This window comes from Vanessa cardui, chromosome 12, assembly GCF_905220365.1.
Source record: "Vanessa cardui chromosome 12, ilVanCard2.1, whole genome shotgun sequence".
In the NCBI taxonomy this organism is placed as follows: domain Eukaryota; kingdom Metazoa; phylum Arthropoda; class Insecta; order Lepidoptera; family Nymphalidae; genus Vanessa; species Vanessa cardui.
This window is the reverse complement of record NC_061134.1, coordinates 11230829-11302917: the sequence shown is the minus strand read 5'-3', so window position 1 is coordinate 11302917 and position 72089 is coordinate 11230829. Positions and strand designations below refer to the sequence as shown.

General features: G+C 32.2%; 1 protein-coding gene across 1 annotated transcript; it reads right to left on the bottom strand.

Annotated features, from left to right (window-relative positions):
* Positions 1–16746: 16746 nt before the first annotated feature.
* Positions 16747–55029, bottom strand: LOC124534322 (probable cytochrome P450 49a1). Its single transcript, XM_047110093.1, has 10 exons — positions 54778–55029; positions 41895–42076; positions 34857–34990; positions 25848–25942; positions 25203–25313; positions 23768–23920; positions 21155–21364; positions 18698–18845; positions 17834–18073; positions 16747–17446 (listed from the first exon to the last, which is right to left on the bottom strand). Exons 1-10 carry the CDS (start codon positions 54807–54809, stop codon positions 17129–17131), a joined length of 1623 nt encoding a protein of 540 aa, XP_046966049.1. The 5' UTR covers positions 54810–55029; the 3' UTR covers positions 16747–17128.
* Positions 55030–72089: the final 17060 nt, after the last annotated feature.

Below are 72089 nucleotides of genomic sequence, written 5' to 3'. Positions count from 1 at the left end.
CCTTCTTCTCGAATCAGTCTATCTATTAAAATAAAGCGCATCAAATACCGTTACGTTATTTTAAAGATCTAAGCATACATAGTGACAGACAGCGGTAAGGAACTTTGTATTATACTTTGTAATAAAGACGAATGTATCATATCTTTTTCCGTTGTTAGCGTATTCGACAATCATAGTTTATTAATAAAAATAAGCTCTCGTTGATCCCAATGACCTAGACAGCAGCATGCGTTATTTATAATGTATTATAATGATACAGAAATGATGTTGTTATCTGCCTATACATTTGAAAAATTAAAGCAAAGCCTTTGCAGTACTTAGTACTTAGCCATTTCACTTTAGCCAATACAGAAAAAAAATATGCCGACATTTTAAATTCTCGCATTTCTATCTTTCGTTCAGAGTATTTTCCAGTAAATGATTTCGTTTATTTTGCTATACTTGTAGAGTATGATGTTGTAAGTGATAGAAGTTGATTGAATCTAAGCTAACGCCAGCTTACGCTTAGATGGCTTATTCTCGTCGCAATCACAATAAAATTCCTTAAGTACCACTCTTTATGCAATCGTAAAAAGAAATGTAATTGAAACTTAAGAACCTAAGCTATGTAACGAAAATAGTGATAGAAATAAATTTCACTCTGGCCTTTTACTCGAAAAAAGAAAAAATGAATTCCACTTTGTTTATTTGGTTTCCATGGCAACTGATTTAACCACGTGATGATAAATTGACATTGAAAGTGTAAGAAATTTTAATCACATCTTCATCACTAATAATAATGGGTCACCCAATTTTGGGAACTAAGATGTTTTGTTCTTTGTGCCATACCTAAATATAAGAATACTAAATACTCTTTGGTTGTTTGTACATACAGGGTTATTGGTAACTCGACGTACATCCGCTAGGAGGTGATAGGGGTGACTATTTGCAAATAATTTTAACCACCATATGCATGATAACCGAGTTACCAATAACCCTGTATAATTATGATAAATGGGTGCTACCTATCCAGTCGGGTTTAAACAGTCTTACCTAGAGGTAAGTATTTTAGTTTAATTTATTATTTTACAATATCAATATTAATATACATTTTTATTTGTTTCGTATCCTTGAAAGAGATTAACGAGTACAAATAGTTTATTTTTATATTATTAAATGGACAAACTTGAAATATATTTTACTAGTTGTCGCCCCCGATTCGCTCGCTTTTAAGGGGGTTGGATATTAGGCAAAAAAAAGTAGCCTATGTCCTTCCTTGGAGTCCAAGTTTACTTCTTAGCAAATTTCGTTAAATTCTATTCATTGATTTGGCAGTTAAACAGCGACAGACAGATAGAGTTACTTACACATTTATAATATTATTAAATCTTGAAAGACCTTTTACGAGACATCTAGCTAGTTGATGACACACTAAGTGGATTCTAAATCATTCCTATTTGTATTCTGAAGCCGCAAATAAGTGCCATTAATCCTATTAGGTTCCATTTAATGGACTAATGTGTCCCTTTGTTGGGTACGTTCGTGGAACAAAATGCGACATCAAATATCCTCAATGGCAGATTCATTATTCCAGTAACTCATAAATCACTTTTCACTATACGATTTATTGATGCGGTGATACGATTTCTTTTATTACTGTTGTATTGAATATATGCTTCATTATTTACGATAAAATGGAGATTTATCATGTTTTTCTGATAATTTTCAATAATTTACGGTTTTATAAAATACACTATTTGATGAAAAAAACCCGGTGAGTTTCTTTCGCCGGTGAATAAAGTCATCAGGTAAATAGTCTGTAAATTTCCCATAGCTTGCCTAAGGCTTCTCATATTGATGATTAGGTTATGAGCATATTCCACTGCTTCAATGTAGGTTGGTTGATCAGATGTGGCAGAGTTTCGTTAAAATTAGACACATGCAGGTTTCCTCACGTTTTCTTTTATCGCTAACTCGAGATGAACTATAAACGTATAAAGCACATGAAAATTCACTCGTGCTTGCCTGGGTTTAAATTCGCAATCATCGGTTAAGATGTACGCGGTCTAACCACTGAGCCATCTCGGCTCTCTCGCGTTTGATTTGACTGTCTTAATTAAGTGAATGATTAAGTGCAATGCTTTCATATTGAATAAGGGAATTCGAGTTTGAGCTTAGATTTAAAACTACTTTTTACATCTAAACTCAAATTAGAATTCCTTCCTTAGGTTTCAAGCTTAATAAGTATATACTCATGTTTATAATATTAATGTAGATAGCATAATATTCTGAAAGCTTTCAATATATATTTAACGAGGTATAATATCATAATAATTTACATAACATGACACTCAGTTCAACCACAATTCTGTTTATGCAAATTGAATTAGTGTCATAGAAAGTTCTAATACTTAGCTTTTGATATCAAGTTATCCTGTAGCTTATTCCAATGCCACTACGAATAAATAATTAATTTTCCTCTTGAATTTCCGTTTTACAGTTGGTATTGAATAATTTATGTACATTAATATATGACGTTTTTATTATTGATTTTTCGAAGTAAAATGTAAGCGGGTATATGTAGTTAATTGGTATAGTGTTGAATAATAAATATTGATGTGTTTGTAATAAATAAAGTATCAAGAATTCTAGTGCGTAGTTGAACTATAAACATTGCCTATGTAAATGAAGTATAGTGTTGTACTAAGTGTACGAATAACATTTGTTTAGCTTAGAATTGACATTTAACATATGTACTTCCAAAGTAATTTTCTAGTGAGTCTTCCGCGAAATTTCGCCTTCATTTAAAATGTTGTTTAGGCTTTCGTACCTTTTATCCTTTCTCTAAAATAAATTATTTTTGACGACCTCCGTGGTCGAGTAGTGTCTACACCGGTTTTCATGGGTACGCCACAGCGAGGTCCCGGTTTCGATTCCCGGTCGAGTCGATGCAGAAAATTCATTAGTTTTCTATGTTTCCTTTGGTTTGGGTGTTTGTGGTACCACGTTACTTCTGATTTTCCATAGCACAAGTGCTTAAGCTACTTACATTGGCATCAGAGCAATGTATGTGATGATGTCCAATATTTATATATATTTATTTGTTAATTTGTAAAAATTGAGAAAATTTCACTCAAGAATCCTCTTTAATTTTCTGCACACATTATACGCTTGGAGCTATTCAAAATGAAATCATATATTTTTGTATGCAGCTATCGTCCCATAATTACTGGAAAAATAATCTTACGCTATTGATATTGTATAAGATTCTTGTATAAGACGAAAAGGGTTGTGTATAAATCTAGTAGTTTTATCATACTTTATATGTGCTTTATTCACTTATTATAAACTAGCTATACCCGCCCGCTTTGCTGGGCATTAGTCGTAGAAAAATATTTTTTTAATTTTTAATTTTGTAATAAGTTACTGATAGAATGTACAAATAATCAAGAAACATGCGAGCTCTAATCAAATACTTAAAAATTATTTCATTTAATATTCGTCAATGATGTTCTCGATAGGCTGCAGATTGGTCATAACACCCATAAACTTATTTATCAAGATCATATCTTCTTTTTTTGAATCCGGAAACAGATCTGAGAATGTTTTTGTTGGTGTAATCTCGATGTAAAGTTGGTACGATGAAAATTTTAATTAAATTTCTATAGTCTAGAAAAGTTTGTATCACACCAAAAACGTCCCCTATTACCCGGTTCTATCAAACATCGATTATATAATATTTAAAACCTTGTCATCTGTATGTATCTCGTAAATAAATGTACCCTTTGGCTCGAAGTTTTGTTTGGATGCATCGAATGTAATTTAATCGTTCGTTCTCGACCATAGCGTACATGTAAACAATAAATTGTTAAAACAGTTGACGATACTTCAGAATATGGTTAGATTAATTATCTCTAATTATACGATACGCATAAAAATCTAACCCTTCGATGTCACAGAGCCAGTCGTGATATTATTTTGATACAGTCCGAGATGATATCCATCTTCTGCTCGCATAATCATAATTGGATAATCGTAATAATTGTCATACGATTGATATTTTTCAGCGACACCTTGATTGTTTTTGTGTCGCTTAGTGATAACAATACCTCGTTATGTAATTTCTGTACCGACAATTACAGCTGTGACTTCAGGAGCTATGGAAGCTTTAATACGTCTTTTATGCTCTGCGTTCTATCTGCATTGATAATTACTTTGAATCATTTGTTTTTTCACTTTCTAGAGCAGTTTTAGGCATAATCCTAAATTTAGCGATTATTTCTCGATTAGTTGTACATACATCGAAGATCAATTTTTTTATACGTTGTCCGTGAAATAAATGTCCAGAGATTGGGGATTTTATTTAGATACTGGAAGAAGTGAACCAATCATATGATACACTTTAAACGTAGACGCGAAATTATTGTATTGTACAATATTTGTTGCTCCAAAAGATGTCATTTAAAAGCATGAATTGTAATTTCTAATATACTGAAGGAAATATTTAGACTCCTTAATAGTTCCCGTCACGTAGGTGAGAGGAGGTTCTGGTGATTCAACCAGTTGTGGTAAATACATTTTACCAGTGGAGTAGCATATACCAGCAGTTTATTTAGCGTGACAATATGGGCATACTATATTCATTGAACCAATGATCACATCGGGATTCATCTTGTTATCATAACCTATATAGTAATTGAAGGCTGATTTATTAAGATTGGTTCTAGTTCTTGACTTAGTCTATTTTATTCGTTCATCATCCAGTCATTGGGCTTGTCAGGTTTATCAGTATCTCTCGATAAAGATGCTTGTTCGAAGATCTGGAACTTGATCATTTCGTTGACTAACCGTTTTGGCAGCTCTTAAAGTAGAAATTCGGATTCTATTTGTTTCTAAACGTATTTCTTGTTAGTGTGTGGTTTCCGTAGCTCTTTTGGATGACGTTACGCATATATTGTTGATATTCCGATCTTCTATTTCTTCAATGGCATGGTGGTTTCAATTTATATAAATAAGTTGTTTTTTTTTTTTTGTTATGTGTCTTACGTTTACATTTTATACTAAAGATTCATTGTTATTGGAGTTATGAGTATACTTACCAATTATGATTATTGTTTACTTTCTTATAATCAGAACAGCTAATCACTTCTTCCCATATATGTCATTTATAATAATTATCTCATTTTAAAATGACAATTATTATTGATGTGATTATTTTATATTTATTGGCATATGACGGAAATTAAGTTAGTTGTTATGCTTTTTGAATAGATTTTCATTTCTTATTTCATATTTTATAATTATCGGTTGATCGGAATATAAGTGCATCGTGATTCGTGATACACGTAAGGGCCATCTGTTGGTTATTTTTAATGATACGGATGAAATAATTACTTTCTCCATAAAACAATAGATAAACATACCAATTTTCATAATGATCGATCAAATAGTTTCTGAGTTTATCGATGACACACATACAAAAACATCCTTTTGGCTATCTATATATACTTTTGTATGTATAGATCGCCTATGATTTGCGCAAGTACATGTTTTTCCTGTATGCCAATTTTTATAAAGATACAGACACACAAAAATTTCAAAAATGGTAAAAATTAAGTCAGTCAAAGAACACAGACGAATGACATGACGAATTACAACAAAAATAAGTGTACAGACAGACTCTAGAGATTTATATAATAGTATAGATTTAGTACTGACGTGCGATAGCTTTATTATTAGCGTATTTTATGTATAACTTTGGTGTTTCTATACCGATTTCTATGATTTTTTTTATGGAATAGTTAATACATATATTAATAAATTTAATAAATTTGTTATTTGGGATAATAAATTTGTTAATAAATTTGTTATTTGGGATGATTGAGAGTGTTATAATCGTAGGAATAGACAAATATAATCAGAAAGCTTCGAACTACTACGCTATTGGGAGTGACACGTGTTATTGTGAGTCAACCATAAAAGATAGACATAGGCTGTCATGGGATATTTTTTGTATAATTTTAAGGAGAACATTTTCGTACTACATTATTTCTGTGTAGCTTTAACCATTAAGACTAAACACGCGACGGAAGCTCAAAATATGGGGTAACTTCTCTCGTTTTTCAGACATTTCCCTTCACTGCTCTGCTCCTATGAAATTTAACGTGATAAAAAGTATACTATAACCAGCTCAGGAGTATGAAATATAATTGTACCAAGTTTCGTTAAAATCCGTCGAGTAGTTTTTGTTTCTATAACGGTTATATGGACAGACAGACAGACAGACAAAAATATTACTGATTGCATTTTTGCTATCAGTATCGACCCCTGATCGCCCCCTAATAGTTATTTTGTAAAAATATTTCATGTACAGAATTGACATCTCTACAGATTTATTATAAGTATAGATATGGTTATCGTTTGATTGTCATTTACATATATTTTAACAAATATGTATAACTTTATTTTCTAATTGTAATAGAGATAATCTTTATTAACATAAGAATTAACAACATTAAATGCTTAAATATATATATACAAATATGAACTAAAACTAGTTACTGTATAAATCTTGACCGCGTGGAATGGTGGCAAGAATGCTAGCAGCATTTCCCCGTTGAATCGCAATTCCGATCCTCTGAGCAAAAAACGAACCAGCCCTCCTGTCACCAGTGGAGGCAATGAGGCGAGGTGTTATACTTTTGATGAAGCTTTTTGCACCACTACTCCAAGGGCCAAGCGTTTCGACAGCAAATGGAACAAAAAAGTAATTAGATATAATACACGAATATTTAGTTATTTTTTTGGCTTCAGCTTTTTCCGCAGCGGCACCGGCTCTTAACATTGTTTCTCGGATATGAGATGAGGCCAACGTGTCAACACATGTAGCGTCCCACACAAGGGCCCGACCTCGTTCCCAGGGAACCAATGTTAATCCATCAGGTCTCTTACCATCATCACGACTAATTCCACGAGGCTCAGTAAGAGCAGGAACGTCGATGGTGGCAAGAGCCCTTTTTATTATGTCATTAAGAGAACCGTGGCGGAAAAGCCTACCTGAACTTCTTGGGCAAGAGAGACCATGTAAACCGAAAGAGTCTACCTCCTTTCCACATGGGCATCTGTGTTCAGAACACAGAGGTGTTCCCAGTCGGAGACCAATCGATATGCGAAAACATTCATTATCTAAAAGTGTCCCAAGATTTTTAGAGGGTAATGAATTCAACCAGTGACTAGACTCTTTATTAGGGCACTTTACCTTCCAGGTCTCTATCGCCTCAGTAACATTCATGATTTTTACAGATTTTGATTTTAAAATTTCTGAACAAAGGATATAAAATATAATATTAAAATATATAATATAAACTTTATATGTTCTTTACACACAAAACGCAACTGTTAAATTGCAAATCGTTGATACAACAGAGTCACATGACTGCGCTTTTTCTAAGATAATAATTTTTACAAAATTATACATATATTTTTAATCGTGTAGACAAAATATGAAAAATTGCCTATGGAAATCATCATTACAATTAAAATAAATTAATATAATACAAATCTTATATTAATTTATTTTAATTAATTATTTATAAATATAAATCTTTAAATTTACGCAATAGATTTTGATGCGGTCTTTTTTAACAGATAGAGTGATTCGAGAGGATAATTTTGGTATATTATACACGGACACTATAGTAAGAAACGCTGATAATTTTAGAAGTTTCTTATTTAATGTCGTAACTAAACAAATTCTCAAGTATATTTAGTATCAGCATTGAAACCGTGCGAAGCCGGGGCAGGTCGCTATTTGATAATAAATTAATAAAATACAACATAATAAATAGAATAATATAATTATAAAAATTATTCGCATATAAACTATTTATATATATAGTTTCCTTTGTTGAGAATCAAGGTTGGATGTCCTGTGCACGTGACTAGCATAGGTTTCCATACGAATAACGCTATTTGAATAAAAGGTAAATTTACAAGGAATTATCATGTATATTATGTTTATAGGGAATCATAGAAATAGTTTTAAATATTTGTTTTATTTTTAGTAGTCTGTAGTCTTGGTAGGGCTTATTTAACTACATTTCATTCAACACTGAACTTAAAAACAAAAATAGTTTTAGTATACTGGATGTCTGTTTATATAACACTTTAATTAATTATTGAAGTTAATATTTGTAAAGACGAGTTTTATCTTTGTTTGTTGATAGATTTGATTATTAAAAATCGATACAAATAAAAGATTGTACTCAAATATATTTCAAATCTATAACTATTTTATGGAAATAGACTTGTAAAAAAGGGGACTTATATGCAGTGGCGTAAATAGGGTGGTGCCACCGGTGCCCAGGCACAGGGCGTAGACTCGGGGGTGCAAGAATAGACAGAATGGGCAGGACTATTGTTTTTTCGTTTTGCTCTTGTTAAGATTCCGCTGAGCCCTTAGTACTCGATTCCAATACAAACATACTTACATGCTATTATCATTAAAAACATACATCGCGCTCATTTTTTTTGGCAGCGCACGAGCGTATTTGTGTTTAGTGTTTGTCGTTAATGGGCAACGCATTTGCAGTAGTGAACCTGCGTTTAAGTTTTAGTGAGTGAGACAGTAAAATAGGCAAAGGGTCTGCTTAAATAGGGCGCAGTTGTAGAAAATCGCACAGGACGCAGAGAAGGCTATTTACGGCACTGCTTATATGTACATAAATTATACTAATTATAATAGTCTTACTCCCTTTTTCTGAATTACGCTATACCTTGTGCAAATAAATTAATTTAGCCTCGTTACAACAAACAACAACAACAACAGCCTGTAAATTCCCACTACTGGGAAAAGGCCTCCTCTCCCTTTGAGGAGAAGGTTTGGAACATATTCCACCACGTTGTTCCAATGCGGGTTGGTGGAATACACATGTGGCAGAATTTCTATGAAATTTGTCACATGCAGCTTTCCTCATGATGTTTTCCTTTAACAAAATTAAGCACATTAATCAACCCAGGCAAGCACGGTTTGAACCCGCAGTCATCGGTTAAGATGCACGTGATAGATTATTATACTAATAGCAATTGAATCATGTTTGTAAAAAGTATAATACTCGTTTATTACAAGTGTTGTGTACTGATCAATCATTGAGGGTAGGTGAAAAATAAAAATTATCTCAAGTAAGTGCGGTGTCAACCGAGATATAAAAGTATGGTGACTGGTCTCTGGGGCAGTTTTTGTTCGGCCGCCGAAGCGACTAGTTCAAAAGTTAAGTATTTCAATTATTATTTTATATAAGCTGTTAATAGCGTAGTCACATATAATTACAGTTTGTATTAGATTATTTAATTGTATATAATTCTACTTAAAGTGAGCTTGTATATTCATAGTTACAGATAGTTAGCTATAAGACCATTCAATGTAAGATATGATAAGTAATATACATATATGATGTAAGATAGATCATAAGATTGTTGTATTTGCAGGTACAAATAATGGAATTTAAGTTATATGAATAAATCTTTATATTTATATGTGTTGCATTATTTTATTTTCAGAAGTGGGATACGACTCAATCACTAATATAATTATTTTATTTTTTTTGCAGTTTCAAGTCAACGTGGCTTCGTTATTCCGTCATGGATCCTGCTGTTATAGAAGGCTTACTCAAAGCTATCAGAGATGCAGTTGCAACAAATCACCGCGAAGATGACGTGGTGCTGCCACCCTTCGATCCTGCTAAAAATGACAACGGAGCAGAGAGTTGGTGCCATAGCATTGACATCGTCGCAAAGGATCTTGGATGGAGTAGTGCTACTGCAGTGGTTAAGGCAGGTAAGGCCCTCAAGGGCTCTGCATTACTATGGTACGAATCGTGGGACCCGGAGGAGGGAAGAAGTTGGGATAACTTTAAAATGACTATAAGTGACTTGTATCCAGAAAAACGTAATTTATCCGAGAAACTTCATAAAGCTGTACTTTTTACCTCAGATTTATCTGATTCATATTGTGAATACGCTAGAGAAAAGATTAGGCTTTACAAAAACACCAAAGTAGCATTTACTGAGCAACAGTTAGTCCAGCTTGTATGCGGAGGTATTGTAGATGATAATATTAGAATGGCGTCTTTCAACAGTCGTGTCGAAAGTACCGCTGAATTAATTTCATTATTTACAACTTATGTTAAAATACCCAAGAAACGATTGGCAGACGAAATTATTGATATACACGATATACCCACAAATAGTAAGCGTACAAAATTTGAAGACACTAGAGAACGTCGTTGTTATAGTTGTGATAAATTAGGTCATGTTAGAAGTCAGTGCTTTAGAAACAGAATTACTAAGCCGGAATTCAGAAATTATAACAACTTCAATAGCATGAGATATTTTCCTAACAAAGTGCAATGTTCCTTTTGCAAGAGATTAGGCCATGATGAATCCATTTGTTTTTATAAGAAAAAGAGTATCGAACATAATAAATCAGAAAGCCAAGATAAAACAAGTAACGTGAATTGCTTAAGTACAAATCTGAAACTTACGGAAATAAGTATAAGAGATTACAAAATTATGGCACTTATAGATACCGGTGCCAGTTGTAGCGTAATTAAAGAGTCAATTGCTAAACAATTAGGCTGTAATGTCTCTCCTTGTTCAGTAAATTTAGACGGACTCGGTAACGGGAAGTTACATGTCTTTGGTATTATGGCAGTGCCAGTTAAATTTAATGAGGTCTGTATAGAAATAGAGTTTTACATAGCAAGAGATAAGGACTTTACCTATGATTGTTTGATTGGTAGAAATGCTATTAACTACCCGGATATAGCTATAGTTATAGACTCAGATGGCTGTAAGCTTATTCGAACGTACACACATGACAAAATTAATGTCGTTACCCGATTGACTGATATCCATACAGAGCTAATTCATTTAAGGGAATTGACAAGTCATTTAACACCTTCTTTGCAACTGTCGATCAAAAACCTCTTTGTTAAATATTCTTCTATATTGCCCACTACAGAAAATCTTGGTACTGTAAATACTGGCGAATTATGCCTTAAATTAAAGAAAGATGAGGTAATTAATTATCGCCCATACCGTTTGGCTCCTGTCGAGCGAGAAAAGGTTAAGGAAATAATTAATGACCTTTTAAAACAGAAAGTGATCCGAGAAAGTGACTCCTCGTATGCTAGTCCCGTATTGCTCGTTAAAAAGAAAGATGGTAGTGACCGATTATGTATTGATTATAGAGCCTTAAATAAAATTATAGAAAAAGAACGTTACCCTCTCCCCCTCATCGATGATCAAATTGATAAGTTAAGAAAAGCTTGCTATTTCATCTCCATTGACATGAAAAACGGTTTTCATCAGATACCGGTATCTCAAAGTTCCATAAAATACACAGCTTTCATTACACCCGATGGGCATTATGAATTTCTAAAAATGCCCTTTGGAATATGTAATGGCCCATCTGTCTTTCAAAAAGCTATTACAAAGGCTGTAAAACATCTAGATTTTTTGTTAGTTTACATAGATGATTTGTTAATTCCTTTCCAAACAATGTCTACGGGTCTAAAATATCTCGAACAAACTTTTGATGCTCTGAGTTCGGCCGGCTTTACCGTAAACTTAAAGAAATGTAAATTTTTTGTTGATAATATAGAATATCTTGGTAGAAACATTTCGAAAGATGGCGTTAGGCCAAGTGACAATAAAGTTTCAGCACTTATTAACTCTCCTTTACCAACTAATGTTAAAGAAGTACGTCAATTTATGGGGTTGGCAAGTTATTTTAGAAAGTTTATACCTGAGTTTGCCTCACGCACTGCTCCCATTAGTAAACTCACAAAAAGTAACCAACAATGGGTATGGGGTCAGGAACAGAATAATGCTCGTAACTATGTTATTCAACATCTGGTATCTAAACCACTATTAATTATATTCGACCCTGTCCTTAAAACAGAACTGCACACCGATGCTAGTTCCATTGGTTACGGTGCTGTCCTGATGCAGAGAGTTAAAAACCAAAACAAAGTTGTTGCTTACTATAGCAAACGCACTACACCCGCGGAATCTAGGTATTGTTCTTACGACTTAGAAACATTGGCGATTTTTAACGCCTTAAAGCACTTTCGCGTTTATCTATTAGGAATTGAATTTACCATAGTCACAGACTGTAATGCCATCAAACCGACTATGAATAAAAAGGATTTATCACCCCGTGTAGCTAGATGGTGGACCTTTATGCAAGATTTTCAGTTTGACATTGTTTATAAAAAAGGAAAGTTTGTAGGTCATGTAGATTATCTTAGTCGAAACCCTGTCGTCAATATTGTTCCGTCATCCCCAGTAATAATTAGTATTCTTAATGACCCTGATAGACCGCCGTCATGGTTAGAATTAGCTCAACAAAATGATAATGAAACCCAATCCCTGATTAATAAGGTTCACACAGGCGAAGTTGATGTCAATCAATATGTAATTATTAACAACTTACTACACTATAAAAGCAAACCAGACTCAGTCCCAAAACTTTTTGTACCAAAAGGATACAGATTAAGTTTATTACGGCTATATCATGATGACAACTGTCATGTGGGCTATGATAAAACTATGAGTAAAATCCGTGAAAACTTTTGGTTTCCTGGCATTGCTGCGTTTACAAAAAAATATATTCAACATTGCTTAAAGTGCGTACAGCATAAAGGTCATTCAGGGCCTAAACAGGGCTTGTTACATCCGCTTATAAAATCAATACCGTTTCATACTTTGCATCTTGACTGCACCGGACCATTTAAACAATCACCTGAGGGATATAAACATGTTTTATTAATTGTGGATGGATTCACAAAATTTTGCATCTTAAAACCGCTCAAAACTCTCAATTGTCAAGAACTTTTATTTCTGTTACGTGAAACCATAACATTATTTGGTTCCCCGTCTGTTGTGGTCACAGATAGAGGCACCAATTTCAGTTCTATAAAAATCCAGTCATTATTCCGCGAAATGAATATTGAGCACCATATGATATCAACAGGAACACCACGTAGTAACGGGCAGGTAGAACGATATGTGGCCACTGTAATTAACATGTTGAGTAGTACTATCAATGACTTAACAGAATGGCCGAGTGTCATATGGAAGGTACAACAATCACTAAACACTACTGTTCAGAAATCCACCGGATTTTCCCCCATTCGATTGTTAATTGGTAGAGAAGGTAATATACCTCCGATACAGGCTCGACTGACTGATGTTGTTGATGAGTCTACACAAACACCTATTAACGTACATGCTGATCGTGACCTAGCCCGACAAAGATTGAATAATATAGCTGATAAATTTAAAGAACGGTTTGATTCCACCCGCCGAACTAACATGTCTTTTAAAGTTGGGGACATTGTATATGTTAATCAAGATCATAGAAGACACGATAAGTTAAGTGTCAAATTTAAAGGTCCGTACGAAATAACGAATGTCTTGGAAAATGATAGATATTATTTAAAAGGACGAAATAATCTGAGAAATATTACTGTAGCTAAAGAAAAACTTAGAATTTGGCCTGGTGAATGGGTGGAACAAAACGCTGCTTTTGAACAATCTTAAATGTTATAAATAATATTAAATTTTTCCTCCATTTCGGAACAATATCATCATTAATTAGTTTGTTTTATTGTTTATAATTTAGAAATTTATATTAATTTACTTTTTAGGTATAGATTTAGTTAACCTTGTGTTGTAAGAGACTATGGCAATTAATTCATTTGTTATTTATTTTGATTCTCATGATTGATGGTTTACAACATATTATATTTTTTTTTGAATGATTCAAATGACTATTTTATTGTATATATATTATTATTGATAATAATACATATTATTAGTGTTTGTGTATATATATATATGAAAAAAAAAAGAAAAAAAAAAAAAATGAAAACCGGTGGTCGGTCGCTGCCCTGATACCTGTCTGAGAGTCACTGGCAGCGGGTGATAGGACTTGTATAAGAAGGGAGTGGCTATTAGAGTTAAAAAAAAAAGGAAATAAAAAAAAAAAAAAACCGCTGGTCGGTCGCTGCCCTGATACCTGTCTGAGAGTCACTGGCAGCGGGTGATAGGACTTGTATAAGAAGGGAGTGGCTATTAGTGCAGAAAAAAAAAAAAAAAATATATATTGTATGAGTTATATAATTATCTGTGTATGTCTCTATGTATATATATGTATATTATGTATATATCCAAGTATATGCTGTATGTAGAGCAGGTACTTCGAGAGCGAAGTACTGGTCAGTCTGGCCGTGATAGATTATTATACTAATAGCAATTGAATCATGTTTGTAAAAAGTATAATACTCGTTTATTACAAGTGTTGTGTACTGATCAATCATTGAGGGTAGGTGAAAAATAAAAATTATCTCAAGTAAGTGCGGTGTCAACCGAGATATAAAAGTATGGTGACTGGTCTCTGGGGCAGTTTTTGTTCGGCCGCCGAAGCGACTAGTTCAAAAGTTAAGTATTTCAATTATTATTTTATATAAGCTGTTAATAGCGTAGTCACATATAATTACAGTTTGTATTAGATTATTTAATTGTATATAATTCTACTTAAAGTGAGCTTGTATATTCATAGTTACAGATAGTTAGCTATAAGACCATTCAATGTAAGATATGATAAGTAATATACATATATGATGTAAGATAGATCATAAGATTGTTGTATTTGCAGGTACAAATAATGGAATTTAAGTTATATGAATAAATCTTTATATTTATATGTGTTGCATTATTTTATTTCACGCGTTCTAACCACTGGGCCATCTCGACTCGACATTGGTGCTGAAATAATTATCGCTTTTTATACATTGCCAATGTGCCACTACTTTCTGCCAAGATGTTATGTATCTTGTGTGTAACTTCATTTTGCACCTTACAGATGAAACAAAACACAGCGCTGTTTCATACCCAGAGTATCGCTATTGGCCGGTAGAATATTGGATGTATGGATGACCCAGGCGGCAGTGGCGGATTTACAAATCTGCCGCTAGTAGGCTAGTAAGATATTCAATTTCTGCCGCCCCTACTTTTTTTGCAACATTTATGATTTGTGTTTTATCGTCCTCATTACATCGGTTTTTTCTCGTTATTAGTATGAATATAAACTAGGTGATATTTCTGTCAGTTAATAGATTATTTTTCGAATCTGCTATGTAGTGACGAGTATACATTTTACGGACGTAATGTGTATACATATAATTATAAGTGTTTTTTTTATTTTTGTAGGATAATAACAAATTTGGGCTAAATTTGCCGCCCCTCTAAATCTGCCGCCCTAGGCTCCAGCCTACTTAGGCTATTGGTAAATCTGCCACAGCCAGGCGGAATAAATGAACTATATAACTTTAACCTACGACACTAAGAAGCATGTATCTGGAATATGAAGCATGTATCTGGAATATACTAAACACAAGTTTAATATGAATAGAACCGCAGAATACAGTTAGTTTATAGCATTTGCGAGAGGAAACTCATAAGGAAGTGTTATAACGAGCGTTGCAGATCGTTTTCAGTACATTAACGTTTATTTGTCCTCGACCCCGAGCGTCGCGTCGGAGATGATAGACTGTCTCTGTAATATCAAGACATAATGACTGTGAATAACATTTTTAAGAACATTTTTGTAGTACAATTTTAAAAGTAACCTAACCTTTTTATATTATTATTGTAAAAGTTTATTATGTTTTACTTCTTTTTTTATCAACCTGATGGTAAGTGGTCACCATCGTCATATATTGCCGCTGAAATATTAACCCTTACATCGCCAAAACGTCACCTTGGAAACTAAGATGTTATGTGCCATTGTGTCTATTACACTGGCTCATTCAACCTTCAAGCAAGAACACAATAATACTAAGTATTGCTCTTTGATGGTAGAATATCCGATAAATGGATGGTACCTACAGAGACAAGCTTTTACAAAGCTCAACCAACGAATCTTTATAATATCGTTGAATGGTTAATAAAACAAAGCCATTAGAAAATTTTCTCTGAAGGTTGCATATGTTGGTTTATTTTTTTTTATTTATTTAACAACATGCACAGGCTAGAAGATGCCCGTGCCTTTTTTACATTTTATTTTAAACATTTTGGCGTTTTATATTTTATACTAAACATCAGCAGATCTTCGCTGGATTTCATTCTTGTCACATATGTAAGCTTAACTGTGCTATAACCTAATTTTATTAATGGTAAATAACACGTCATGCATAACAGCATGTTGAATATAAAATTCGAAATGTTGAGTGAAAATAAAAATAAAATATAGATATTTAATGTTTTATTATTTACAAATTATTTCAAACGTACAATGGAATGATTTTTTTAAACTGGCAATACATTTTTTACATTTCCTTACATTCCAATAATATTTATAAATAATCAAATATTTAACTTTATAATATTCAAAATACAAATTAAACAAATGAAAGTTTATTGAGACTCAATCCCAAGTTTATTTAAAAAATAATTTGAAATTATTTTACTTATAAAATAAAATAAAATCTCGTGACCTATTGCTTTCAAATTGATTTAATACATAGAATACTTTTTATTTATTGTTTAATACATTTTATATGGAAAATACTGCATTAAATAGATTGTATGGAATATGTTTAATAGCTAATATGATATTTGAATTAAGATACTTCACAGTTTAATCCCATTTCTTGCCCAATTCCTATTTTTAACAAAAATGGTAAAAAAATATATTTTTAACTTATATACTAAATGATTATATTTAATTTTTCCTTATTTAATATTAATATAATATATTCATCAATTATAATCATAGGACAAAACAAACAAACGCACATTATCTGGTATATATCACATAAATCACTCAATACTATCACTAGATCTAAATCTACATTTATATTATATTTATAAAGTCATGCCAGTGATGGCATAATTAACAAAATAGGCCCAATGAGCTGTATAATAAGTGTAAAACGATTAGACAATGATACCAATTAAAAGTATAAGAGTTTATGTTATAGCTGTTATTTGGAACGAAATACACTTCACTCGTATACAAATAATGTTGCCAAAGCAAATCAATTACGCCAGTCACTGGGTCGAACTAATAAAACTATATAGACTAAGCTGAATTTTGCAATACAAAGTAATAAGGCGGTTGAATTTTGTTAACTCCCATAGTTACTATATTTGGATTCGGTCCGTGCCATTCCAGCCTGTATTTGTCTAGAATCCTAGCTGCCAATGTAGAAAGCATTTTGTTGACAATGCCAGTAGCTGGACAGGTTTGCCCGAATGGCATCGAGGCGGCCGGATGAGCTCTGGCCGCCTTTAAAGGCTCCCATCCCTGGCTGCACCAGCGGTCAGGGATGAAAGATTTGGCACGACCCCATTCTTTTTCTAATTTACTGGATACTCCATGTGCGAGGACTATGTCGACCTGGAGATGAGAGAAAATACTATTACATATATTTAATGATTAATTAATTAATGATTACTACATTTAATGAACTATAAAATTTAATGAATCAATTCAAAACTTTGACAATGAAAATTACATCGAACACAGATTTTGATTCAATTTTGCTTCTTTGTCTTAGACGAAAATTTTAATGACTTTCTTGAAATTGTAAGTAAATGGCGGCCAAACCTAAAGGCTAAGTTCATAAAGACAGTATACTGCACTAATGAACATAGACGATTTCAGTAAGAGAGGGATAAGCGTAACCCACTCAACTTCCAGACGCCTGACTGCTGAAAGGCGCTTCAGAAAACCCCAATAACTTCTTACTGACAAAAATATGTGTTACAATATTTCTCAACTCACCCCAGCAGGAACTTCATATCCGCCGACTAGGAGTTCCTCACTGCTCCTCCTAACAACTCCACCCGTGGCTGGATACAGCCTCATCGCTTCTTTTGCACAGGAGGATATGTATGGTAGCTCTTGTATATCCAGGCCCTCATCCTTGGACGCCTTAGCCCAAACCACTTCATCATGAGCTCGTTGTTGGCGCGCCGCGTGCAGAGAGAGCTGGTAGAACATGCTGACAGCTGTCTGAGCGAGCTGGGAATATAATTATGATGAAGATTACTTTGGGGAATAGGTAATTTTAATATTCAGTAGTTTATATTGAAAGTTATTAGCTATTTTCAAGGTTGCTTAGCACCAAATTTTATTAAATTCGGTTCAGTTGTTTGACCGTGAAAGAGCAACACTGGCAGAGTTATATTCACATTAATAATATTTGTATTGACTATCTGTGACCGCAATTTTGTGCCGGTTTGAATTAAAGAACAATAATAAATTGTAGCCTAAATTTGTCCTTATCACAAAATTTTTGCCAGTGACAATTATGTCAAAATCGATTCAGCTGTTCCTGAGATGAGACGTAACTCACAGAAAGACAGATAGACAAAAATTTAGAAGATGTTATTTTATTTAATATACAATGTAAAATTCTAAAATAACATATGCATTTAGTAAATAGCGGTTATTTTAGTATTACAAATATACAATCTAATTTTATTTTATGTTACTCTTTATATATAGAAAAGAAAAGTTAAATGGTCACTACCGCCCATATATATTGCTAGGTAATATTATAATACTAAGAAAAAAAAAAAAAAATTACTAAAATTGTAAATTTCAACAACATTTCTAAGCTGTATATCTAATATAATAACGTACGGGATCAACTCCAGCTAGAAATACGTCAGCTGCGAGAGGCAGAATCCGCCTCTCCAGGGGCCTCAGCTTATTTAGTAGTTCTTGTTCTGGCCTTAGCTGTTCATTGTTCAGTTCGTGTAATGCTTTGAGTAGGAAGTCATCTGTTAAACTGAAAATACACAACTTATATGTAGTATATATATACGCCAAGAACACTAACAAATTATTATTATTAATGTTACCGATTTCCTTAACAAATACCGTATCAAGAATTGTTTCAGGAAAATTGCGCATCCGTTTTATGCCGATAGGACATAATTAAATACATAGTATAAAACAAAGTCCCTTACCGCCGTCTGTCCTTATGTATGTATGTATGTTTAGATCTTTAAAATTACGGAACGGATTTTGATACGTTTTTTTAATATATAGAGTAATTCAATTCTTTATGATCGATAGCACACCTTGGGAATGAAACGATCGCCTCCTGGCTATTTCATCTCATATTAAATTGTTTAAATAATATATGAGACAAATAAAAAAAAAAAACCCGCTGAGTTTCTTTCGCCGGTTCTTCTCAGGTCAGGGTATTTTCTTATCCGAACCGGTGGTAGTGTTTCAATTGACCATCAACAAGAAAGTGTAATGCTTCTATATTGAATAAAGTTATTTGAGCTTGGAAGGTTTCTTATATAATACATGGACAATATAGTAAAGAAACAATGATAGTTTTTAGAAGTTTCTAGTGTGATGTATTAAATAAACAAATTCTGTATTATATTTAGCTAGTAAATAATGTAATCGATTTATTAAGTAGCGTAGATTAAAAATCATTAATCTTTTTACGGTCACGATTAACATGTTAATTAAACGTGTATTATTAACTATCATTTAATGTAATAGTTATGTACTGTCAATGTTAATTAGACTTACGATATCTCAACAAGTGAGCTTTGAAACAGCCTAAAAGCCTAAGTATTATTTAGCGCATACAATCAAGAACAAAAGTTCTTCAACGTGTTTGCCATTGGTTGAGGACGATTTTAGACTATAATCGATTTCGGCTACAGCGAATCATTTTACATATTTATTAATAAATCGATTTTTGATCCAAGTGATTGTGACGATAGCTGCATGTAAAAAATCGGTTGTAGAAGTTGAAGAGCTTCAGCCGTATATGTGCGATTAAAGGTAATTCTTGATAGCATTTTAGTAAATTGCTACGATTTAAGAATTAATTTTTGAGAGCGGAAATAAACTGCTGGCCGATTAGAGAGCGGTACTATGGCTATATAAGAAAAAAATAAATTAATACATTCGAACTGAACTAAGGTATACTATTTGATATTGAATGAGTGACTTGCACTTTGTCATAGGCTTCGAACCTCCTAAAAAATCATTTGAATAAACGCGATGTTTCGGGAGCCCCATTAAATCAAAATCAAAGTCAAGATAAACTTTATTAGTAGTTGAGTAGGCTTTTACAAGCACTTTTGAATCGTCATATTACAATTTAGTGAAGCTCCCACCGGTTCTGAAAGTAGATTCTATCAAGAAGAACCAGCAAGAAAGTCAGTAGTTACTCTTTTTCAACATTTCAAATTAAAAAAAAATAGTAAAGGTGATTAGTGTGGATATACAATAGTGCTGTTTGTTAGTGTTTTCCTAAATACAGGTGCACTCTCGTATTGAAGGGATGGAACGGATTTATCCGAAGAGAGTAAAGAGCAGTACCCATGTCTCTATCTCTGTCTGTCTCTACGTGCCGTAGAACAAGAACGTAATCCAATAACTTTGTAATGCAATAAATATAAGAATAGAAAAATAAATGTAGACATTTTATTATCATTGTGGTTAACGTGCTTATAAGTGGTACTAATAAATGTTAAGTAAATAAATGCCTTTATCGATTACTCGATAAACAGTAATAACTCGATTCGATTACCGCAAACAATTACATAACGATTGTTGTGTTCTTTTAATTTAAAACAATGATCGCGCATTTAATATTATCAGCAATAATTCGCGGGTAATTTTGTTATGTAAGATAAATGCAATAAACTAGAAATTAAAATTGGTAGTATGGCTTTGTGGATGTTTATACTAAATATAGTAGAGAATGTCTAAATTATCAGTATTTCTTTACTATATTATATACTAAAAACCTTCCTATCGAATGATTCTACCTATTAAAAGAAACCGTATCAAAATCCGTAGCGTAATTTTAAAGATCTAAGCGTACATAGGCACAGACTGGGATAAGCGAATTATACTATGTAATGATTTATTATCTTATAATATTGAATAATATGCCTAATTTATTATAACGATTTAAATTTATGAATTGACAAGTTAATATCTGCGGAACTTAAATCTAGAAACGAATATAAGAAGGACTTATTGACTTTGTTGAGTCAGAAATTCGGCTTTACACACATATATACGTACAGGAAAATTATATAAATAAAGATAACTCACCTAAAATGTTTGTCGATCGCTTTCAAGGCGTCGTTAAAAGATTTCGACTCGGGTTTCAGAGTATTTTCACTTCGCACCAAGTAGCTCTCATTTGCAATTTCAAGGGAGCATCTAACGAACTGTTCGGCTGGTGTGAGCTCTGTGAGACATCGCTTGGAGAGCGAACAGAGGTCTTGAATGTGGTCATCCATTGAAGTTTTTTCTGGTGTCCTAAATTAAAACATATTCAAAATTAAATAATCGAACTCACGTATCTGTCTGGACAAGAGTCCCAAAATATTTTTATAAATAGTTTCAGATAGTATATATGTAAATGAAGCTCTTTTACTCTTCATTTAATTTAATAAATAATTACACTTGCTCATTACTTACTATAATTATTATCTATGGTGGCAGCACTTTTTACTCTGTATTTATTATATAATTTAATCTGTAGAAAAAGGCTCTCTGGTTTATTGTACATTATAGTTAGAAGTTAAGATTTTTGAAAAGGAATAGGTAACGATTGTAAAATTGAAATTGAAGCAATAGCTTTTAATGTTGTTTCTTTTTTACAGGTTAGTAGATAATATAATGTTAATTTGTACTAGGTATATAAGTAGTCGTAAATAGTATTTGCAAATATAATATTCATTGTATCAAACTTTAAAAAAATAAATATCTTTTTTTACAGAGCAACAACTAAGTTTTTGTTTCAATAAACAACATATTACATATATGTAATCTAATCATAAGAAAAGATCTTGATATGCGAGAATAAGATCTTTTTCTTTTAAATGTAATTTTTCTTAACGTTTTTCCACAGACATAGGTAGGTGTCATTTACGTAGATTTTTTATAACAACAACAGCCTGTAAATTCCCACTGCTGAGCTAAAGGCCTCCTCTCCCTTTGAGGAGAAGGTTTTGGAACATATTCCACCACGCTATTCCAATGTGGGCTTGTGGAATGCACATGTGGCAAATTTTTTATGAAATTTGTCACATGCAGGTTTCCTCACGATGTTTTCCTTCACCGCTGAGCACGAGATGAATTATAAAGACAAATTAAGCACATGAAACAGCGGTGCTTGCCTGGGTTTGAACCCGCAATCATCGGTTAAGATGCACGCATTCTAACCACTGGGCCATCTCGACTCATAAATTTTTTACTTTATTATAAATATTTACTCTGAATTTATTCTGTTGAAACGTAAACAGTACAATGTACTAATGACAATATTGAATATGATAATGAAAAATGTACATCGGCAACTTATTCAGCAAAGTACTTAATACTACAACTTTGAAACGTTTAATTTTCCTTGTTGACATTGTGAGACTTACTCATTATTAACAGGTCCCTAGGTGCTAGACAGCAAATATTAAAGTGCCTGTTACAACATTATAATAAATTAAACATTGAACGTTACTAAAATGTTATATATCACGTTACGAAATAATCCATTTTCGTCTTTATAGAATTAAGTGGTTTTTCTTCTAGATCGAAACGTGTGAGTGAATTTTCAAACTGGCCCAGGGGTTAGTGGGCTTAGCTGATGATTCCAGGTTCAAACCCAGGCAAGCACCACTGAATTTTCGTGAGTTTTTAATTGTATTAAGTAGTGATGTCGTGCTGGGCGATGAAGAAAAAGATCGCGAGGATTTTTATTGAAATGAGACATTCTCAATTCAAATTCAATTAGGAGAGTGGTGGAATATGTTCCTGACCTTTTCCTGAAAGGGAGAGGCGGAGCCTTAGTGAAGCCGTGGGATATTAACAGGCTGTACATGTAAGCGAATTCTACCGTCAAACATTTCCCGTTACGATATAAGGGACATTGAATGAACTATATTATGACAACAATGTAATTAATCCGACAAGGTAGTAAATTTGATTCGATTGGGAAGTGACCATAACAGCTATACGTGCTTACTGAGACACAGGATCTAGTAAAATAGGTTTGGGATTCCTGAAAGCTATTGGGAAACTCTGGGCGGAAAATAATATAACAAGTGAGCTAAATAATACACTAACGAGGCAGTCAGCTATCAATACAAATATATTCACGACGGGATTTCACTTGAATAGTACGGTAATCGATTTCACAGCACACCCTTAGGAATTCTAAGAGAATGTTTTATTTCTCGCAAAGATTTGGTATTGAATGATGAAAGATTCGTTGCAACTCATAAATTTTATACTATTAGATTTGAAATTAGTTCTATCAACATAAGAATGTTTTGGAAATATTAGTTATTTTTTGTTATTGACAAATCTTTAAACGTTATGAGCAGATTATGTAACCATACATTATATTGAATAGAAATGATAATATAATCTGTGATACGGCCAACATTAAATTCGATTTAGGAATATGTCTATCATTATAGACAATCTTTATTGAGCGAACACAACTACACTAAATTCAGAAAAAGAGAGAAAATCTTCCATTTGCAGCCGAATTTAAACCTTACGTAATTTGTAGTGCAATTGGATTTGGACAGATTAAAGTCTAGAAAAGCCCATAAGTTACTTTCAAACTGACTACATAACAATTCATCGCAGACAGATCACACTTGGGTGAAGAAAGGGGGGGGGACAGGTTGTAAAATACTAATATATATTGCTTACCTATTGTACTCGGTAGGAATATGAACTGCACCGTCTAAGCAGCCCAAACGAATGCCAAACATCATGACTCCAATGGTTTCGATTGCCCAGCGGTATATCTCTGTTCCAAACTCTTCATTAAGAGCATTTTCAGCATGCCTAAGTTCGCCGAGCCTGAAACAAATATAACGTGTTACTAATGACATATTAAATAATTAATATATTATATAATAAATCATTAATTAAAAGGGGTTTATATTTATTTATAAGAAGGTTTTTGTAGATACGGTTAAATGATATTGCCAATAAAGACTTTTTTATGCTTAGTTTATTCTAGGGTTGTTGAGGAAGTGATTATGAGAAAGAGGAGGAGGAAGAGGATTTTTAGAACGCAAATTTAGAGGATGCGGATGAGGATGAGGATATTTTTCGAATAAGAGGATGCGTATGAGGAAGCGGCAGAGAGGGCGGATTAGGAAGATAGGAAAATATAAATACTAGCGGACCCAACCGAAAAGCCGTTGTCCTGTCTGTACATAACATACATACATACATACACTAAAAAAAGTGCAGTCTTTATATCTTTATTAATTACTTAAATCAAATATTTTATTAATCAAAATAAAGGAATTGAATACTAATAAATAATCAAAATTAATTATAGGGAGGTTTTTTTTGTAAAAAATAATTTGGACGCTGTTTCCCCTGACAACCGGTTTCTTAGCTCATTATATACTCGTACTAATCCAACACTGCTAAAACGTCGTTCGCTGGGCATACTTGATGGAGGAGAAGATAGGTGTTGCCCTAAAGCTCCCTAATATTCGGATCATTTTTCCACCATAAAAGACTGTGTTCATGCATATTAATTAGTTTTTTTAATGTTGTTATTTAATAGTAGCTTTAGTAACACGCACCTCTCCTCTATTGGTAAACGTGGAAGCGGTGGCTATGGGGCAGAATGTTTCTACTACAGCTCGAGATTCCTCATAAATTGCTCTTAAATTTTGAGGAAGCGATAGCGGAAGAGGATTTTTAATTTTTATTTATGAGGAAGCGGTATCGGTTGAGGAACCCAAAATATTGCGGAACTTTTGCATTATGAGGAAGCGGAAGAGGAATCCTCAGCAACCCTAGTTTATTCTATATTGATAATTTTTATATGATTTTGTCTATGATATTCAAGAGCTATAGTTATACAAGTGCTTATGATAAATATTTATGATAGTTTTAGTATTCGAAACGATTTCAATTAGTTCATATCGTTTAAATTTGCAATTAAGATTATCCAGTAGTAGATTGAAGTAAGAGATTTAGGAATATGTTCTATTCTCCTTACAAGTACCGAAATAAATCATCTTTTGTTTGTTTCAGAGTATTGCAGGTGGTATTTGATAAATAGTTCGGGATTATAGGTTTGGTTTTTATTATTATTAAATATGATTTTGTATCTCACCTCCTTGTTACATCAGTAGCTATATCATCAAAGGTTCTATCGTAGTTTCTGAGAAGTGCACCATCTTTCAGCAACGTCCTCATACCTGCCCAAATAGCCTTTGTTTCGTCACTGCAATGAAAATCTTAATTAAAATATATGTGTTTATTTGAACGAAGTTCTTTTACGCGGTTTAGAACTGACGCGGTTAGACTGAGCTGGCAGAAATCGTCTCTCTCTCTCTCTCTCTCTCTCTCCCTCTCTCTCTCCCTCTCTATCTATCTCTTACTCTGCAACAACAATGACTCTTGATTTTAAAACGATTTCATTTTAATTTTATAAAGATCTTATGATGAGTCTTGAAGATGACAACAGAATCTAAATTACTATTATAAATGTGATAGTAACTATCTGTCTCGCTCTTTCACGACCAAACCGATGAATCGAATTAGATGAAATTTGGTATGAAGCAAATTTGAACTCCAAGGAATTATATAGGCTACTTTTTTGCCTAACACATGACAATCAGCACCCTATGAGGCGAGCGAAAACGCAGACGAGTACTATACCTACCCAATAAATACAAGTCAACTGCTCTTGCTGTTATGTTACATGTTGCTATATGTTTTTAAAGTAAGTAGAGGTTTAATATAATCGAGAACTTACCTCTGCCTTGGACACTCTGTCCCCGCACTCTTTCTTTGTTCGCTTAAAGGTGATCGTACCCATTGAGGAGGCTCCGTCGAATTGCTTTCGTACACCTTTGGACAAAAAGAATCATAATAATATGGTAAAACTTTTCCCTCTTATGTTTAAAAATTTATGGTATAGTAGTTAATATGCCGCAGTATCTATTATAATTATTATTAAAACTATACATATACATGCCAAGTAAGTAACAATATTATGGATAAAATATGAATATTAGTCACAAATAGATATGTTTATATTTATAAAGTAATAAATACTTAAAACGTACAATACATGTCAATTGTAAACATAAAAATAATAATTGTATAAAAAAAAACTATGACGTCATATTTTAGATATCACGTCAAAGTTAGTGCGATATATAGTTTTATAGTTTTGGGCGAACAATGGAACATAAATCACGGAGATAACTTGAATGTAACAAGCGATTAGCACGTTGCAGTCACTGTGTATTCTAACTTTGAGTTACAATGCAACTTATAACGAGTGTACAACTTAAAGCTATTGTTATGAATTCAACACAATATGTACTGTTTTAGAGGCATTGAATTGTAATATAAATAGTGTAGTACGACACAACTTAGATGTAGCATCGACAAATTCAATAAAACCGATTACTGCCGATGTATACAACCAATAGAAATAGCTCCCTATCGCGCCAATCGACGCTATTCGTCGGTATAGATTCTCGCATCAGTTCAACCCGAGAAAGCAAGTGCATGTAAATCGAGCAAATTGACGAATATATTAGATCATACGATATTACAACTAATTACGTTTGCGTAAAGATTATATTCACATAAGAAATAAATATTGATAATTTGGTATAACGTACTTAATTCGAATGTGTTCGGTTTTACGAATTTTGCCGATGCTACATCTAAGTTGTGTCATTCTATAGAAGTCTCTAAATGAACTGTACTTATTCTCTCCTTTTGAGTATCGTGAACACTCATTTAGAACGAAGATGCTTTCGATCTCTATATCTATTCATATTCAATATGTATTTAATTAACTTGACAAAGGAAAACCCGCTGAGTTTCTTTGGTCGCCTCTTCTTATGGTGTACCTTTTCCGAACCGGTGGTAGTGTTTAATTTGACCATCAATAAGTAAATGCTTCTACATTGAATAAAGGAAAAAAATTAAGTTTGAGTTTTAGTTGAGTTTGATAATAATATTTGGAATTAAATAATAGATACTATGAAATCGAATTATTATAAAAGTCCCATTAGGAAAAAAAACAATAATAATAAAATACCTAAAAAAACTGATATGAAAGAAAGAGACCCAGAAAAAGAGAGGGAAAGTTCTCCCGGAGGGGGTATAGCGCTTTTTCCTTACTTGGCTAATTCTGCCAGTTTACTATAAGCTGCATTAATGAACTTCATTCTTATAAGTAAATGTACTCTGATAAGAGTAACTGAAATGTCTAAGCAGAAGCATTTTGATTATATAAATGGGCCGTTTAAGGCTTGGAGAGACTGTATAGAGCTTAGCTGTAGTGATTACAGTCATAAATACACAGGATCAGCGTCGTAGCTGGGGTCTTGATCTCTGATAGTATTTGTAAATGAAAAAGTATATATCTTCATTCTATAGTTAGGCTTAGTGCAAGGCTGTCTGGGTAGGTATCACCCATTATTCGCTGCCTATATATCTACCGCTAACCAGCAATGTTGTGTATTGCTGTGGTAGGTACAAGAGACAGCATCTTAGTTACACATGTGGCAGAATTTTATTGAAATAAGACACATGTACCATTTTAAATTAAGAACACTAAATTTTTTTTTTATAAAAACAAATTTCAATAGCCTGCATTTTATAACTGTTTTAATAGATTCAAATAGGATAAAATGGACGAGTCATTTCTTAGTGTCGTGATCTGTTACTTATTAAACAAATAAGTTGATAAGTGTACTGTACGATAATATTATCTTTATAGAGTTTAATCATCCGCATTTATATACAAACATGACCTCTCCTTACGTCAGTACATAATACATATTTTTTTATTAGTTTTTAAATAAAAAATATATAAATCGAAATTAAAATAAACTTAGTAGAAAAGTTAATGTTACAATTTTTTTTAAATGTTTTTTGTAGTAAACGGGCATTACGCTCATGGACATCTGCAATACCGGGGTTTTAGATGCGTTTCCGGTATTTAAGGAATAAGTAGGCTTTTCTCTCTTGAACGTTTCCAAGACATATCGGTTTGGATAAATAACGGCGAAATTTGGTTATGCGAGGCAGAAAAAATAATAAATAGTGTTCTGTTGGGGATTTTCGGGTCGTGTTTTAATAATTAATTTAATACATTCGTAGTTTATTCTTATTATTATTAATAATGTTATGAATACTCTTTCTGCTTTTATATATACTCCTATAGTAAAATAAAAAATAATACTTTATAAATTATAAAAACACGACAGCCTTAAATTAGTTAAGGAACTTCTTAAATTTATAGCCAAAGTAAGGATGATGTAAAATTCTAACGCTCAGATCGATATTATTGGTAATTAATAATATACACACTAAAACAAAGAAATATTTGGGATTACGTTATTATAAAATGAAATCATAATTATTTTTATTATAATTATAACCTTTAAATTAAAATTTGACATGTTTGAAATATTTATACTCAAATTAATTTCCTTGTTTATTTTGGTTGTTTCATTTAATAAGTGTTTTGTTTCTATATAATAAAAAACAAAATTATATTTAACTTTATGTACGTAATTTGAATAACCCAGTCAAATTAATCAACACAAGTTTTCCTATTAACATAATCCTGATTAGTACGCTTTCTAATATGGAGATGTTCTAGATATGTAATTCAATAAAGCTTATTTACATTTAAAAGCAAATACGATTACGTAAAATTATATCTTAGTTATCATATATATTATTACAAAGATCTCAGATACGGCGAGGTCGTTGCAACTAAAGGTTAATTATTATCCCACACAAGCCACGTTGGATAAACACTATTATACTATTAATATACTAGATGAAAACCCGGCTTCACTCGAGTAAAATAAATAAAACTAAACAAATATCGCTTGCCATTTATTAATTATTAATTGTGGATATGTTTCGATTGATTTGGCAAAAGAAATTATTATTTGGAACACACTTTCTGAACGCACCCGTAAACGACAAACATGGCCGCCCGTTGAACTTCATTATTAATTAAGATAATAGTTGAAACCCGGCTTCACTCGAGTAAAATAAATAAAACTAAACAAATATCGCTTATCATTTATTCATTATTTATTGTGGATAAGTTTCGATTGAGTTTACCAAAAGAAATTATTATTTGGAACACTCTTTCTGAACGCACCCGTAAACGACAAACATGGCCAACCGTTGCACTTCATTTCATTGAATTTTATGGATTTAATATCGAAATATCTTCATTGTACAGATTACGCAGTCATTATTTTTTAATTTTCAATTTTGGATAGGTTTCGATTGGTTCTACCGTAGATATGCACGAAATTATTAATATAGATAGATTTGTAACGGAAGATATTTAAATAATATATAGAAATAACAGAAAATAATGCATGTGTTTGGCTTTGTGTTTGGCTTGGAGTAAAGAAGATGAAGAATGATTCGTAAGAGGATAACAGCAGTGCGATACTGTGAGAATTCACCTCGTATGTTACTCGTGAAATATGGCCAATCGATTTACAGTGACACGCCATACATATGTATTCTATAGATCCTATAGATTGTAATCGTTATAATCTATATTACATAAAACTTTTTGATATTTCATGATCCTATTCTGCGTTTCTCATTACAGAATAGCCTAAAAGTAGCATTAAGTTTTGAAAGGTTTGATATTGAGAGAAACTATAATTATATAAATCATTTCTAAAATCATCAATTAGAATTTACTAACGGAACCGACAATATTTTGCCCCTTGTGGTTTTAATACCAATAATTAATTAATAAGTGGCTCGGATAGTGTCGCCTGTAATAACATCAATAAAAAAAAAATGTCTCCAGAGTCCTAAGTTCTAAATACATAAATATTTTATTTAAGCTTTGTTCGGTCTATCTTCTTAATACAAAACAAAATATATAATATACAAATTTATATTATGGACGCGTGTATACGTTCATCATCAAAATCAAAATGTACAGTCGGGGTAAGAAAAGGTTCATCACCTTAAGATCTATTTTCGTGTGCTCAATATGAGCGATAGTCTGCTTTACCGATTGAGAATGACATATTGCGTCGTAATGATTTGATGTTTCGTTTTAAAAGGTACTAAGAGCTTAAGAGTTGATAAAGGAATTAATTTGAAAACTGAAGAAGGTTTTCTTACTATACTGTACCTTTTTCAAGAAAGATGTATTTTTTTGAAAATTACCTCTAATTCTTATATGTTTAGTTTCAAGATTGAAATTGTTTTTGATTGTAATTTATATTTAATAGGCACAGTAGTCTTTATTGTTATAACACGATGAATTATGTCGTAAGTTTATGCATGTTTAGAATTACATACTTTATACATAACGACGCCTTTTAAAATAAATAGTCTTTTACAAGAACTTTATCAATCGTCATTCTATAAAACTATAATAAGTAAAGCTACCGCCGGTTTGAACTGTAGATTCTTCCGAGAACAACCGGCAAGAAACTCATCTAATCACTCTAATGAATACAGCTATATAGTATTTATAATGAAGACTTACGTAAACGAGCGAAATTAAAATTCAAGACGTCTGAAAGTGAGAATCTAATTACTAGATTCACTTTCGAAGACAATTAAAATTAAACCCGTTCTGGGTATTGTTGTGAAATGTTTGTGAATCTGCCTTGCATATAAACGCCGCATGTGAAAATAACGAATCTTTTAATTTAAACTAGTAGTCGCACGCGGCTGCGCTCGCGTTTCGGTTGTCATGTGTTAGGTAAAAACGTAGTCTATGTCCAAAACAAACAAATGGAGTTCAAAACGGCGACAGACAGACAAACAGAGTTACTTTCACAATTATAATATTAATATAGTTATTATATATGTAATAAGATAGACCGAACAAAGCTACTATAGTATGTGTCGACTTTCATAGACAAGTACACACAAAGTACTATGTGTGTCTAATGTCTATTCACAACGTTAATTGGTGGTGGTCGGTGACGAATGAGTGTTGTAAGGAATAGTTCATATTTGTGCTATAGGTATACGTTGCAACTATAACTTACGATTATATGCGTCGTTTCGTATTAAAGATCTTGTGACAACACGAATTTTTTACCGATTTTTACTAAAAGTATGAATTTATACTTCTATGAAAAAGCCCTATAATATTAGAAGAGTATATATGCAATCTGTGCTGTGTGCCAAATTTAAACACAAACTGTAATTGGTAGCTGTGCAATGAAAAAATGGAAGTTAAAAATCGCTCATAAGTTACGAGCCTTATGCGTTTGAGGTGTCGATAATATCATGACGTAATTTGTTTCCTAACAATTTCAAAACATAATTTACATATTCAAGCAAAAATAAACATGATTATTGATATAATTAATCAGAATATTTGGTGTCGCTATTTTCGTCGCAAATTAACCTTTAAGATACGCGAAACGAGATATTTGCTTATCGAGTATGTTTCGTGTTTATCGAATTTGTTCTGTTTACGTTTGCGATCACAGCTGCTGTACAGAATTGTCATTGTTTACTGTTTTATTTCATTATTTTATATATCTAGATAGATAGTCTCGGTGCAAGTGACAGCTATACTGGACGTTTTATATGTTTTTGTCAGTTTATAGACATGTAAATAATATTCTTTTTAAATATACCTAAGCGCTGAGATGGCCTAGTGGTTAGAACGCGTGCATCTTAACCGATGATTTCGGGTTCAAATTCAGGCAAGCACCACTATATATATGTGCTTAATTGTGTTTATAATTCATCTCGTCCTCGGTGGTGAAGGAAAACATCATGAGGAAACCTGCATGTGTCTAATTTCATCGAAATTCTGCCACATGTGCATTCTACCAACCCGCACTGGAACAGCGTGTATATAATATGTTCCAAACCCTCTCTTTAATGGAAGAGGAGGCTTTATACCAGCAGTGGGAAATTTACGGGCTGTTACTTTAAATAAAACAATAATTTTACACTTAAAACAATAATAAGGTTATATTACTTGGTTAACAACAGAAGTCCTTTCAAACTTTCGCGTTAACAACTATTAATAGGTTTAAGTAGCATACTCTCTTTTTCGTTTATTGACATAGCTGTCTAGTTTGTTTAAGCTATATTTGTATAATCTATAAGTGTCGCGGTCCGCCGTGCGCCAAATATGACCTCGATTTTGCGAAATTTAAATATTGTTATTCAGAATAGCTTTCTAATATGGGATTTTTATTACGTATTTTTCGTACTTATTTACTTTCTATTTAGATACTACCTGGTGAGCGTACTGGCTGGTTTTAAGCCACAGATCCACAAAGTTGCAGATCAGGACAATAACATATTATTTGGTTTTTAAAAACTTACGTCTAATGAGACTGATTGATCTATATCAACTATACAGTTATTATTCAATTTATTTTAAAGAATAGTAGCAACGGCCCAACCCCTCCTTTTAAGCTTATCATTTGTGTTTGTATTAGGGTCGACAATAGCCCAAACGGTCAAAGATTGATTCTGCGACTTTTTAAATCATTAGATGGCCTGTATACCATTGCGGCATTGGCGCTCCAAAATAGGAATTTATTGGAAGAAATTATAATTTTGATAAAACAACAGCCTGTAAATTTCCCACTACTGGGCTAAGGCCTCCTCTCCCTTTCAGGAGAAGGTTCGGAATATATTCCATCACGCTGTTCCAATGCGGGTTTTTGGAATACACATGTGGCACAATTTCTATGAAAGGTTTCCTCACGATGTTTTTCTTCACCGCCGAGCACACGAGGCGTTCAAGTTTGTCTAGATGAGTACAAAAAGCTATTCCTTGTAATATTTTATGAGTTTGCGGTTTGAAGAGGAAGTGAGCCGCTATATACACGATCAATGAGCTGTCAACCTTGTCAACTAAGATACAATGTCCCTTGTGCATGTAATTATAGCGGCTCACTCACCTGAAGATGACAACTATATAAATGATTGCGGTTTGGCGGTTGAATGATTGATAAATACGCCCTACACAATCTGCACAATGCTCACAAATATTTTAAAGGTATTTTTTATATAAGTTTGTTATTATATAAATTTTGTTACGCTTGGATTTTTTATTCACACACTTTCTAGTTACGTTCCTTTCTTAAAAGTAGTAACGTGTTTGTATCTCGCGATTGTCTGTATTTATATGTTATACATATAATAAATAATGTTATTTAAATTGTATTAAATTTATACGAGCATCAATTATTTATCTATTGCTTTACTTTCGTTCGTTGAATTGAGGTTTAAATTTATTAAAGATGAAGTAGGTAGGTATTGTAATTATGTAACTATTAAGAGAAAAAATATTTAACTAGACTAGATACCAAAATTTCAACTCAATCAGTTGCATAGATTGGGCCTAAAATTGAGTTTCAAGATGTCTGTCATGTGGACGAAAACTTGTAGAAATGCATATGAATTCGTTCTTATACCTGTAACGAACGAACATTAAAATATTAAATAAAGTAATAATGAACTTTATTCTCATCGGAAAAACGTCTTATATTAAAGTTCGTATAATGTTGATCCGGGAAATAATTTATAACGGCGATCGTGGGGTTCTCGCGAACGGTTCATTATCTGAACGGTCGCAAATAAATGCGCATGCGCACGCAAAGTCTACACTTATGAAAGGAAACTGTGGTTTTTATAGATTTTTAATCTTATGTCAATTTCTTTATGAAACAATATCATATGATAAAGAATATCACCAGGCAGATATCCATCCATATTTATTTAATGTCTTTAACAAGCAGCCCGAGACGGCTTTGACATAAGATTTTTATTTATATTTTACCTATAATGTAGGGAATTTCTTACACCTTGCGTTACGTTACTTTAGTTTTAGTAATCCCTAATTTTTTCTTACAATAAATATAGCTTATGTTACTCAGAGAAAATATAACTTTCCAATGGTGGAAGTTTTTGAAAACGGCATAAGTAGTTGAGTTTATTCATTATAAACACACACACAAGAAAACGAATTTTTCCTCTTTATAATAGTAGTGTAAATATATGTGTTGATAATATATGTATATGCGTGTAATGTATGTATTTACTAATTGATATTACTATGTTTGCTTCAGTTAAGAGGTTATCAATCTCCAAAAGATATTTAAGTTTGCGAGATTTAATTATCACTAACGCCGATTGCAGTCACATTTCTCTAAGAGTGAAAGTGTTGATACTCATTTAATAATGGACTTTACATTAACGCTATTAGAGTCTAAAATATATTGCACTCTTTTTGAATTGAAGTGATTTATGATCTCGCGATTTGTTGTTAATCTGGAATTGATTACATCTTTACGTTTTATTTGTATCTAACAGCCGATATAATATTCGTATTTGTTCGATACATTTATTTTTTAATTAAAGGTGTATTAAAACATTGCTAATTATAAATCTGTAATGTTCTAGTTTAAAGCATGTATACATTATATATATTTTACTTTACTTTACTTGATAGAATCATTGAGAGCGGTTAATTAGGTTTTAAATATATAATTGGAGATATATGTATGTCGCAGATAATGAAATACTTTGATTGTAATCACTTAGTTTTGAGATATGTTTCTGGATGGCTAGTGAGGTCAATCGTATCGTCCATATTTATCATTTTAGAAAAATAAAGACTTTCAGCTGTCAAGAAGAATAGGATGGAACGTGTTGCAGTCTATGAAATAGCGTATAAATCGATTCTGTTATGATCCCGAATCAAACAGCGTTTTTGACTCGTCGTCATATAATATATATTTGTTCTCACCTCTTGCATTAACTCCGGGTCGAATACGTAAAGCACAGGACGAGACCTCGAGCCCTTGGCAAGGCGTACTAGATCGCCATAACGTTCCCGGAGTCCTTCCAACAAACCGAGGCCCACCGTGTGGTGAAAGCAACCTGGAATGAAATATTATTTACAATAACTGTCAAAAGAATGAATTTGAAGTAATTTATTATCTTTTATGTTGTTTTTCTATCTTTTTCTTGTTTTTTTTTTAGGGAATCTTTATAGGCAGCCTATATGTCGGCCCCATCGTTACACGCTAAATTCAATTCCAAAAATAAAGACTGTAAATCAGTTAGAATTACTAACAAATTCATAAATTTTAACTGCTGAAATACTCAAAGGTTTAATAAGAGTAGAATTAAAGGTTCCAATATTTAAAAAAAAATTAGATTATATTTTACTGCTTATCTAAAATATTGTTGGTTTTATTTTAAGATGTTTTGATGTAGGATTGTAGTGTTAAGTTTTTTGTTATAAAAGTAAAACGTAAATGTAAATGTCTATAGTATATCACACTGCACAAGAACTTGTGTCCGAAAGTGCTGTGAATATGCCGATTGTGAATCAAAAATCTATACTTAAATATAAAATTCTATTCAGTTCATAGTCGTACCAGGAAAGCATAAGCTCAGCCAAGTTCTATCCCGAGATTTTATGTAAAATTACACACAATTTTCAAAAAATACGCGAGAATATCTTCAGTATAAAATCCCGGCTACATAGAGAAGTGGTAAACTTAAACTATTTGAAATTGCATTTTCAAGTGTTATGTATATATTTTTGGATATATATATATATATACGAAAAAAATTGAGAATTAAAGTAAAAGTACAGTAACAGCCTGTAAATTTTCCACTGCTGAGATAAGGCCTCCTCTTTCATTAAGGAGAGGGTTTGGAACATATTCCACCACGCTGTTCCAATGCGGGTTGGTGGAATGCACACGTGGCAGAATTTCGATGAAATTTGACACATGCAGGTTTCCTCACGATGTTTTCCTTCACCACCGAGTACGAGATGAATTATAAACACAAATTGAGCACATATATATAGCGGTGCTTGCCTGGGTTTGAAACCGCAATCATCGGTTAAGATTCACGCGTTCTAACCACTGAGCCATTTCAGCTCTTAGCACTATTAAAGAGAATTAAAGTAGCCAAATATACTGACATTTCACTATTAGTAATAAGATGGTTTAACATTATATACTCTCAGACGGTTCGACCATCGGGTCTCAGACCATATGAGATCCAAATCCCTGCACGCGCTCAATGGTAAAATGAAATGGCCCGCGTTTCCCTGCTTCCTGTTACACACAAGGGACGGGTCCCTTTTCACGAATTCATTTCCACAGATTGCAGGAAAACGAGAGAAAACACAGGAAATTGAAGAAGACGTTACACATACTTTATAATAATTATTTGGGTCGAAAAAAGTTCTTTATCATATAAATATACATATATGTACAGTAGTAGTGCCCGCAACATCGTTGTCGCCTAATTTACTCCTTATTTCGGCAGCTACATGCCAGTGAAAGTCACGTCGAAATCGGTCCAGTCGTTCCAGAGATTAGCCAGAACAAACAGTCGGACAAAATTGAAAAAAATGTTATTTTGGTGTATGTGCCATGTATACATTCATATGCATTTACTAAAAATCGATTATTTTAATATTAAAATCAGACAAGGCATTTTATTTGATGTATGATTATCATTTGAAACGTAAATACGTAAATTTGATATACATTTGTTATTTCAAATATAAAAAGGACTGGAGTTCTCTCCACTCGTTGAAATCAAAAGTCTTTATAAAGCGAATTGTCTTTCATACTCTAAAATAACAACGAATTATCGTATGTATGCAGAATATAATTACTTGCGACGTTGCAACTGGCAGAATAATTTCATCATTATTATTATAGATCTATATTAACTTACATATATGTAAAATATTTGAATAAAGAATATCTGAGAAGTAGTTTTCTATTATTGAAGTTTATAAGTTCAATGCATTTATTTTAAATTATCTGTGTATTTTAAGTATTCGCTGTAAATTTTATTAAGTATATTAAAATAAAAAATAGGACCCAGAGGAGCAGAGTATCAAATATAATCTGCAGAGGTTCAAGCTAGCAAATGGATGAGACGGTAAATTTGTCGAATCCTATTCTAAAGCCATTGAACCTATAACATAGTGGGTCTCTCACGAAACTTTGTGTTTAATCAAATCATTTTTTAAATTTCGAATCTTATGACAGGGTTTGTTTTGTTTTTTATTCATATTAAAACTGCAAGGCACACATCTACATTTGACACAAAAATAATAAAACCTTTTTTTAAATTATTTTTTAATATTAAATAGTATCCATTAGTTCAGTTAGAATTGGAGTTTGTTGAAAACAATTTACCTTAATTTTGTTTTAATTTTATTTCTGGAGCTCTTCAAAATGAGACCATAACCAATTTATTTATATACAGCTATGATCCCATAATTACTGGGATAAAACCGGCTAACGCTATTAATATGTATATGATATGATCTGTTAGTGATAATCACGATCATAATGCTAATACTAACAGTCATATCAAACCATAATCTCATCACATAGTTCTGAAGACAAATAGGAATGGAGATAGGTTGAATTTATCGCACCGTTTCAAATCTACGTGATCCGACTTCAGATGCAAGCATAGCTAATAATGTCTTACTCATACAAAACCTTTATTTAAAACACGCTTTGTTGTCTATTTATAGATAAGTGTGTTTTTATTTATGTTATGATTTATTGCGACTGGTTTCGGACGCATGGATTATTAATACAGACTGAGTAATATCGCATGAAATTTTAATGATGATGTCGAGCTGAGTTTTGTGCAAGCACAGATGCATTCTCTTACTCTGATAACCAGATGGGACAGCAATCTTATTACAGTAAGAGTTCAGGTGTCGTACCACAACTTTGCTTAACGAGGCACGGATGTGTTCTTTCCTAAACTGTGGGTTGTTCCCAGCTCTTGCAATTTTCCTATAATTTTTTACAGGCCGAATACGGTGTTTAAACCCAGAAATTCGAGGATTTCGAATTTTAAATTAGTTTTTACACTACAGACGCAGGCAGATTATGAAACTCAAATATGTGTAGTTAGTTTAACATTTTTTTTTATATTTATTACAAAAATTACCTCTACATATATGATTGATGAAAAAGTGTAACTACTGTCCACTGTCCAGTCTTCTCGTTATTATCAGTAGTATATGGATTCCAAAATAGTGGATCAATGTAAATGTATCTCATAAAAAATACGCTTATAAAGTATTCCTAAGAGCCATTTGAATGAAGTGTATTTTTGATTCAATGCGCGTATGCAACATATTCGTTTGATCGACAATAAGCGCTCTCATCCGCTGTAGCTCGATTGAATAATCAGCAACATACGTGATACTGCACCCACCTTCGCTAATAATACGGAATGAATACATTGATGTCAAATCAAATGTCCAAATCGTTATATTATTTTACTACGGGTGCAATGCTGATACTAAATATACTACAGATTTTTTCTTGTTTTTTTACTGTATTGTCCACGTGTTACGTATAAAAATCTTCCTCTGGAATCACCCTATCTATTAAAAAAACTGCATCAAAATCCGTTGCGTAATTTGAGAGATCTAAGCATACATAGGGACTGATAGCGGTAAGCGACTTTGTTTTATACTATGTAATTATATAGATAAAACCATAACAAATGACCTACTCCTCCTCATTCTTTGTGGAGAAGATTTGGAGCTTATTCCAACACTATGTTCCAAAGCAGGCTTATGGATTAACACGTAGAATTTCATTGTAATTAAGCACATGCAGGTTACCACACGATGTTTATCTTCATCATCAACATAAAAAATCTGATATACCTAAACTATAAATCAAGTTAAAGATGGAAATCTAGTGGTACTTATCTGGGCTTGAACCAGCAATCTTAGTTACAGATTCACGCGTTTTAACCCGTCAGCCATCTCGGCTTAATACGTAATCCACTTCTAGTTTAGATTCTAGAACATAACTAAGTGCACTTATCGCCTCGATTCAAGATGTCGCAGTGGTTGTAACACGTGATTATTAACCGAAGTTTAAACCTCCGCAAGATGAGTTTAGTTTCGGTTAATTGATTTCGTACTCAGCATTATGTTAACGCAATATAGTGTACACTATGAATATGAATATTATATAAAATTTAAAAATCGAATTCGAAATAGATAATAAATTTTTGAGTCTATAACAATAGGATTATTGTTCTATTCTAAGGAACAACATAATAAATATTACAAATAAAAAAAAATATCGAACGTTATTACATTTCTAAATCAATACGAAATTGATTAATATAAATCAAATAAATTAATACTGTACCGTAATAAACATAAATATATTTGTAATAAACAATGAAATCAGTAGATGAATGAATCCTGCGTCGTATTAATCAGAGTATATTAAATTATCCTTTGAATTAAAATATCAGGGAGAGGATTGACAATTAAAATATTATATCTTTGTTTTTATATAACAATATGCGTGGTTATATATGTATAGTAATAATGTATGTTTAGTAATTCATACGAAGATTATTATTCGTCCGTTGTAATGTTTTATGAAAGATATTTATTAATGTATGAGTATATTGTCTTTGTGTGTTAATTCTTATAATTCTAGGTTATTTTAAGTAAACCTGAAAAACCACGTAAATATATAGATTTGGCATTTAAATCTTCTAATTTTTTTTTAATAATCATTAGAAATACGTCAATTAAAAAGGTCTTATTACTATAATAAATTATGGTATATTTAATATATATTTTAGCTTAACTATTACGTAGTTTAAATTGAAAATTTTACGAAACATGTATAAATCATTGCACTGCATTTATAGATTACAATTAGATAAAACAAAATCCATTTAAAACGAATCAGTAAAAGTGTCGATTGGAAAATTTGAAGCAATCATGGACTAGAAGTTTTAGGTTTTTAGATAACAATCGGTCATTAATTCGAGGCTTCGTTGAGTCTAGATAATGGAAGTCTATGGTAACCGGTTTAAAACTTGAAGTACCAACTGATCATTGGTGCAACTTTCTCTAAATTCACGTTGGCGAGTTATTTTTGGACGGCGAGAGTATACATCTAGACTAGCATTAATGAATGCAATTGTGTCTGCGGAGGTTTGCGCAAAAAGTTTGCGGCTTAAAGGAGTTTTTATATGTCTTTTGTAGTAATCGTTTTCAAACTGTAATGTTGACGTTGCGAATTGTCTAATCAAATGCTAAAATTAAAGTTATTCGAAACGTTTCAGTAGACTTTAGACACCAAAAATTGATGCAATGTTTTTTCTTATAAAATGTAAGAATGGACGATAAATATTACTCAACTAAAATCGATATCATAGTAGTGCAATAGTGGAATCTTGTTGCGAGTTGCTCAATTATTTTAGTCGAGTTTTAACTCGGAATCTAGTATGTCTAGAAGTGTGTTCCTTAATTATTGGCTTCTATAAAAGGATTGGTGCATGATTAACTAACAAATTAAATGAATTTAAACTAACTTAAAATATTTCAGAAATTACTTAGAAACTTAGAAAAACTGATTCAATTCAAACGTTTTAAAATGCAGAGAGAAATAAAGATGTCAATTTTAAATAATGGTATAAAAAGCATACATTAATTTTATAGAAAACAAAATATTACTTCATAAATTAATATCACATAATGTTAACAATCTGTAAATTTTTAGAATAAAGCTTGGAATATATTCCAACACGCTGTTCCAATGCGGCTTGGTGGAATACATATGTAGCAGATTTTCTTTAAAATTAGACACATGCAGGTTTCCTCGCGATGTTTTCTTCACGATAGAGCGTGAGATGAATTATAAACACAAATTAAGTACATGAATATTCAATAGTGATTGCCTGGGTTTGAACCTGCAGTCGTCTTTAAAGATGTACGCGTTCTAGCCTCACTTTTGTTTTTATATTATTAGCCAAGCTGTTTTTGTAATGTGTTCAAGGCGTAAGATGATTTAATAATATATTAAGATAGTTGGTGGTAGGGCTTTGTGTATGTCCCGCCTGGGTAGGTACCATCCACTCATTAGATATTCTACTGCTAAACGACAGTACGCAGTATTGTTGTGTCTGGTTTAAAGGGTGAGTGAGCCAGTGTAACTACAGGCACAAGGGACATAGCATCTTAGTTTCCAAGGTTGGTGGCGCATTGAAGATGCAAGGAATAGTTAATATTTCTTACAGCGTCATTGTCTATGGGTGATGGTGACCACTTACCATCAGCTGGTCCATATGCTCGTCCACAAACCTATTCCATAAAAAAGATGCTTACCGATTAAAAAACAAAAAATTACACTGGCTCACTCACCCTTTAAACCAGACACAACAATACTGCGTACTGTCGTTTAGCAGTAGAATATCTAATGAGTGGATGGTACCTACCCAGGCGGGACATACACAAAGCCCTACCACCAACTATCTTAATATATTATTAAATCATCTTACGCCTTGAACACATTACAAAAACAGCTTGGCTAATAATATAAAAACAAAAGTGAGGCTAGAACGCGTACATCTTTAAAGACGACTGCAGGTTCAAACCCAGGCAATCACTATTGAATATTCATGTACTTAATTTGTGTTTATAATTCATCTCACGCTCTATCGTGAAGAAAACATCGCGAGGAAACCTGCATGTGTCTAATTTTAAAGAAAATCTGCTACATATGTATTCCACCAAGCCGCATTGGAACAGCGTGTTGGAATATATTCCAAGCTTTATTCTAAAAATTTACAGATTGTTAACATTATGTGATATTAATTTATGAAGTAATATTTTGTTTTCTATAAAATTAATGTATGCTTCACTTAATTGTAAAATGACGATTCAAAAGTGCTTATAAAAGCCTACTTGAATAAAGTTTATTTTGATTTTGATTTTGATTTTGATTATGCTTACCGATTCTTGGTAAAACGTGAGCATGGTGACGCATGATTGGCAGAGCAAGGGGTCCGGGTATCTCGCTGAATTTCTTGTAAGTGGTCGAAAGAGCCGGGGCGGCTACATTACGACGCTGAGGTGAGGTTGAGGTTCTTGGAGCCGACGTCGTTGAGATTTGGCGCCGGGATGGGCGGGAAATACTGTGTATGAAATATACTTTAAAGTTAATTCAATTTTAAAAGAAAAACAAAATACATTTACAGTTTTAGGGGATTATTAAGTATAAGATATAAAGTAGCCTGGGACGTTCATTGTGAAATGACGTTCATGAAATTCGGTTGATTGCTACATCACCAGTATAATGTTAGTACATATCCGTGCTATAAAAGATTATGATGTTGGTGTAAGTTGAAAAAAAATGTTTTCTGCTTGTCCCTCCAGGAGGAGGATTTTCCATTTTTAAAAATCATTTACCGATTGATGTATATGTTTATTTATTTATTTAAGATTCACCAGTGGTAAATACATCAACACGTACAAAGGTATACAATTTTAATACAACTTAAAACTAAATGCATTACCTATTAAGGTGAATACCACTTGCAAAGATATAGTTGGAGATGACAAACTTACAAATAATTAATTGTTAGTAAATCAAGGTTAATTAAAAATGACAAGATTTAACAATAATAGTAAAATAATAACATACAAACATAAAAAAAATAAAATAAATTAGTTAGCTGACAATTTTGACAATATTTTTTTGTGAAACTTGTTTGAGTTTCCAAAAGGGTCTCCAAATGTTTTAACGAATGTATGAAAAAAATGCGTAAATCATTGAGGCCGTATATTTTTTTATGAAACTTTGCTTAAACGTTATTTTCCCTTAACCCTTCGGGTGCCTGGTGGGTCTGACAGACCCGTCACTTCAAAAAATCAACGATAACTTTTAAATTTTTGTAGCAAACCCGCTGCACTCCCGAGTAGCTTCGCGGTACAAACTAACGGCTATTTTGACTACTCTCCCGCTGTCCACAACGTACACCCATCCGAACAAAACGCATTTTGTGTGCGCTCGGGTCTCAGGGACCCGACCAGGCACGCGGCGTAACTTTTAATCTTTAAGCTATTATTTTTGTTTTGTCTCTTTAATTTATATTGGGTGGTAAATTATTTATGGAAAAATAGTGATGCAATTATAATGACTGGGCGATTAATAAATGATGAAATTCGCCAAGCTTTAGAGAGAAATTTTGAAGAAAATGAAGATCAGGATGTAGTTTTTGATGAAAGTGAAGATGAGTCAGACACATAATTCTGATGTTGACAAGGAAGAAGTAAAAGTCTATAACGAACCAAATAACAGGGATATCATATATACAACCATCAAAATTGATTTATATGTCTCAGCCATTAAGTAATTTTGGTCACAGATCAATATATAAAGTCCTTGATTATTATTTTTGGATTCTCAACACTACTGGCATAAACGCAAAAGTTATTCATATGTTAAACAATTCGGATACTAGAAGGAACTTTATAAAAAAATGGGCATACTGCTCTACATCAGACTGAACGACGTAATAGTTGTAAGATGCAAAATCTTATCTTACTTTACGTAAGAGAATCAGCTCTCATTTAGGGGAACCCTCAGAGCCACCACCCAAAAAACATAATGCTGGTACGAAAAAGCGTTGTTATGTATGTCCTAACCAAAAAGATCACAAGTCTAAATAGATCTATGTGTCTTGCACAAGTCATATTTGCTTGGAACACGAAATTTTTGATTGTCAAAATTGTCACATAAATACAGAATAGTTACAAGCAATACCTTTGTTACTTTTATATCAAAATATAAAAGTTTGTAAGTTGATTAATTAGTGCCTTAAATTAATGTAAAGTTTGATAGTTGACCTCAATTAAAAAAATTAATATTGTCGATTTAAACATAAGTGTTTATTTTTATTACGTAAAATTAGAGACTTTTTAATTTTTTTAATATAACTTTGTAGAAGAACTTTAGCTTATTTTTATTTTTCATTAATATAGCTAAACAGCTCTAAAATAAATATAAACACATTATTTGGCGTTCTGACTAATAAAATAAGTAAAAAACAAGCATTTTGTTACCGGGTCCCACAGACCCACCAGGCACGCCATGTAAGTTTTACCCACCAGGCACCCGAAGGGTTAAAAATGGATTTAACTCTTTCTGTTACAGTTTTTTATCGATTGAACTAATTTGGTTAATGGATTATTTTGTAATTATATAGATCATAGATTATTTAATGTTATATTGTCCTGGGATTGTATTGTATGTCTTTATTTAAGGTACATTACTGTTTAGCTACTAAGGTGGGCCATTCCACGTTGTATTTTATCATCATGCCTCAACAAATGTAACCTTATTTGTATTTATTTTGTTCTCTATATTCTTACAATAGGCATCTCATGCACACAAAGACATTGTAAGTACAAGCATCACTCATACTAATGCACGCTGATAATTTATCATAGAAGGGCGCACCATTGTGCGTCAATAGATCTATAAATATCCTAGGAAAACTTCAATTTGTAGAATACAATACCAGATTTGTACTAAACCAAGCTCATGGAGCTATAGTGGCGTAATGGAATAAGCTTCAAGCCTCAATAAGCTCCAAACCTCCTTAACGCGAGCGGATAACAGCTTATGCTACGTTGTAACGAAATTTAGTTGGAACTTTCAGGCGTGGATTTGCATACGGTGTTAAAAGTTATTTATAAGTACGGTATATCTCTACACTTGTATAATCCCAAAAGTGTATATGTGTGTATATGCTATACTAATAGACGCCCGTGGCTTCGCTCGCCTATTAGGTTGTTGGTTTTCATGTATCAGGCAAAAAAGTAACCTATGTCCTTTCTTAGAGTTCCAGTTTGCTTCATTTTTTTATGATATAATTTGGCGGACGAGCATATGGGCCACCTGATGGTAAGTGGTCACCATCACCCATAGACAATGACGTTGTAAGAAATATTACAATTTTACATCGTCAATGTGCCACCAACCTTGGGAACTAAGATGTCATGTTGTGCCTGTAGTTACACTGGCTCACTCACCCTTCAAACCGGAACACAACAATACTGAGTACTGTTATTTGGCAGTAGAATAACTGATGAGTGGGTGGTACCTACCCAGACGGGCTTGCACAAAGCCCTATCACCAAGTAAATATACCAAATTTCGTCAAATTCGGTTCAGCGGTTTGGTCGTGAAAGAACGACAGATAGGCAGAGTCTCTTTTACTTTATAATATAAATATAGATTAACTAGTTTTAGTATGCTAGAAAGAGTTATACATTTAACGCTTCAAATTATATGCAATCCATTTTGAACTATATGTTGGATGGTCAGCAAAAAAAAATTTTGCACATAAAGAAATAAAAAATACGATTTCACGTGGTGGTAGGGTTTTGTGTAAGTCCGTCTGGGTAGGTACCATAACCTCATCAAATATCCTACCGTCAAACAGCAATAGTGTTAGTGAGACAGTAAAATGACAACAAGAGTTATAACATCTTATTTTCGTCTAGTTAGAAAGGTTGGTGACGTAATGTTTATGTAAGGAATGGTTAATATTTAATACATATAAATACGATCCTATAAATTAATAAGTTCAATTGTTATTATTTATAAATAAAAGTAAATAACTGAGGCTCTAATTGCAGTCGCGTGTTTCCTTGAACCGAATTTCGTAAATCGTTTAACTGTTAATAATGAATAACGCTTCTGATGTCGGTATTAGACAGTTCACATTTCGACTTTATTTTTAATATTTCGAGTACAAATAAAAGCTATTTTTGGTTCGACCTTGTTTAATGTAAGTTAAATATTATAATTTATTGTACTCGTATTTTAGAAACGTTTCTTTGAATTAAACCAACATTCTAACGATTCTTCGTATTAAACAAATATTCTTTTACGTTTTTATTTTTCGAACACAGTGATATATTTAAGTTTTTTTCGTAAGATTTATACAATTCTGTAAAATAAAATACGGCGTATTCTCTGTTTGCCGGTCTGAAGTTGGCTCTCCTTCAGAATCTTGAGACATTAACTGTATTTGTGCAGCCACTCGTAACTAATTTCATTGTCTTTGCTTAGATTGTACATATTGTATAATTGAGATACATAGGTTATTATTGATGTAGAAATTTCATGAAATTATAATAGTGCGACTTATATTATATGATTTTATAAAAAGTCAATAATATCGTAACCTGTTTCAGTTTGCACATAATTTAACCATTGAACAAATGTATCAAGATTATAACAAAGTATATTTTTGATACATATGTATTTTGACATTAAGGATAGCCTTAGGTTAGACATAAATGATTAATAATTGAAGCTATTCTACAATTGAAATCGCAATTAAGCAAATTGCTGGCGTACTCTATTATTTACGTTATTATATATCAACGTCTTTGCCTTTTATTTTGCAATGATTTTTTCGTTTAATTATATGTAGAATGTATTGTTTTCACAGAAAGAACACAATGTGTCACAATAAGAATATAAGAATCTTTATTTCAGTGAGTTTGCCTTCCAGAATGTAAACAAAACAAATAATCTAAATATACATTTTCGAGTCGAGATGGCCCAGTGGTTAGAACGCGTGCATTTTAACCGATGATTGCGGGTTCAAACCCAGGCAAGCACCGCTGATTCCTGTGCTTAATTTGTCTTTATAATTCTTCTCGTGCTCAGCGGTGAAGGAAAACATCGTCAGGAAACCTGCATGTGACAAATTTCATAGAAATTCTGCTACATTTGTATTCCACCAACCCGCATTGGAACAGCGCGGTGGAATATGTTCCACACCTTCTCCTAAAAGGGAGAGGAGGCCTTTAGCCCAGCAGTGGGAATTTACAGGCTGTTGCTGTTGTTGTTGTATGTAAAGCACAATTAAATTAAGAAAAAAAAAGAATTCTAGTTAGCAATAAATTCGTGTCGTAATTGTGCATTTTTAAATTCTATATAACAGATGATTGGGATTTATTTAACCACTATGGATGCTACTTATTTGAAATGAAGTTTATTTTATTTTTATTTCGAATGTCACTAGTCAAAGATAACCTTCTTCAGATTCGCAGATTAGTTCGCTGCTTCATTCCAGATTGATAGACAGTTAAGAATGTCTTCAATGCTTGCTTCGTCACGACGACGTCACAATATTTTATCATATTAATATCTAAAAAGCGCGCGAAACTGAATTTAACCGCCATTAATGAAACTGAAACGCCCAATGATATTCTAATAAACAGATATGTTATTTACATTTCGTTACAATTAAAAATGATAGCTTGATAAAAACAATAAGTAAAAGGGATAAATAGATGTTTTAATTACGCAAAACGTATTACTACGTAATTATGATGTATTATAACGTATTACTACGTAAAACGACTAAAGGCAAACGTCCCAATTAGGACGTTTTCTAGTCTTCACTTTTTGTGCGTTATTAACATATCTGTTTACTAAAACATAATTTTTTTAGTGACATTCTCTGATTAATAACTTATTTTGTTATATATAACTTTGTTCAAGGTCGTCTCGTATCTTCTACGTATTCTTGTATTGTTATGTTTAGGTTTGAAGGATGAGTAAGCGTTATAGCACGCAAACGAGACGTAACCCGTCTTCGTTCCCAGGGTTGGCGCGTGATGGTGCAGAACAGGTTAATATTTTTTTTACCGCCAATGTCTATTTGCAGAGGTAATTTGCTATGCGGTGCTGGTGGTTTAATTTGCACGTATACCTCATTAAATATTTAAAAAAAGAATTAGACTATTTAAAAGAAGATTTTTTTTAAACAATGCAGTTAATAAATAAGGCAAAGTTTTTTTTATATGTTATTATTATTACTTATTTAAAAAAAAGTAAATAACGTAATTAATTATGAGATTCCCTCTCATATGTCAATGTAAGGAATAATACAGATGTTTAAATTATTTTATTACAAAATGCCAAGAATTTAAAAAAAGATAAACTTAATATTTATTACAATTGTACTGCATCAGAGGGTGCTTTACGATCGAAATATTTTTTTTAACTTAATCATTTTTTGATTTCAGCAGAGTATAAATTAATACATAATTAATATTATATTTATTTACTTAATTATATATCAATAAACTTGAAGAACGACAAAGTTAGAAGTGTATAATATACAATCGTTTCTAAATATTTGTCAAACTAACCAAAATTGCAATAATCTATTGCAGCGTCAGATAGATAATAAAAACGCGTTTGTCGTTCAATCGAGAAAATACAATGACAAAGAATGCAAAGTAGGTGCAGTAGATAATTAATAGCTTTTATAAATAAATAGTGGCGAATAAAAATACCGTTGCATAAATGCAAGCGATTAAGAAACTCGAGTAAATATTTACTTTAATATGCTAGGCATGCTATTGTTCGAATTAATTTTAATGTTTTTATTTCGGAAGCCAGTTTAAAAGCGCATTGCTTTGCCAATTAGTACTTTTATTTGTACTGTATTGCATTGGGTTAAGGTTGAATTTGGTTTGACAGATTTTATAAAAACACGTACTGCGTAGAATGTGGTCCATAATGAATGCTAACTCGATACGAAGTCTGATGCAGCCAAGTTCAAGGACAAAAGAAAAAACAATTAAATGCATATTGCGTGTTGATAGATTATGTGTTTTATATTGATGGTAATAAAGTTTTATATGCCTTAACATGAGTACTGTATATATTGGTTTTAAATTGGCAAGATTAGTTTTTATTGTTTAAATTATTAACAAGCTCTGTAAGCTTTATAAAAATGTTGAGCTTCTAACCCTTTTAGCCTTATATTTAACGTATAGACGCGTGTATAGACACGCGATCTTAGTTGTTCGGAAAGAAATTAAAACGTTTGACTGCGCCGATGTAGTTTATGAACAAACTAGCGACCCTCCCCAGATTCGCTCCGGTGCAAGTTTGATACTAAATTTAGAATTTGTTTATTTACGACATCATATTAGACACTTCTAAAATTATCAGCGTTTCTTTACTATATTGTCCATATATTATAAACAAAAACCTTCCTCACGAATCATTCTATCTTTAAAAAAAACACCGCATCAAAATCCGTTTCGTAGTTCTAAATATTTAACCGTACATAGGGATATAGGGACGGATATAGCGACTTTTTAGTGATGTAAACTACTGATATGAGAATATGAGAACAGCTCGTTATAGGGCCCAGCATGGGAGGGACCCCAGATGAATCCTTCCGTTTTATTGGATAGTGATACTAGTATGATCCCTTGACGTGTCCTATCAGTTCCGAAGATCGTCATCAATCCATATCCAATCAAACATATCCAGAGCTTTATTGGGTAATTTCACAAACGCCTGCCCATTTATGGTTTAATTAAAAGTTTGTCTTGCGTAAATAATATATGGAAATATAAATATTGCGCGGTTACTTCATATAGTTTTACACGTGCGATCGTCTCAAAGGAAGGACTTGCGTAGGCCGATAGTATAGTTTATCAGATGACTTAGAACATAGTGTTGTCATCTTATTTCGTTTGCATCGAAAACGTTTTACTGCAACATTACGTTAACTATATCGTAATATTATTTACGTAATCATATAATGCCTTCAACACAATTCGAAATTTAATTTTAATTTTATTGATATTTCTTGTATTGAATTTTTTTTTGATCTTTAGGCGTTTCTGTTACTAAAGTGTATTGCAAATTGCAATACAATTCCAAGGTCCAAGTGTTTCAACTGCAAATGGAATAAAAAGTAGTTTTGAGTACGAGATGATTATTTGCATCGTTTGTTCACTTGACCTTGAAATTGTTGAGGCGGTCCCGGCCTGTCAATACATTTAGGGTTTACAGCTAAGGCCTGCTGTTCTTAGAGAATCAGTGTCAGCCCATTAAGTAAAGTAAAGTAACAGCCTGTAAATTTCCCACTGCTGGGATAAAGCCTCCTCTTCCATTAAGGAGAGGGTTTGGAACATATACCACCACGCTGTTCCAATGCGGGTTAGTAGAATGCACATATGGCAGAATTTTGATGGAAATAGATGCAGATCATGCAGGTTTCCTCACGATGTTTTCCTTCATCGCCGAGCACGAGACGAATTAAAAACACAAATTAAGCACATATATATAGTGATGCTTGCCTGGGTTTGAACCCGCAATCATCGGTTAAGATGCACGCGTACTAACCACTGGGCCGTCTCAGCTCATTAAGTGTCTTGCCTTTATCACAAGCAATTTCGCGAAGCTCACTAAAAGTAGGAACGAAGGTGGCAAGACATCTTTTTATTGTAAGAGAACCTTAGCAGAAAGCCTTTCTTTAAATCCTTAGATCAGGAAGACTGTGTGAGCCGAAAGAGCGCCTCATTTCCAAGTGGGCATCTGTGTTTAAAACACACTCATCATTAATTGCCTGAGTGTTAATTTTTTGCTCAGGGAATCGAAATTGTGTTTTAAGGGGGAAATGCTGCCAGCAGCGCTTTTAATTTGAATTTGCATAAAATATATACATTAATGCAAATAATTCTTTTGTGTTTTGTAATTTTTCTCACATTAAGGTAATGTACAGAATTACAATTTTAGCAAAGGAGATTATTTAAATATATAAACGTAATTAGTTCTCAGACTAATTATAGCATCATTTTTTTCTATGACATAATATATTCAATATTTCCTTATAACACTTGAACAGTACCAAATTATAACTGTATATAGCGTTAAAAACAAATACTTTGAGGTATTTTTACAGTAAATATATTAAGGAGAAATCCAGTTAAGTCGAAAGTTCATTGACATCAGTTATGCACATCGGCAATATTACAACGTGACTCGATTGATTAAATAAAAATGCATTTTACAAACAATCAAAATATTTTCATTATAATCAATACAATTAAAATACTTTACAATTAATTTAGAAAGAACCAATATATTATGTCTATACGTACATGTAAGGTCTAAGCTTTAAATGTGTCAAAAAAAATAAGTTTTTTTTTAAATGTGTACATTCAATTTTTTTTGACAACTACAATATTTTTATTATCTGTATATTTAAAAAAGAAATAAAATTGCTTATTCTTCTCTATAACGTAAATAAAACAATATATTATATGTTAATATATGCAATTTACATTAACCACATTCCACAGCTTAATTATAAACAATCGCAGTCCCTACATGACAATATACAGAAATTAATATAAAAATCCTTTAGCAATATGTAAGGTAAGTTATTATGTAAAGAATATAGATAAAAAAGTCATGTATTTTTTTTGTAACTTAAAATGTCAAAATTGTTTGTTTCACTTTTTAATTTTAGTTTCAGGCACATTTAAAAAATATTAAAATATTTAAATTAAAGATTAATAGACTGACTTAATTACTTAGAAGTCATATCTATATAGGCATAACGATTTCTTAGAAAAAAAAAATGTTTTAGATTCATTGCATTCGTATTTCGAAATAAGATAAAATATTTATTTTTTAATTTATGTAAGTAGGTCAATTGGTAATACACGTTATAAATATTATTTTCATTTTTTATTTTTAAATCATAATCAAATATCAGAAACTGATTAATAAAAAATCATGTAAATATCAAAACATACATTAATACTTTTATGCAGATGTAGGCTTTATATGTTAATATATTCTAATCTAACTACGAAACGTGCGAATTTTAAGGTCATGCGCAAAATAACTGACCGCGCATGCGTCACAACTTACAATTCATTTAGACAGCACCGATATATTATATCTATATGTATATGTACTAAGCTTTAAATGGGTCAAAAAAATTAAATATAACGGAGCAGGCATGTCCGAGCGCGTTTTTTAAAAAGCATGACGTCACGAGTGTCAGAGTTTCGATCTTTAACCATCTTCGGTGGTATGAAATAAAACTCAGGAAATAAACCTCTCTGATTTATTCCAATATGAGACGGTCCGATCGCTCCGGCGGCTCGACCAAGTCTGTCGAAACCGGCGGTCGCTTGATCTTTTATAACAAAAATAGGTGGGTAGACTTATTCACTCAAGATAACAGTTGTTTACAAACATTAAATTTTTCAGAGTAATTTAACATTTCAAAATTCACTAAAAATTATTCATTTAACAATGAAATAGTTTTAAATTATTAAAATAATCATTTCTGGACACGTGTTTTTCTTAAATTCGTGGTTCCGCGCCGACACGGCCATTCTGACAGGCGGTGCGCGCTCTGCACCTGCCTAAGTTGTGCGATTGGAAATCTGCGAATCAAAAAACATTTTTGAAGCAGGTATCTGTAAGCAACACATCATGTTGACCTTTGATAATTGTTTTGTAAAACAGTACACAAAGAAATCTCTCATGCACCTTTATTATAATAAATGTGGGCAGATTTTACGCATACTATGCTCATAACTGTTAAAGGTTCTCGTAGATCTGTGGTGTATACATGTCTATACCACGGTCCACAAGGTCTCCCTACGGTATCTCATGGTTCTCTGTGGATACATCAAGGATCCGTGGGTAGCTCGAGGGTAACACGTGGTTAGCTCAGAGGTATCACTCTCCAGACTATGGTATATACATGGCTACTAAAGGTTCTCGTAGATCTGTGGTGTATACATGTCTAACCACGGTCCACAAGGTCTCCCTACGGTATCTCATGGTTCTCTGTGGATACATCAAGGATCCGCGGGTAGCTCAAGGGTAACACGTGGTTAGCTCAGAGGTATCACTCTCCAGATTACGGTATATAAATGGCTACCACGGCTCCACAACGCCTCCCAACGGTATCTCATGGTTCACTTTTGGATACATCAAGGATCCGTGAGTAATACGAGGGTAACACGTGGTTAGCTCAGAGGTATCACTCTCAAACGAGAGTGTACGTGTGTAGTTATGGTTGCATGAGGAATCTCAATGGTAATTAATATTCAAAATTTTTTTTTTTTTTTTTTTTTGTTATTGCTCTTTTTTATTTCTTTAGATTTTAAGAGGTAAGATAAGTAAATTTTGCCTCACAGTTTTATGCGATGATTAGTTCTCGTCGATGCTGACCACTCGCACTGACTGACCAGCTCGTGATATGGACGACAACTCCCACTGTCACGGCCATTCTGCGGGACGGTGCGCGCTCTGCACCGGTCGCGTTTCTGGTTGTGGTGCTCGGCGAAGCTGATCACGAGCGCCCTCTGCCAAGCTGATCACGAACGCCCTCTGCCGACCACCTTCTCCACTGTCTTAATTTTTATGAAACCTGTAAATCTCGAAAGACACACTTAATTAGTCATATCATGTAATAGTGGTTACGTGGACTCTTAGTCTTTATGTTGAAAATAATTAATTTTAGTTTTCTGAGAATAAAAAGATGACTGTTATATTTCGAACAAGGGTCATTCGTTGCTGTAGTTGTGTTATTAGTGACATTCTGCGGGATGGTGCGTGCTCTGCACCAGTCGCATTTCTTGGTCGCCCGGCTGCGGTGCACGACGAAGCTGATCACGAGCGCCCTCTGCCGACCACCTTCGCGATGCGATGCGTTCTTATGAAACCTGTAAATCTCGAAAGACACAATTAATTAATCACATCAAGTAATGGTGGTTACGTGGACTCATTAATCTTTATGCTGAAAATAATTAATTTTAGTTTTCTGAGAATAGAAGCGATGACTGTTTTATTCCGCACAAGAGTCTCTTGTTGCTGTTGTGTGTTGTCAGTGCTGCAAAGTCCTCTGGTTATTAATGTCCATCAGGTTTAAGAAATTCAGGTGGTATGTGATGTTTTCTTTGTGTAATAAGAGAGTGGTGCAACTCCATATACTAGATGCACTGTTCAGTCTCGTAGTTCTTAATAATAATCAAGAACTAATCTTAACTCGTTTTTGAGGGTAGTAATAACTTTTTCCACTTAGCCATTTGCTCGGCTGTTTCCTGACGTGTTGTTTATCTTAGTGTCTCATTTCCCCGCGATATCCATGATCTCCGTGATCCACATGGTCACTTGTTGATTTTTCAATTAAGATGTTCCACACATATGAACAGTATGGCAAATGAGGATGCCCTTGAAGCGTATTGTTCTTAATTGTAGGAAGTAGCCGCCTCAAGTGTTGACGAAGTGGGTACTCCCGCACTAGTCGGCTTTGGAGCTGATGAATGATTTATTGGATCCGTGGCTTGCGGTTCTGCCACATAGATGGGCCCCATTACACCGAAGTTGCTAGTAGATGTACCAAGCAGTAAGTGTGCAGTGCTTAGAGATCTTCTTATCACTTCGCAATATGGTTCTGTCTTGTAGCGATCCTTCTATGACAGGTGGAACCGAAGCTGATGAGGACGTGGCAGAGATCGGAGCTTGTTCCGATCCCACTTCTGATAACGGAGCAGGCATGTCCGAGCGCGTTTTTTAAAAAGCATGACGTCACGAGTGTCAGAGTTTCGATCTTTAACCATCTTCGGTGGTATGAAATAAAACTCAGGAAATAAACCTCTCTGATTTATTCCAATATGAGACGGTCCGATCGCTCCGGCGGCTCGACCAAGTCTGTCGAAACCGGCGGTCGCTTGATCTTTTATAACAAAAATAGGTGGGTAGACTTATTCACTCAAGATAACAGTTGTTTACAAACATTAAATTTTTCAGAGTAATTTAACATTTCAAAATTCACTAAAAATTATTCATTTAACAATGAAATAGTTTTAAATTATTAAAATAATCATTTCTGGACACGTGTTTTTCTTAAATTCGTGGTTCCGCGCCGACAAATATATTTATTAAATAAAAAAAAATATTTTTTTTTTTAGGCAGACAAAATATATCCTTTGTTTTTTTTTTTTTTTTTATATAAAATAAATGTACTTACAAGCAATGACGAGCCAAAACAGTTTTAGACATTTTCACTGAGTTTTCAAATTCACAGAATATGCAACTTACACAGTTACACTGCACTAAGCATTTTGCTTAAAAAAACTTTATTTATTTATGTTGCGGTGTTAACGTTCTCTCACGCGGGTAGGCAATGCGAGCGTCGCGCGCTGCGTATACGATGATAGTGATGTCCGCTCACCGATGTGTATAAATCACGAATGTGTCGATTTTTTGTTCGTTAAACTTTACTATTTAGGGAGGGATACAATTAAAACGATAACACGTTATTAATCATTTGTTAAAAATATTACAATTATGAATACATAATGATTGTTTACTATTGTTGTTTATAAATTCTTTGGAAGCACGTTTTTAACAATGTTAACATTGTTGTTTACTTTTTTATATAAATGCCGAATATTCTTTATAAATAAAGAAACATCAACAATAAGTGTAAACGGCCAGTTAACAATTTAAATTTCGATAATCAATTATATTTTTCTATCATAAACAAGATATGTATTTAAATTATTAAAATTTTTACGTTCGAGATTTTACGCTACAATAATTTATTACTTTTTAAATTATTTAAGTGTACAACACCGCACAAACAAATATAACGTTTTTTTGTAATTCCAAATTTGAAAATAGTTCGACTGCTGTTAATAATTGTTTGATTGATTTTAAAATCGATATCAAAAGTTTATTAGCAGGCATCACTGTGTTTGAACTTTGGACCGTCTTTGTTTACAATTCAATCCTCAATGAATTGCTTCCAAGGATTTAAGTCTCGCCAATTCAACGGGATAACGGCGCTGCTACAGTTTTTATTGTTCATTCATTTTTAATGTACCCACGCATTGTGAAACGAATGCTGATTTTAATTTAGTAATATTTAGTTGCAGAAATGAACTTTGCCCTATTGGCATAGCTAATGCGAATAAATAATATGATGAATTAAATTGGTTAATGTTTAAGTAAAAATGAAACATATTGAGTCCAAATAGCTGGGCTACATAACCTCCTTTAGATTGAATAATAGTCTAATTAAAGAACTAAAAGAAATAAACTCTAAAGTATTACAATGTAGATTTTTATTGTTTATTGGTCCCTAAAGTGAGGAGGCATTATAAGCAATACATTAAAAATAAAACAGTGATTTACTCATTGGAATTGATTGATTCGATACTTTGACACTCATTCAATCTTTTGCTTTGAATACATACAATTATTCCAATTAATGGCAATCGCTGAGATTTTACGATAGTGTTTTTAATTTAAGTTTCGATTTTATATAGAACTGTTCTTTATATTCTTCCATAATTATGCCTCGTAATGTGACAATATATGCCTCGTTATTATGGACATATACGCACAACTTGAACTATGTATGAATGTAGAGGTAGAGGACGACCAAGGAAACGATGGATGGATTGTGTTGCGATGTGGTTAGAAATAATGTTACTTGTGAGATGACGTCTGACAGAGAAGTATGGAAGGAGACATGCTGCGCCGACCCCAAATAAAATTGGGATAAAGGCAGGAGGATGATGATACGTATAATGATAATACAAGGATAAAGTTAGACGAATTTAATATCTTAATGTATCTCTACTAACATATATATTAATATTCATTATTATATATTATAAACAGCTCGCCAGTTGTATATACGTAGGCAGTATTCCGAATGATTTAACAGTAATAAATACATATATAAGTATGTATGTATTAAGAGGTACATATTAGGTTGGGGAAAAAGTCTTTTCGCATATAGTATGTATGAACTTGTAATAAAATCTCTTTGGCTATACCATTTGTATCTGGCTGGTTTTGGTATCATTAAAAAGTTTTAATTTTAAAGAAGGCACTTCCAAATTCAAATTAAGAATTTGTGTGATTTTCATTTGTTTTTGTTGTTGTTAAAATGAGTGAATCTAAAGAAGAAATTCGATACATTTTAAAATTTTACTATAAAAAAGGTAAAAATGCAACTCAAGCCGCGAAAAAAATTTGTGATGTTTATGGACCTAATGCAGTATCTGTGAGAGTAGCGCAAGTTTGGTTTAAGCGTTTTCAAGCCGGCAATTTTGATATCAAAGATGCATCTCGCTCTGGTCGCCCTGTTACGGACAAAATTGATGCCATTTTTGAAAAAGTGGAGCAAGATCAGCATATTAGTAATTACGATGTAGCCGAAGAACTGGCAATTGACTCATTTGAATAAAGATGGGTACACAAAAAAGCTCGATATATGGGTGCCTCATGAACTCACTGAAAGAAACCTAATGAACCGTGTACTCATTTGTGACTCTTTATTACGACGTAATGAAACCGAACCATTTTTGAAGAAGCTGATAACTGGTGATGAAAAGTGGATCACAAACGTCAAGAACGTGCGAAAAAGATCGTGGTCAAAGGCCGGTCAAGCTTCACAGACTGTGGCAAAACCCGGATTAACTCGCAACAAGGTAATGCTGTGTGTATGGTGGGATTGGAAGGGCATCATTCATTATGAGCTGTTACCGCCCGGCAGGACCATCGATTCAGAACTGTATTGTGAACAATTGATGAGATTGAAGCAAGAAATTGAGAGAAAGCGGCCAGAATTGATCAACAGAAGGGGTGTGGTTTTTCACCATGACAACGATAGACCTCACACATCTTTAGCCACTCAACAAAAATTACGAGAGTTTGGCTGGGAGGTATTAATGCATCCGCCGTATAGTCCTGACCTTGCACCTTCAGATTTTCATCTGTTTCGGTCTCTGCAGAATTCCTTAGGCAGTGTCAGGTTAACATCACGAGAGGACTGCCAAAACCACTTGTCGCAGTTTTTCGATCAGAAGCCCCAAAATTTTTACAGCAATGGGATCATGTCACTACCAACAAGATAGCAAAAAGTTATGGAACAAAATGGCACCTACATACTTTAGTCAAATGTGAATAAACTACAAAAAAAACTTTTTGAATTTTCATATAAAATACGAAGAAACTTTTTCCCCAACCTATTATATGACAATAGACTGATCAGATAGAATTTGAACTGCAGCAGTCCTTATTATAGTGTAAGCTGACTACCACACGACGATTAAGTTTATGTTACAAGTAATAATAATAATCAGTCATAATCAATCACACTACATAATCAATTCTTAGAATTTAATTCGCAATATTGTCTTTATTATTCGACGAGCAAACAATCTCTAATCATTTATATGTATGATTATGGCTAGGATTGTCAGGTGTCCGGATAAAACCGTACATATTCATAGTTAGGCTTTTTGGACAAGTGTCCGGAGAAATTAGACGGTATCAACCCTGTCCGGCTTTTGTTAAGCTCTTTATACTTGATCAGACACCATAGCTAAAATATTTATAATGTATTTTAAAACATTTGAATTATTTATCATTAAATTTTGAAGACAATTGTACTTGTAAATGGTCAATAAGCAATTGTGATGTATTATGTTATGACATAAACGTTTTATTAATAACTAGCGACCCGCCCGGGATTCACAAGGGTGCAATATTGATGCTAAATATACTACAGAATTTGTTTATTTGCGACATCACATTACAAAGTTCTAATATTATCAGTGTTTCTTTACTATATTATCTATGTATAATATACAAAAACCTTCCTCTCGAAACACTCTATCTACAAAAAAAACTGCTTCAAAATCCGTTGCGAAGATTTAAAGATTTTAACATACAAAGGGACATAGAGACAGAGAAAGCGACTGTTTTATACTATGTAGCGATGATGATGAAGGGTCTTTTGTACTCAAATTTGTTGGTTGTTATTTTTTTTTAATTTGGTAGTCATCCATTGGATTTATAGAACTGGCAACCCTAACTATAGCTCGTAATCAAATCTTAATTATTTGTTATTAGTAATGCAAGTGTGAAATAAAAACGTGATCTATCTCTTGTCCGATGCGCAATAATTACGAGCTGGAAACTTTGATACAATGTTTTATTTTAAAATAAACATTGTAACAATGTGAGTTCTACATTTAAATTGCATTTTTTTGTTAATGGCCTGTCTTTTTAAATTTATTTATTTGAGTAAAACCTCTTCAGAAGCGATTTCGATAAGCTATCTCTTTCGACATGTATGACGTGGAACTCTTTTAAAACATAGCGGAAGTCAGTCATTGGAAATCTTGGTTGATACGTTAAAGGCTAACTTATCGATGTGCCATTAGATTATTTATATATTATTGTAGAACGAAAACGGAGTGGTGTGGTTAAGGAAGTGACGTCAACTTACAGACGTAAAAGGGGCATCCATCTTTGGTTGTCATGGTGGTAACAAATTTGTGACTGTCAGAAGCATTCTTGATAAATTCGATAATATTATACATGTGAAAGTAATTCTTTATTTCTGTCTATTGTATCTTTATATCTTTCACTACAAATTTTTGTGAAGCAAATTGTTGTGAAGCACATTTGAACTCCAATAACCCTTTAAAACGCGACAGAAGCCACGGGTAACAACTCTGATAATAACTTAACTTAATCAGTGTCCATCGATGTTTATTTTAAATGAATGGTCGATTATAATATTTTAATAGAGTATCATACCACAAAAGAACTTAAGCCAACAAGCCGACTTTATTATATTGGTGTACGTGACAATTACTTTTCACAGTAGCCAAACTTCATAGTACTTCACTCGAGTGCCCGTCCTTAGTGGCTCTTAGTTGGCGACTATTTTTTATGACACGTTCTCAGCTTTGACACTTACTAGACATATAAACAATTAAAGGACTATAAAGTATCCAAAAACAGACTTTTCACTCCATATGTATAATGAATGGAATATCTTGACTCTGACGTCATATGTAGCTTTCTTCTGTAGTAATTTGTCATTGGCTCTAACACATTCATCCGAATATTTTTAATAAATTATTAAATTAAAACTGTAAATTCTGTTTCATTGTTTAAGAAAATTCTAGATGTTTCTGGAACGATATTATATACAGATAAATTTTGTGATAACTTATATTAATATAACTTATTTTAATACAAACTAAAATTATTTTAATACTAACCTAAATAATGCTTAAAATGTATTCAATATTCATTTTATTTTATATTTTGTTAAATTATAATTTTAAAAATCATAGCTGGATAAATTTTACCTTTCTCCAACATTATAGAAAAAGGTAAATGAAAAAAAATGTGAATTTTCATTCTACATTAGAGCTAGACTTTTAATGACGTAATATTATCTTGTTCTAACTTCACTGAAGATTAACAAAGAGGAATATTATAGAATGTATTATAACTTTTTTTCCAAGTATAATAGGTTGTAAGGATCAAGATTAATAAGTTACATTATATTTATGGTGGCAGCAAAGTAGGTTCATTTTTGACAAATGTTTTGACATTATTTTTTTTAATTTAAAGATACGACAAAAGGTAAATGAAAAATAAAGGATTTTGATTTAATTGCTTTTGATATACACTTTCGCTGGAAAATGATTGAAATATGTATAAATATTTATCATTAATAATTAAGTATCGAGTAATTGAGTGCAAAACTGATCGATTAAGGGCAATCGAACGTTATAGTGTTTGAGTCGCTATTTATTAATGAACAACGATAATGACTATTACAGTATTATTAAAAAAAGTGTTTTTGGATTCACACATAGTTGAAATAAAACCTTTTTTGGCTCTTTATTGTTCTGCATTGTCTCTTCATCGAGTTTCAATACACCACATACATCCTAAGGAGGTTTCATTTAAACAACAACAGTTTTACTAATTACAGTCAATCTTTATTTATCACTTGATAAAGTTACCTACAGTGGTTTGGCTGAAGAGTATTTTTAATCAAACTAATATCAAAATGAATCTGTTAGCAGATATCTTAGGTAGAAGAACGAATGAATGAGTGATTGGATATTGTTTGTATTTTATAGTATATTGAAACACGTCATAGGAAGACAGATGGGTAACTGGACTACGTTGTATGAGATCAGTTCGTATAGATTTTAATAATAATATGATTTTTTTATCAATGCCTTGCTCAACAACATATTTAAGGTGTTTTACTGTTTAAACCCCATCATGGCATATATATGAAAAGAATATTTCGGTCAATGCCTGACGAAAAGACGAGAAAGAATTTTTAAGTGTTTAAAAATGGAATAAAATTTAAATAAAACTAAGCTTATTTTGGTTTGGTAAACGATATACGTACCCAAAATGATAAATTACTAGTCGGCGGTTCGTTTTCAAATATAAACCCGAATCAATTTCATCGCTAGACGAAGGTTTGTGTTTCGTTTGTCTTTGAGCAATGTTTGAATTCGGAGAAGATTATGGAGAGCACATTCATAGTTAGAGTTTCTGCCTTTATTTGAGAGGATCTAAAGTATATTAAGAGTTATTGAATACTACATCTTACCCGCGGCTTCTATTCTGTACATTATTTTGGGATAAAACTAAATTTAACCCAAGTTACTCTCCCTCGTTCGATTAATGATTTGCGAAGAATTTCGAATGTTTTAAGATTTTTAAATCTACCAAAGCACGTTTTATGAGACCGCAGGGCTGCCAATTTATCTCTCAAATCGTGTTACCCAGAGAGGGAATGTTGCTAGACTTTTTGGCAGTGTGCCTCAAAGTCTTTAAAATGAATCTTTTATCTATGTAGTATTGACTTTGTTCTTTAATTCGATGGGTCCATATGTAAGAGCTAAAGTGTAAAATTTAACTTTTCAGTAGAGAATTCTTTATATATATATGCTCATTGCCAAGTCACTAGAATTGTTATATAAAGAAAACTATTGATACAATTACTAAATATTGATTTATAACTACAAAATAATTTGAATAGGACTTGGATTCTATGAGATCTCAAAACGTTTTACGATGGAAAGGCTGCATCGAGAGACTTGGCTAGAAGATTTTATAACTTAAATGACACAAATATTTATCTATGCTAAAATGCAAGGGTTTTTAGATTTCAATATATATATATATATATATATTGAAATCTAAAAACTAATTCTAAAATCTAAAAAGTAATTGTATCAATAGTTTTCTTTATATTACAATTATAGTGACTTGGCAATGAGCACAAATTAAAAGCAGCTTGCTACCTGGAATTATGTGCAAATATTACTGATGAGACCTGTGGTCAGATTATTTGTTATGTGTGTATCATGATGGTCACTACCGACTACATGCACAGCATTTGTCTATTCGGCTAAATGTGAAAATTGTAAAATTTCTACTTTGGCCTACATACGTAGAACTCATCGATTTAATTTGTATATTATTAGTCGAAATTCATATAAAGAATAAACATGTTATCAAACATATTTAAATTATTTAATCCGAATGATGTATATCATTATTATATCATTTAATAAAAAAACTAAAAGTTAAATACCTATTTAAATATTTATAGGGTTAGAAGTGTATGTGAGCAAATGTTTTATAGGGACGCTTTGCTTGTTTAGGACCGTAGCACGCCAAAGGAGATAAGTACATTAAATTCCATTGGGGATTTTGAGCGTTATTCAAAAGTGTGAAAGGATTTTTGTTTGTAACAAAGTTTTTGAAAGCGATACTCCCTTAATTATCGTATGTTAATCCTCAATGCGTTCAGAGTTCGTCTTCATTTTGTAGAAAACTTTATAAACGTCCTTAACTTTTGTAGCGTCAACGATTAGGTAACATTCAATTATTGTCTTAGATAAGATTAATAGTTTAATTTTGATTCGGATTGCCAAAATCATCAAGAACTCCATTCTTTTTAAAGATAAGTATTTATTTAGCTGCAATATCTGTATGTATCTGTATGTACTCCTTCATTATTTGTATGGTTCTATTCTATGTTTTCCGAAGAATAGTTGAAATGCGATCTTTATCTGTATTTATATACTACTATAAATATTAGAACGAATTCAATAATGTTTGAATAAAGTCAACAAAACTACTAGGTTTTGTTATCTAATAAACAATATAAGGTGTAAAAAAAGTATTTCAAAAAGAAATGAATGCAACCTTTTTTATTGACAAACTTTAAATAAATTTAACGTGTTATGTAAAATGAGCTAGCACTATATCTGAGTCAAACACAGAACTAATTGATTAATATAGTAAATTCAATATACATTTGATTGCAAAACCAATAACAGATTAGTACATTTTATTTTTCATCCTTCAAAAATTATACCAGTGCTTTAATTAAAAAAAAAAGATAATTTTAAACACTTAATTTTAGATTCGAATCCAACTGCATTAAATACGGAAGGGCCGCATGCGTCGAGTCACGTTCGCACTCCCAAACATTTTTAACTTCACTTTCTATGAAGATGGAAACGTGCGCGGGTGCATGTAGTCCCGTGAATGGGTCGGTCGTTGACCAACGTTGGATCCAACGAATTTGTATTACAATACCACTGATCTATTGGGCGACATCTGTTTTGTAAAACCAATAAATTTGACGTCATAATTTATTAATTAATACTCCAGCGCGCTTTCATTGTTTGAAATAAAAAGTGTTCTATATTTAATTTTGTTAATAAACATCGAACAAGAGTCTGGTTATAATCCGTTCAGTGACAAGTTATAAATCTACAGATAGACAGTGGTTCTTTTTATTTCTATTTTTATTTTATTTTTTATTCCTTTATTTATCTTTATATATTTATACTGATCCTATAAAGCTAAAAAGTATGTCCATTAGAAGGTGCTTATCCATACCATTCTTCTATATTAATTAGAAAAAAAACTTAAGTTATAGAATATACCTACAAAAGCATAACAGTGACGTTTAACGCGTATGAAATCAGCGATATAATTGGTTATGTATGGATACGCTATTTAAAAAAATATAAAAAAAAATTAGTGATATATTGCATATTACATTTTTTATTAATAGTTATTTCAAAATTATATTTATAACTTCATGATATGTACAAGTTCCAAAACGTTGATTAATTAAAGCCATAATTATATTTATAAGAGGTATACCGCATTTGATATGTTCGCAATAAGGATGTGAACGAGCGACGTGCGCCGGCGCATGTCAATAATCACCGCGGTAGTATTATATTCTGTTTGGCAATCTCCGACCTCAAATCCTCCGCGTGTTGATCACGCTTTTAGTATAATTTATAACGTGATAAATTATTCGTTGCATGAATTTGACTAATTCGCTCTATAGGATAATACTCGATTTAAATACATTATACAACACTAAAGAATTATATATTGATCTGTAATATGCTAATACGTTTCAATTTATATAATACTAGCTACCTCTCGTAGATTTGTTTGTGTTTTATGGGCTGGACGCCAGGTATAAAAAACATTTGGAATAAGAACTTTAGGGTTCAAGCTTTCTTTATTCATTGACCTTGAAGGTGCAACAGATAAAAAAAACAGAGTTATTTTCGCATTCAAGATTACTTAAATAACATTACTTTATACATTATGAAAAATGTAAAAGTCGTAATTTTATTTTAACCTTTATTTACAAAAATTACTTCACTTACTAAAAAAAATGATTTGCATTTGCTCGTATGTCTTAATTTATTGGCAATCAGGTAGCCTCGCCAGAAACATTGACATTTGATACATAACATTACAACGACATGCTACAAAGTAAAGTAGCATTACTGCTTTGAGTATTATATTAAAGTGTTCGATACTTTCGTATTTATTTGGGTAATTTGTATTAATAAAATATTCAAATTTTTCTACGTACGCATTCAATTGCGATTAATATATTTTAGAACTTGGGCAAGTCGACCTCGCGAGTCTTTGTAACATTACAGACATGTTAATTGATGTAATATTAATTTCTCTGCAACATAAAATTCACTTGATAGTAGTAAATAATAAATGCCATTTAAATTTCCGATTTTTTTTTCATAATTACTGTGCGAGTGTGCGTGTGTGCGTTATAATATTCATATTCAGAAGACATTTGTGCAAATATTTGTTCATAATTGCAACTGAAACAATTTATCTCCTTTTGCAAAATCATAGTTGTTTTTATTAAGTTCAGACAGAATATTTTTAATTAAATATGAAAAAAATGTTTTGTAACCCTAACCAAACGTTTATTTTAACTTTTTGTTATCATTGTTTGCGGACGGACAAATCTGCCACCTAATGATAAATGGTCCTTACTGTCCAAAGCATTTGGTTCCGCAAAAATATTAACCATGCCTTGTCTGTATTTCACACATAGACTCACACACACAGGGGCTCACTTACTTTTCAAACCGAAACATAATAATATAGTATATAACAGTTTGGTGGAACCTATCTAGTCGGAATTTCAGATATAAACGACGAGGCAAGCACCATTATATATAGGTGCTTAATTTGTGTTTATAATTCATCTCATGCTCGGTGGTGAAACCTGCATATGTCTAATTTCATCGAAATTGTGCCACATTTACATTCTACCAACCCGCATTTGAACAGCGTGGTGGAATATGTTACAAACCCTCTCCTTAATAGAAGAGGAGGTCTTATCCCAGCAGTGGGAAATTTACAGGCTGTTACATTACTTTACTGCGTTTTGTGTTCCAATATGACCAGTTTTTGAAGCACAATTACCGTTACAAAGCTCATTCAGAAGCTTTTGTACCGTATTAGCACGTAAAGTAACCCAATTTTATCCTTTGACAATAGCAAAATTAAAGTGCAGAGGGCTTATTCTGTTCGAATTCGCTTCGTATATTCTTTTGTAAAATAACTTATGACACGCTGGTTTGGTGCGTGTTGCGTGTATCGTTTTAGTGGTACGATTATATATAAACCGACCTTGGTGGATTGGGCGTTATCAATAAATATGCCACGCGGATATCTTGCATCCCTTGTATTTGAGAAACGGTTCCGATCAGCAAATTTTTTCGCAAAAATAGGCCGATGGTTCCTTATTCCGTTACTTTATATTCCAATGTAAATAAATAAATGTGCGTGTGTCGGGACGGCTGACGTTGATAACTTAAACTAATCTAAGTTATATAATTTAATATTGAAATTGTTTAACTTTCGATAAGCTTAGGTTGTTACTTAAATTTTATGTTTATTAATATGTTATTGCAAGGAAAGGTTATTGTAAAAAAATATATATTGTTTATAAAACATATTTTATTCTTAGTTACAATACGTAAAGTTTGTACGAACACAAAATTCTAATGTAAATATTTAAGAACAAGAAGTAGTATATCATGTTTTGTCACAGCCCGCTTATTATTTATTATTAAAATTAACAACCAATATGAAAACGATACTACATCATTTTACATTTACTAACAATTCATGTATAAAATTCTTATACTAACAAACAAAATCATTAGGTACTTTAAACAACAGCTAAATCAGTTTGTCCATGGTAAGAGCTGCTATTTGGAGATAAAAGATTTTCTAAATCATGATACAAAACTATTTTCAAATGTGGATTAATTTTTTCTAATTTTTATAACTACGATTATATGTAATTTTAATGCCATGTAAATTTATTCGTATTTATATGAAGACAAATCTTTATTTTAATCAAACGCTCTTCGGAAGTTTGAATAAACTTAATCAGTCTGTTATTCAAGTGATTTACTGGTGTGCGTCGCGTAAACCGATACAGTTACGACCATTATAACCATCACAAATGGTTTGTAGAGCCATTTTCCACCCATGAGAATCCGGAACGGGAAGCAAGTTCAAATAAAAATATATAGGTCCTTTTTACGCAATAAATACAAATGAAATCAAAAAATACTAATGCTACACAATATCTAAGAAATAAATGATAGAATATATAAAAACTTTTTGCGTGGTTATTAAATTTCTCCAAACTTTCTCGCTTGTTATTTCCATTTCATTTTCGATCAAATTCATTTCAAACAGAGCGATTGCCTATTGACTTCTGAAACTCCTTATTGACATAACGACTTTTCTATGTTTATGTTGTTAATATGTTTTCGAGGTTATGGCTGTACTTTGTTCGAATGATCATGGATGTCAAGATGTCGAAATCAATTAAGACTACAAGTGACCAACCATTAATTTCTCAATGGACTAAACGTTAATTAAATAAAACGACCCTTTGCAGAGGTGCGATTTATTAATAAAGAAAATGTTAAATGTATTATATACTCTTGTATACTCTATAGCGCTCGAGAATAAGACAGCTTTCTATCAATAAAAAATATAAATTTCGGTCATTGGTTCTGGAGATTACCCCCATAAATACAGCAAATTTTTCCTCTTTATTAGTATTGTGTGGGTTCATCGTAAGTTTAAAGTTATCAAAGTTTTGTTTCGCAAAATAACCAGTGAGAACATGACATATAAATTATTGTTTTCCAAATAAGTCAACAAATCCTTTTTAATCATCAGTAAAATCTTTTGTCGTATCGGCCTTATTGTGACTTACATTGATTAATCGCCACTGCTAAGACAAAAAATCATTAATTATTCTATTGCCAAACGGCTGTAGCTGTAATGCTGTATTCTGTTTTTTCTAGTTTAATTTTAACAAAAGTGTGCTGGACCACTTATCATTAGGTATCGGATTCTATTTCTAAACTAGCTCTGCCTGCGACCTTGTACGCGTTTGAATTTACCAAAAAAAAATATTGTAGCCTAAATTGGTCCAGCCGTTCCAGAGCAGCCGGAACAAACAGACAGACAGACGGACAAAAATTGTAAAAAATGTTATTTTTGTATATGTACCATGTATACATATATTTGCATTAAGTAAAAAGGGCTATTTTATAATATTACAAACAGACACTCCAATCTTATTATATGTTATATAATAATAAAAAAATGAAAAGGCAAGAAGAATTTGCATTCACAATCGTCGGTTAAGATGTTAGTGTTACGTGTTCGTTTACGTTACGTGTTCTAACCACTGGGCCATTTCGACTCATTTACAGAAAATTTACTATAGTGCTTTGATCAAGCTTACCTAGGTTTATAACACCCACTTATTATTTTATTTAATTCTATTCTGTTAGTGTGCTAGTGTAACAGACATAAGGGACATAACATCCTTATTTCTAATTATAGCACATCGACGCCTTAAGAGAATGAAATTTAGAAACTTCTTAAAATTATTTAAATGTAATACATTTCATGTAAATCAAGAAATACTATTAAATTAACTTAAAGTAAATTGATCTAAAATATATTTGAGATAGATATTATGTCGCCCGCATAAACGGAACTCTAAGGTACTCCTCGTCTTCAAATGAATTCAAAGCGACACGACAAAGCTTTCATGATTACTCCCTCTCAAAGCTCATAACAAAGTGTGCGTCTGTTGGAGTAATCTTGGCGGTCTTACCCTGACGTGTTATATGTATTATTCTATTGGGTTGAGGACTCTAAATAATGTTTTTTTTTAAATGTAATTAAATAGAACAAGGTAATAACTTTGTCTGCCTTGAAAATATAATTTCAGTGACTAAATATATAAAACTGTTTTTTTTTTTATTTGATCTCATAAATTATATTTTTTGATTGATATTAATCTCGTTGTTTTTAAAAACTGAAATTGTATTGGCTCCCAGTTTAAGCAATTGATTCTTTAATTAAAAATAAAATGAATAAAAAATTACATTGGAATTAAGTGATTTTAGAGCGAGCCTGCATCTTAAAGCAGCTTTAACGTGCAATCTTTTACCATTTTAAATTGTCTCCCTAGAGGCTACATCTTACTCAGCTCTTTTGTAATGAATACAAACACTAGCGAGATTTTTTTAAAGAATGAAACCAGTTTATTGAATTTTAATAATATACTCAGAATGTGTGCTAGTATTATGTACCTTTTCTGTGCTTTTAAATTATGTTAGGTAATAAAACTTATACTATCACATACGTTACATACTTACACTACTACATATGTTACTTTAGTTGATAAGATTAAATGTAACCAGTAATATTGGTCAAATTTATTCATATTTAATATTATCTAGATTTTTATATTTTTATTTTATATATTATATAAATAATTAATACTTAATGTTATGGTTCCTTATATTATTTGTGAGCAAAATTACATTTACGTTTTTTTCATTAGTGCTATTAAAAAAAGCCAGTCATTAATACTGAACAATTCAAAATGATCATTTTGATTTTCATGAATCATTTATCTAAGGCTAAAAGTTTCTGAATCATTTTACGATATGAAGAAATATACAGTGGTATTCTGTAAGAATCTGTAAAGAGAGAGAATTTCAAAAATCACCACAGACCACCAGCCTGAAGTATCTGAATATTAGATTAAATTTATAGGATATACACACAAATGACATATAAGACGGTCTTCAGTATTGGACGAGTGGGATACGTAGTATCTTACATAACATCACTGCTGAATACGAAATGATAGCTTAACAGCGCAATTGCCAACAGACTGTCGAATGAAGTAAAAAGTCACCGGTTCGATTCTAGACTATAATAACGAGCGTTCCTAGTAAAAGCTCTAAGCTTAATTGGAAGTGTAAATTTGAATATTATAAATTTAAAATATTCCAAACGATGTAGTTTATTAAATAACTGTAAATCAATTATTGGCTTTATAAAATCTAATTTTTACTTCTTTTGTTATATTTATTCTAATATTAGTCATGTCAATTTTAACTCATACTAATGCCAGCTGTTAACTTAGCATTGAGAAGCGCGCTTTCTTGAATTTTAATTAAAAGTTATATTAAATTATAAGTTAATTTTAATTAATTAAAGTTAAAGTTATGGTTATCCCGTTCAAAAAAAGAACGTTAGAGCACTTCCTCCGTTTCATTAACTATTTGAACGCCCGATAATTGATACTACATTGGCGTAAATCTACTCATTTATTTAACATCGGTTGTATGAGGTTTTTATCGGCCTAAGTTTTAAAAATCGAACTTATAGTTTTCCACAAGGGGCAGCAAACTGACGGCTTATTTCCTAAGTTTCAAAGAGAGTTACTGATTCCGTCGGCGCATTTCCAGTAATAGCTTTTAATTGCGATTTTAAGAAATGCACAATAATCTTAGAAATAAAATTATTTTTAAATGCTCTTTTAAGAAAGTTCTAGTGATTTTCTGATAAGATTTTAGTCATTGTGTTATGATAATATTTTAATTCAAATTATTCCAATGTGTTTTTTTATTAAGTCTATTTACTATTTTGATTATGTAATAAATATCCTTAACCAGTAACGTAAGGGACATCGAAACATTCAATAAACATAATCATTTAAGACGATCAATTTATATAATAACTAAGATAATGCGCATAATTGAAATGAATCTAATTACTTCAGAACTTCTTATCATAATACAGACGTCTGTCTTTGATCGGATAATATTTAACTTTAGTAAACAGAAGTGCCATTTCGAGATTCAGCCGAATTACAATATAAGTGTTTATTTAGCTAAGACAATCCTTTAACATTCTTATTGAATAAATTTACTAAAATTATTTAATCTCTCTTTTACTGTAATAGTGAAAGTTAGTGAGTTATTTTTGGAATATAATTTGGAATTTGTTAGACGTAAAATTTAAAATAAGACTTGGGTAATTACTAGATAACTGATTTCGGACAGAGCTGCAATTTTTCATGGAGACTAGTCAACTGCGCAGCATATATGCATATGTAGATTTAAAGTGTACTTTATCATAAGAACATTAGAGAATTTAGGCATAGAAATAATTACTTCGAAACGAACGAATGTTTTTTGAGGATGATGATGATGGGACTTCCAGTGATTTCTGTGATTTACAACAACGCCGGTTCTTACAGCCTAATAAGTTCGTACATTGATTAATTATCTGCATTTTTACTAAACCTTTTAAAAACTTGAAATATTGAAGCGAATAATGTTTCGAGTATATTCTCCAAAATACAGAGTGCTATTCTTTCGAACGATACTTAAGTGTATTTAAGTAAAATTTTCAACTCGGTATGGCTGTTAAAATATCAAAATCGTTGTGAACCTTAAAACTCGAGGGAACGGTTCAAATGAGACAGCGAGCCAGCCAGACGAGTAATTGGATACCAAACGCGTGGTTTGTGGCTCAGCCTCCACATTTATATGTTTGCATAAAAACAAATGTTTTCTTCTATACTTGTTTTTGTATTATAAATTAACTCGAGACTTAGTTAGCTATATAATAATTATTTAGTTTTATAATTTAATTATTATTTTGTTGTGTAAGTAATTATATAATATAGAGATTTCGTGTCTTATGTCAAATTACTTATTTCTCCCATTTGTCGTCAAAACACTTGCCCTTTGGAGTGTTATACTTTCAATTTAATTGAATATATAAGACAGCGCCTTATTGCCTCCACTAGTAACATGGCCGGTATGTTTTTGCCCAGAGGATAAGGATTGCGATTTAACGGGGAAATGCTGCTAGTATTCTTGCTACCATTCCACGCGGTTAAGATTTACACAGTAACTATTTTTAATTCATATTTATTTATATTTAAGCACTTAATGTATGTTATCTTTGTCAGATAAAATCTCTAATTAATTCTCTCCGTCTATTTTGGAGTCACGTTTATGCGTTGTCATCTTACTTTTATAAGTTTGTTTTTATTTAGACAAGCAATTAATTATATTTTAGGTAATGTAATTATAATTATGTCTCACTAGTAATCACAGCTTCGCACAAATACAATAAAGGATTATGTATTTTTTTGATTCAAGATCGAACATAAAAAGAAAAAGTAGGAAAAATTAAATTCTCGACTTTACTATATATGAATTGTACTTTATACTAAATGTGTATATAAACCTTCTGGGCACTCTGTTTATTGATTTTCATTATCAAGCTGAATTAAAATCCGTCAACCGAAAGCGACTTTGGCTTATACTATGTACAGATTATGCAAAACAAAAACTAGACAAATATATTAGATTTATAACTTCATACCGATATTATTTATTGATGAAATTTTTATGAGGTATGAAAAGTTCCTATGTATGATTCAAAAGTATTTTATGAATAATATTTTATAGGTTTCAAATATGGCTAATGGATATGAAATATTTTGGATTATTCGATTATTTTGGATAATTCCAGATGTATAATAGATTAGAAATTGTAAAAGAGGAAATTACAAGCTGACAATTTGACTATCTTTTAAGGCTTTACATCCAACAATTTTGCATTTGTTATTTTCTTCCTGTTTTACATTTTTAAATCAAGACTAACATACATCTCTGAAACGTAATTGCGAATTTGATATTTACAAAATATCGATATTTAATAAGTGTTTTTAAACAATGGATTCGACAACGCAGCAAGAGAGAGCTTAAA

What these genes read in the sequence shown, in the direction of transcription:
- LOC124534322 (XM_047110093.1), bottom strand. Translation starts at nt 54,809, where the DNA reads ATGTCTAAAACTGTTTTGGCTCGTCATTGCTT. An exon ending in GTTTTGGCTCGTCATTGCTT is followed by an intron (nt 42,077 to 54,777) that starts GTAAGTACATTT and finishes TTTCATACACAG; the next exon opens with TATTTCCCGCCCATCCCGGC. An exon ending in GCGATCGACAAACATTTTAG is followed by an intron (nt 18,846 to 21,154) that starts GTGAGTTATCTT and finishes GTGTATTTTCAG; the next exon opens with TTTAACAGATGACTTCCTAC.